We start from the raw sequence: 69,706 nt of genomic DNA, 5'->3' as shown, positions 1-69,706 counted from the left end.
GGGGGGGGTTGGCGGGGAGGGACTTTTTGTCTTTGATGTTGTGCTTATAACAGATTTTGGTGAGTTAGGATCATGGATGGTGATTTTTGCAATGTCAGATAAATGTTGTTCTTCAATCTCTGTTTCAGGTTTCAACAGCTAAGTATGAATGAAGTACATATATGCTGCTCCAGCCATTTGAGAGAGAAATTTTTCTTCTTGACAATGTATAATAAAGAAAAATTAGAACCCTGTTTAGTATTGCTGGGTTGATTCCCGGAAGTACAGTTCAAGGTGCATCTTTCAAATCGACTATAATTGGAGAAAGACAAACGTCAGTTTCTTCAAGTCTAGAACCACGTTGCCCCACATAAAAAACAAAAACAAAAAAAAAGGTCTGCAACCATGTTCAATGGCTAAAGAAAATAAAATGCTTGCAATTTTGTAATGATTCAGATCATCTGAAGTGGTGTCAGGATCAATGATGAGTCATATACAGAGATTTTGGAGGCCATTTTTCTTTCCAATTGGCCACTTAGTTGAGCCATTTATTTTGTCAAGATACTTGGGGAAGAATTCATAAACTGTGTGTAATGAAATACATAAACTGTGTCAAATATGGATAAAGCTAAACACAACCATTCTATATCAATCCCATTCAGATTTGGACGTTATGGTATACCAATCTGATTGAAATACAAAGATAAAACAAATCTGAAAGTCCAATACAAGTTACATAAAACAAATGTGGAAGTCCAATACAAAGATAAAACAAATCTAGAAGTCCAATACCTAAACATAGAACTAACAACAATCCCAAATTACTTATATAACACTAGGTAACATACATGTAAAAATGCAAAATAACAATAAATCCGAAATAGCGTGCCTACACGCCTAAGTTTAGCTTCTTGTGCATTAAGCACCAACTCCTTTTGTATAACATCGTCGCATTTATTGGATAGTACCATCTGCACCCTCTCGAGGCGATCCACTATCTTACGCAGCTCAATCTCCCTCTTTTCAAGAAGCTCGAGTATCTTCTCGACCTCTTTCTCTTTCTTTAACAGTGAGGCTGTTCTTTCTTCAACTTGTAGGTCAATTACTTCATTACCATCCAACCACTTGAAAAACTTACAGTATGGTAAGCCCTGCTCATTTCATGCATATATTGAATTGTATTAGAAAATACTGAATTGTACAATATATGAAATTAATATATATAAAACATGTTTCGGACAACTAATAATGTAATTACCTGGGTATTGTACTTTGAACACCCTAAGAAAGGTCTTCTAGGATTTTTTGCAATACTTGACCATTTCAATGTGGCTTCGAGCTCGCAAAAGCACAATGGTTTTCCCAAAGTACTTTTGGGAAAAGATGAAGAAGATATTGATGAAGATGATGATGACATTCTAAGATTAACCCCCATAAAACAATTGAATAACAGTTTTATAATGGTGGAATAAAATTGAATAGCAGGAAGTTTTAATTCAGTATTTGAACTGCCCCTGCCCTAACATGAAAATATCATGCAACATGCAACATGCAAGGGGCAGAACAACATCAGATGAAGAACCATGTATGTGGTGGTTGGATGTGTTCACCCAACACACAGGATAAAAAAGATGCTGAATAGACAAAGAAGAAACCGAGGAAATGAAGGCATATAAAAAGCAATACCAGTTTGATACATGAGATAGTGGCTTGCTTTGGTAACCTTTACTTTTTACTGTCAATTTGCTTAGATTGGTAATTGTTAGATTGAGACTTCAAACAATTTTATTAATCTAAGCTAATAATTTGATTATATGTGCATGTTATTCTATAATTTGATTTAAGCTATAGTGATCTAAGCTAATCTAAGCTATAGTGATTATATGTGCATGTTATTCTATAATTTGATTTGCATTGCAAGAGATTTAAAATTCAATTATCTTGTGATTTTAATGCAGGCAGGATGTATTTCCAAAATATAGCACCCAAACTAACCATTTTCTTTGGTTTAAAAATGATGTGGAATGCTGCAATCCACATTTAACAGCATATGACAAGCATGTTAAATACTGCAAACTGTTCTTAAAAAAAGGCTGCATAACAAAGCAAAAAATAATAATTTGTCCACAACTAGTTGAGAAACATGAGAAAAAAAAAAGCAATCCACATCATTCAGCAAATGACAAACATTTCAAATAATAGTTGTGGACTGAACCGAACCAACCCTAGTTGGGGTAGCAGCGTGCATTCTATAGCTTTTTGTGCAGAGGCATTGGCAAGGTACAAACCAAACCCATTTAATTCAAATTACAAACTATATAAATAAACGGAATCCAAATCAAACCAAATCTCCAAATCAAGTAATGAATACTTTAAAATCACAGCACAAATTTGGTGGAATAAAAGTAAAAGCAACAATCCAAATAAAACCTGGGGAGTTAGTAGAGCACAGGGAGGACCGTGTCCACTCGCAACCTCAGGGGTGAAGACGACGGGGATGGAGGTTCGGGGGAGAGGGAGGACGATGGGAATGGAACTTTGCGGGGTCGTGGAGAAGAGAGAACTGTTCGCGGGTTCGCGTGGGTTTATGGGTATCAAGGCTGAAGAGGACGGGTAGATTAGGATTAGGGTTCGTGCGAAACTTTTGGGATTTTCTCTCTGGGTTAGGGTTCGTGCTCGTGCGAAACAGAGGGATGTGTAAATGGGTAAGGGTTCGTGCGTCTGTGCAGAATAGAAGGATGGGATGCGGGGGAAGGGTAGATTAGGGTTTAGGTTCGTGCGAAACGGAAGGGATTAAGTGGTAGGTTCGGGTTCGTGCGAAACGGAAGGGATTAAGTGGTAAGGGTTAGGGTTCGTGCGTGGTGGCAGAAGAAAGGGATGGGATGCGAGGGAAGGGTAGGTTAGGGTTAGGGTTCGTGCGTGGGGGATTTCTGGATATGGGATGCTAGGGAAGAGAGGGATTATAAGCAAGGAAAGTGGGAGGAAATGCTGGAAGAAGAGACCGAAAGCGTGCTTAATAAAATTAATCGCCACGACGTCGTTTAGCACTAATGCCACGTAGGCACGAGGCCGCAACGGGGACGCGGTCCGGTTGCGTTTAGCTTTTTCGATAAAAAAAAGCACTGAGACCCATGGTCACGTTACTCAAGACTCAAGAGTCGAGACTAGGTAAAATCTCCTTGAGAGCGCGTGGCTACCATCTGTCTTTCTCGACGAAGAACGAAGACTACCCCACCTCCAAGAAAGTCAGAGAGAGAAAACTATAGAAGCAATTTACGTACATATCTGGGCAAAGGAGATACGTTGATATCCAAACGCACCCTCCAATCATCCTCTTCGTCTCTTCTCTGAGAGAAACAGAGTCACCGTTTGGCTGTAATGCCCATTTCGGAGTTGACTGAGACCGATGCGTACTCGCCGAGTTCTCTGCACGTATGGCGTACGCTCCTGAACTGGTTGGCCTTCTTCTTCCGGATCTTCCTTCAGATCCTCAGAGCTCTCAGCCACCACGCTCTGCCTTCTTCCTCCTCCTCTTCTTCTTCTTCGTCTTTCAAGCCCTTACCGGTCGTTGAGCTCCCGGACCACGACTCGCCTGCCGCCTCCGAAATAGAAATCCCCGTCACCGCCAGAGACTCCGATTCCGACGAGCGTCTCGAGAAGCTCACGGTACGCTTTCTTCACTGCCATTTTTTTTTTTATAAAGTTCCTTAATTTGATCTGGCTTCTCGGATATATTTTTTAAAATTTTCTATCTACATAAATTTTCTCTCTTTTGCTCTTTTGCTCTCTTGTATGAGTGTGTTTCGATTGTATAATATTCAACGGTGAAAAGCATTGTTCTTTCAAAGTTCTAGATGGTTGAGTTTTATATTTAAAAGCAAATGATTTTAGTCTGTGGAAGATTTGAGCCATGTTTTTTTGCACGGTGGGTGAGATAATCAATTGCTTGGTAGTTGTGTTAGGACAAGAAAGAAGTCATATCATGGAAGGTGGAAACAGTGTTCGAAAATTGGGATCACGGAAGTTTAGTAAATATAACTGTATGTAGGATGGTAATATTTGACACGATTCATGAATTTAATATGAACACGATACGAAATTAGTGGATTCAAGTTTGATGTTAACGGGTTCGGGTCACAACAGATTGACCCGTTAAGATGATTTATAAACGGGTCAACCTGTTAAATACGAAATTAATCCATTTTGACTCATTTATAATTTATTTCAAAATTAAAATTTTATTTTTGTTAAGTTGTAATATTACTTATAAAAAAAAAATTATAATATTGATATTTTTCAGTATGCTTATACTTTTATTGTTTTTATTGATGGGATTATAATTTTAGACCTATGCTCATATTTGTTATTGTATGGTTTGTAATATTGGTTTTATTCTATGTTAAAATTTGAAAAATATTGATATATATTTTTTAAGATATTGTGGTTATTAATAAATATAAATGTTAACTTTTATGTAAAATTATGTTAATCGGGTCAAATGAGTTATGCAATTTATTTCAACCCATTTACATGAAATAAACAGGTTTAAATGAGTCGTGTCGTGTTAACATATTTTTAATTAATTATTAAACGGGTGACACAACTCGACCCGTTATCTAAATGGATTGAGTTAGGATTTGGAAGTTTGACACGTTTAGCTTAACAGGTTGGGTTTGAGTTGACCTATATAGTTGAATATTTATGACTTGACATGACACAAACATAATTCGAAAACACGATTTGTCACCCATAGGTGTAGGTGTACAGATACAATGTTATGACCGTCACAAACTTCAATTGAAAGCTGCTACCTTCCTTGATGGATTTGGCAACTGATAAATTCACCTGCAGGTAGTTCTTGACTTGGACGAAACTCTAGTATCTACATATGAGACATCTAATTTGCCAGATAGCGTTCGTAATCAAGCAACAGAAGCTGGGTTGAAGTGTTTTGAACTGGAATGCATATCTTCGGACAAGGTGCTTTCATAATAATCGTTTTGTATCTCATACTTCTAATATTATTTCATATGAATATATCTTCACATGAATATGTTGGGATTTGAAGGAATCTGAAGGAAAACCTAAGGTCACCTATGTTACAGTTTTTGAGCGCCCAGGATTGCAAGAATTCTTGAAAGAAGTCGGTCGATTTGCGGATCTTGTGCTGTTTACTGCTGGTCTTGAAGGTCTGCTCATCACATAATTTTTCAGATTCCCTTCCCGTATCTCTTTTCCCATTTGCTCTTCTACAATGTGATCTTTATTTATCCTCACAGGTTATGCTAGACCACTTGTGGACAAAATAGATACTGAAAATCGATTTGGTCTTCAACTTTATCGCCCTTCTACAATTAGCACGTAAGTGCTGCTTTCTTCTCTTTGTGAATTGTGATCTTCTCCCCCCCCTCCATCAGCCTGTGAAATTCATAACCTGTTATTCGTGTGAAATTTTTTTCATTTGAGGACTTTTTGCTGCTTATGATGTCTCATTCCAGCACCTATCTTTTCTTCCTCATGTTTCATTTTCATCATTCTATCTCACAAACTTTGGTCAAGTATAAAGCTTCAAGGTTAATAATTCCGCGAGCATACATTTCTATAAGTCATTTAAGTACGCTTGTTGGAGGAATGAACTTTCAAACGCTCCCTTTCATAAAACCTTTGATTCTGTTAAATAAATTACAGCGAGTATCGGGAGCACGTGAAGGATCTCTCCATCCTATCAAAGAATCCCAAACGAATTGTCATTGTTGATAACAATCCATTCAGTTTCTTGTTGCAACCACTGAATGGAATTCCTTGCATTCCATTTACTGCCGGGCAACCCCATGACACACAGGTATCAGTATTTGCATTTGATATCCCAGTTTCTCTTCACCAATTAATTTCACCATTGGCAAGTTTTTTATTTACTGTTTATTTTTTTACTTGTTGATCAGCTTTTGGAAGTCCTCCTTCCACTCCTCAAGCACCTCTCTCAACAGAAAGATGTGAGACCAGTGCTCTCTGAAAGGTTCCATATGCCTGAATGGTTTCAAAAGCAAGGGATTCCTATTTCTGCTTGGACATCTGAGGATACGGGCTCCTTGCAATAAGAGCCGCCCTTCTTCTTTGTACAATCCTCCACGATTACTTTTTCCCAAAGGCAGCATCTCATCATTGGACTAATTGTACACTGGAGTGATGAAAGCTCCTTCGAAGTTCAATTCGAAGATGTCAGCTACTGCGAACCGTGGTCACAAAGGTACCCCATTATGCAGATTCGTTAAAATTATCATAGTTATGTAACTCGATTTTCATGCTCGTGATCCTCTTGATTGTTTTTGTAACTAATTAGAAATTTGTAAAACAGTTATTATTAGCTGTTTAGGCCCCATTTGGATATAAAATTGGTTTCATTTCATCTCATTTTATCTCATCTCATCATTATAATTTTTTAAATTTTCACATAAAATATAATAAATAATTCAACTTTTTTAAATTTTAAAATAATAATAATATTAAAAAATAATATTTTAATAATATTTTATTCAAATTTTAACTTTCATCTGAAACCATCTCATTTTATCTCATTATCCAAACGGGATTCCCTGATGCTCAAAACTATTTGAACAGACAGGACCGCTAATTATTTGCTGTGTACATGTTTTGTGCGGTGCATGTTACGATTCGAGATCTGGATTACCTGAACTTGCCAAAGCTATGACTATGGACGTGAAACAGGAGCACATTGGATGAGAACAAGGGCATTGCATACACCAGATGCCTCCCAAGTTCACACGCATGAATTTATCTAGACACGCTGTTGTTGAATCAAAGGTTTAGGTTTGTGTTTAAGAAGCCAAGAAATCCCACCTCTCTCTCTCTCTCTCTCCATTTTCTTCTTTTAGATACAAAGGGAAGAAAATTAGAGGCCATCCTTGGCAGCCCCCTTTGTGAAAATAACACGGGTTGCCCAATCTTAGACCTGAGGCCTGCGCCACCTAAGGACGTACAATGGACCAACCCTCGAGTGAAGTAAGGTGTTATTCACAATAAGTTAGTAACAAGCACACGCCCTATCACTTATACACAGCTCGATAGATGGGGTATAAGCTAAGGAAAAAGGGTAATCTTATTTCTGTTTTGACAATCAACGAGGGAGAGAGAAAATTTGAGCCCTTGTAAATGGTTAAACCCCGGGCTATTGACTCGTCGGCATAACTTCCATTAAAGTTTACTAGAGGAGCTTGTGCCTTGTGGGAGTCTTTCACTTGCTCTCGGCTTGTGATCTTGTGCAGCTGAGAATTATCTGGCAGTCTCCGACAATGGGGAGCAGAGTGAGGACACTCTGCCCGGCCACATGGTCGGCGGTTGCCTTGTTAAGTTGTTAATGATTACTATCAATCAGATTAGTTAGCAGTCCAACATCATGTTAGGAATTCAGGCTACCCACATGTGACTTTTGCAGCTTTCTTTATCCTTAAAGCTTATCACTGTCAGTGCCAAGTAGCAGCATTAGCTGCGTTGTGAACTTTTCCTTCAAAAGGATGATCTTTCCGTTTATTTCCCCCACTTTGTGTATTATGCTTTTCTCCCTTGGCTTTCTATGCATGTCTTTTTCAATGTTGTCTTTGAATATTCCCTGTTCTCGTGCCCCGCCCCAAAAAACCTCATGTTTTAGAATCGTGGTCTAGAGTTGGTGAAACAAGGGCTATGTACTTTTTGGATTGTCACGATAATTGAAGTTTGAATTGACAAAGTTGCACAAGCTTGCTACCTAACCATATACCGTATGTGACCAAAACTGCAGAACTTTGTAGAAAATTTAGAACCATATCATTATGATGTGATTAAATGTTTAGCAAATAATAAATTAAAAAAAAAAAAAAAGAGAGAGAAAACAGAATCATCTTTGTTTGGTGGAGGCAATTACAGATTTAAGAAACGAATTATAAAAACAAAAATCATTGTATTATGCTATTGCTACATGATGTATGTCTTTGACTCATTCAAATACTCTTAAAAATAAAGATACGTCTAAATTAACCAAAATAATAATTAATATATATATATATATATATGATGGGTATTACAAATACCAATGTTGTAATAATATTGCACAAGAGCTATGATTACGTACACTGATGAGGCGCCGGGGGGGGCCTTGACGTAGTACTTGTTTTATTTTTATCCTAGTGTCCTGTTGGCTACCTTTGTTTCTACTCTTTTATCACTCCATTCTAGTAGTGTTGTCTCTGGGATTGATTTAGCTGTCATTACATTTGGTCCCTCGGCATTCTCTTCCTCCTTTTCTTCTTGTTGTTTTCGATAAGATGCCCCCAAAATAATATATCTTGCTGTTTGTTGTATGGAACTGAACCTTTTTTAGGAATATTCTTGACAATCTATCAAAGCACCTTTTCTGGTTTTTCCTATTCAGAAGCAGAACCATCTTTCTGGAAAAAGTATTTGTTAGAAATAAAAAAGAAAACGAACGAGAAAATTCAAAGGAAGGCTGTTTTCTAGAATTCTCCTTACGAGACTTGACCAGTTAAAAAAATGAGTAATGTTGTTATTGGCAGTGAATTTATCATCATTTTAATAGTATCAATTGATGGGGTGTAATTAAAAAAAAAAAAAAAATTTTATTTTGATTAATTTAATTAAAATATGTTATATGATTAAAATAATAAAAATATAAATAAATTATTTGGGTCTCGCATTCCGTGAAAGTGATTTAATTAACTCTATGGTGTTTTTTGTTTTAAGAGAGAAAAGAAAAGAAAAAACTCTCTGGTCTCTTTCGTTTGCTCTGTATTATTTTCTCTGTGCTCTAACACGAATTTAATGGCGATTGATTGGGGGATTACGGTTATGAATTTTGAAACCCATTGGCCACTCTTAATAAGGAATAAATTAACACAGCACTCCGATTTTGCTTTGCGGGAAAAGAAATTAAGGAAATGGCAGCCTCACCTAAGTCAAAATGCGCCGTCTGTATAGACGAATATTTATGAGTCGCTGATAATTAATCGTCACCTGTACAAACTACAAACTCAGAGCCCCAAACCTCTGGCGCTCTCTCTCTCTCACAATACACACAAGAATCCCCTATAACCTGTTACCTCCCCCTCTGTCTTTCTCTCGGTCTTAAAGGTACGGTCTTCTCTCTCTGTCTCTGTCTCTCGTCTCGGTCAACTGCGCCAATGAAGCAGACTAGACTCCATCCTACCACTGCTTTCATAAAAACAGAGTCTTTTAGATGACGAAACTACCCTCCTCCGCCTCCGCCGTCGGCGTCATTCTCACCATCCTCGTCATCATCTCCAGGACACCTTCAACCCATGCGCTCGGCTCCGGCGCTACCCTTGCCATCAGCTACGATTCGGCCACTGTCTGCGGCATCGTCGCCTTCCAACCCAGGCAAAGCATCCAATGCTACCGACGTGGCCAAATCATTCCCATCGATCCCAACGTCAGCTTCTCCTCCATCTCTGGCGGCCGTAACTTCTTCTGTGGCCTCCGCTCCGGTGGCTACAGCTTCCTTTGCTGGTTCACCACTGAGTTTTCCACCAGTACCTTCGACCCCCAACGAGTTTACTTCAACGACACTGTTCTATTAGAGAACCTTTCCGTCGGTGACGACCAAGTCTGCGCCACGGTGGTTCGTACAGGCTCCGTCAAGTGCTGGAGAGGTAACGGCGCGGTTCGACTGCCATCTGCGTCCGATGCGTTTGTGTCAATATCGTCTGGGTTTGGATTCTCTTGCGGTATTTTGAGGGACAGCCATCAGGTTCGCTGTTGGGGAAGAAATACAGTTTTAGCGAATCGGACACAGACAGAATTTGGGAACATGTCGATGACGAGTATTGTAGCGGGTGGCTCACATGTTTGCGGGGTGAATTCTACTGGGTTTGTGGTTTGCAAAGGTAATAACGATTCTGGGCAGTTGAATATTCCTTCGAATCGGCCGTGGGAATTCTCGACATTGGCGCTTGGAGCGAACCATAGTTGTGGAATTCGGCGAGCGAATGAATCGGTTGTGTGTTGGGGTGGGGAAGGGGAGTATTCAGTGAATATGACACAAGGGGTTTCGTTTACAACGATTGCTTCCGGGTCGAATTTTACTTGTGGCTTAACTACGAGCAATTTCTCGATTATATGTTGGGGACCCGGGTGGCCCGGTGAGGCTAATTCTAGTTTAATGTCTGATCTTCCTAAAATTCTTCCAGGGCCTTGTGATAATTCTTCCTGTGGCGAGTGTGGTCTGTATCTGCTATCTCAGAGTATGTGCTCTGGTTTTGGGAATATTTGCAGGCCCTGTCTGACTCAAATTTCAATGCCGCCGCCGCCGCCACCGCCAGTATCATTTCCACCAGGGCCAACGGGTTCATCCCCATCATCTCGATCGAAGGGATTGCGGGGGGGTTTATTGGCGTTTTGCATTGTAGGGTCGGTTGGAGCTTGCGCTGGTATTTGCACAGTAATTTACTGCTTGTGGACTGGAGTTTGTTTTGGGAAGAAAAAAGTGCATAATTCAGTGCAACCCACAATTACTAGAGATCCCAGTTCTAACAATGGCACAACCTCAAACAATAGTCCGCCTTCGAGATCATCCACCATTAGGCGTCAGGGCTCGAGAATTATGAGGCGCCAGAGGAGTGGAACCTCATCCAAGCACGCAGACAGGGCTGAGGAATTTTCATTAGGCGAGCTTGCAGCAGCCACCAACAATTTCTCCCTAGAGAACAAGCTTGGTGCTGGAAGCTTTGGTGTTGTGTACAGAGGCAAGTTAACAGATGGCCGAGAGGTTGCGATCAAAAGGGGGGAAACGGGTACAAAGACGAAGAAATTTCAAGAGAAAGAAAGTGCATTTGATTCAGAATTGGCTTTCTTGTCCCGTCTTCACCACAAACACTTGGTCAGGCTTGTTGGGTATTGCGAGGAAAATGATGAAAGGCTCTTGGTTTACGAGTACATGAAGAACGGTGCTCTTTATGATCATTTGCATGACAAAAACAATGTGGAAAAGAGTAGTAGTGTTTTGAATTCTTGGAAGATGAGGATAAAAATCGCGTTAGATGCTGCCAGAGGGATTGAATATCTTCATAATTATGCAGTGCCAACAATAATTCACAGAGATATCAAGTCCTCTAACATATTACTCGATGCCAATTGGATAGCAAGAGTATCTGACTTTGGATTATCATTACTGGGTCCAGAATCCGATCGTGATTACAGACCGACGAAAGCAGCCGGAACTGTTGGTTACATTGATCCTGAATACTATGGTCTAAATGTATTGACGGCAAAGAGTGATGTTTATGGACTTGGAATAGTACTATTAGAGCTTTTGACAGGAAAGAGAGCAATATTCAGGAACGGTGAAGATGGAGGAGCACCCATAAGTGTGGTGGACTTTGCAGTGCCAGCAATTATGGCCGGAGACTTGGTAAAGATCCTAGACTCCAGGGTTGGGCCACCAGAGCTGAATGAAGTAGAAGCAGTGGAGCTGATGGCCTATACTGCACTGCATTGTGTGAATTTGGAAGGGAAGGACAGGCCAACCATGGCTGACATTGTGGCTAATTTGGACAGGGCATTGGCTGTCTGTGATGTTAGTCATGGGAGCATCTCTAGTGGTACGATCTCCATTGTTTCAGAATGAAATTTCTAACCGGAAAGCAAGGAAAAAAACATAATTTTTGTCCAGTTTTTTATTGATTTTTTTTTTCCTGGGATCATTCATATTTGGTATGATTATTGTTGTAAAATTTAGGAGTTTCCTCTAATTGAGCTGTAGTGTAGGATTTTGTGAACACTGACAGCCAGGAAGAACGATGATTACATGATTTATTTCAAGGAAAAGGCATTCTTTTTGCTTTGTTCTCAAGTTGCTAAGAAGCTTTCAATATTTCCATCATTATTATGTGCCGGTAATGAATGTAGTCTGACTTGGTCGGGATTGCTCTTTTCGAGTTTTGACCAAATAATTTCGTTCACGCAAAGCTGCAGAGGGTGATCCTCACTCAATTTGACAGGCATATATGCCCAAGCAAAATGCTAGATGCCCCGCGGGGTTTCAGCTGGACTCTAGCATTTTTTTATGTAATTTTTTTAGGTTCTTTTTTTTTTATATATAAATATTTTTAATATTTTTAAATATTTTTAAAAAATAAAATAAAAATGATAATATTATTAAAAAAATATTTTTTTAATCACGAAATAGAATAAAAAATAATATTTATTCTATTTCATGATTAAGGAAATATTTTTTAATAAATTTTTTTTTTACTTTTTGATTAAGGAAGTATTTTTTAATAATATTTTAAATTTATTTTATTTTTTTAAAATATTTAAAAGTGTAAAAAAAATCTATATAAAAAATAAATTAAAAAAATACACATAGAAAAGTATATGCTAAGCCCAACGGAGCCTCCAGCGGAGATGTAGCATGACAATTTTAAATATATTTTAAAAAAAATTATAATATGATTAAAAAATATTTTCTTAATCATGAAGTAAAATATAATTTTTTATTTTACTTCTTGATTAAGAAAATATTTTTTAATATATATTTTTTTCTTTATGTTAAGAGAATATTTTTTTAATAATATTTTAAATTTATTTTATTTTTTTAAAATATTAAAAAATTTATATAAAAAATTATTTAAATAAAACATATTCCCAGCAAGAGATCCAGCAAGGACTGTATCATCACCCATATGCCTAAAGACAGAACCAACGAAGTATGTAAACAGAGATTGGGTTTTTGACTTTTTTCACTTTTTGGACCATACGTGCACCTTGGATGTGTGCCCAGAGACGCGGCTGAGCCCCACACCTACTCTCAACTTTGTCAATCTTGCTATTTATTTATGAAAAAAGGAGTAGATGGGAAAGTGGTCCGACCTTTTGAAAGAGAGTGTAGTCTATACTTTCCACGTTGGGAGGCACTTTTGACTTTGAAAATTCAAGAATAGTTAGTTACTGGGGAAAAGGCCTAGCAGTTTCTCAGCTCTTATTTGATTCATCTCAATATTTCGAATCATGATTCATGCTTTAGGTCTTGGAAATAAAATCATTAAAAAAAAGACCAACGGTGCCTCTTAAAACTTTAATAGCCAGAGCATAACGTCCCATGTCCTTCCTTCATGCTACTATATTTAATACAAATTGAATGAGGCTATAAATATATTGACAGCTTACATGAGTGTGTGAAGCGGACTCGGAGAGGCTGCGTTTATAGGTGGCCGGTGACCCATCACCACTTGCCTTTGGTCCTATTTATTAGGCTGTTTTGATGAAAGAGCATGTACACAAACTTCAATGCTGATTTATAACAAAAATGCAATTAAAGTATGGAATGATAGAGAGGACCCCACGGTTGCACATGAATAAACTGAAAGAATCATCCGTTTCTTTCTTGCTAATCGGAATTTAAATACAAAATAGACTAAAATGACAATTCAACCACCACTCTCCGCTATGGGAGACAGGAGATTCCCTCTGGAAACATGCCCGTGCCCCCAAGGGTTTTGCTTTCTTACCCCGTTTGCTTGCAGGACAGGTAGCGTTCGCTATGTTGATTGCAACTTTTCTAATTAACAAAATAGATTAATTCTTTGAATAAAACTTATAAACTCATATGCCTTTAAGGAAATTTATACTATAACATATTAGATTATAAAGCTATTTATCAAGTAGATCTCAAATATTATATAAAATCTTATGAATTTACTCTTGTAGAATCGTTTGATTTTACAGATGAGATTAAATTTAAATGAGATGAGTTAAGATAAAAGTTAAAAGTTAAATAAAATATTATTATAATATATTTTTTTAATATTATTTTTGTTTTGGAGTTTGAAAAAGTTAAATTGGTTATTTTATTTCGTGTGAGAATTTAAAAAAATTGTAATGATTAGATGAGATAAGATGAGATGAGATGAAAAATTTTGTGTGAGAGAAATAGGAGATTAATGACAATATTACTATTTCTTGAGTCAAGTCATAGCTTGGACGACGACAAAATCAATTTCATCTATTTAGTGTTAAAGAGAATGCAACCGATAAGGTGTCTTAGCAAGCTAAATGGATTTGTATTCACATGTTTTTTTTTTTAGCTCGAGAATTTCACAAAGTAAATTATCTTGAATATGATCTATTGTTTTAAATATAGATACATCTGAGTCTTCTTTGCACATGATATTTTGATATAAATGGATCACAATAGTCATAACTAAGAATTAATTATAAGATTTTCTGGTCAAATTAGTCGTTGATTTTTGGATTCAACATTTTAATTAAGTTTGATCAGCGAAACTTCTCGAGGAAATCCATTTGAACTATAATTGTTGGAAGATGGGACACTATTATGCACGTAAAATCCCCAAAATCCACGACGTTGACGACAAATTCTCGCACACCCTCCTCCTTCTGTTGCTTTCAGGTGTCGTCCAACAGACAAATTCTCACACACGGCTGGGGAATTTAAAAAAAAAAAAAACGAAAACAAAGAAAATAACATAAAAATTGATTGTGAGACCGAGTCAAACACGCGTTTGCTGTGTCGGCTAGCTGCTTTCACACGTGTGCCTTACGTTTACACTACTTTGTAAATAAATAGTAATCTGAGGTTACAAAGTTAATTACAAAGTTAATTTATTTTTTAATTATTTTGTTGGAAGAAGAAGAAGAAGATTCAGACATTTTGTTGAAATTACACATCTTGGGCCAAACGCTTCTTCCAGCATCGAAATCAGTTTTGGGTCCAACATATCAAAGCCCAGAAACAATCAGATTACATAAATTCTTAATAATTTCAATAAAATCTTCGATCCAAATATGGCTGGCATTTACCAATTCATCGTTTATGCCTTATGGGGCAAGCTCACTTACAGAAAAAATTTCGGAAACAGAAACAAGTAGAAAGAAAGACCCACAAAAACACATTGCTAGTTTCGCACACAACTCATGAAAAGTACAGACAGGCCTGGATCTGATATGTGTTATAACATAAAACAGAACAGAAGGCCTTAAAAACAACGAGAACAACAATTATCCACAAAATTATTACAAAAAAGGACGTGCAGTGCACATTCAAAAGCTGTACATTATTTTGCTCCTTTTTCCACCTGGCTGTAGATTGGAACCACCAAAATGCATCACACAAATTCAAAGCGCATAAGAAGCTTTACAGATTTGTACTTCTCTCCCTCACGACTATGCAGTGGAACTGCTCGAATCCCGCTTCTTAGTTCAGACACAGGTAGACATGCTTGGCCTCCAAAGTCATCCTTTTCAGACATGTCATACTCATGAACTTCAATCCGAAGCAAAGCCAGTTCTGGGACAGTTAGTGGGAACTCAAACTCCTCATTCCAATTAGGCACCCAATTGTCCTCCAATGTCTTCGTTTTCTTCATAACTGTATCAGCAGGAACTCCAGCAATTCCGACCTGCACACAGATCGAGCAAATCATATCTTAAATGGAGAAACTTTTCAAAAAGACCATGAGTTGCTGAAGGGCATCCTGGGAAGAAATGGGGATGCTGGGTAAAGCATAGAGACCAACCAATTGCATAAGCCACGACTTGTGAATTAAAGGCAAGACACACGCTGTTAAAGGCAAAACTCAAGACATTGATAAGAATCACAGCAGATGAGCAAGGCACACCAGAGGTCAAACTAGAACAGAATGCAGGCTTTATGAATCGAGACATTTTTCATAGATTCCATCAACTTACCCTTGCATAGAAATCTGGTGGGGAAAATGCATCAAAGTGCGTGTGAGGGAAATCATAATACCATCCTTCACCCATATACACAGTGACCTGGTGAATAACAAAAGAACTAACCCTTGATCAAGACATAAACAAAAAAAAAAAAATAGATGTATATTGTCGAAGGCACTTCCCTGAATCACTAAGGAAACTAAATGCAGCCAAAAGCTCTGGCACTAAAAAGCACTTACCTTCAAAGTCTCTTTCACTGTTAATCTAACTTTAGGGTCAAAGACCTCATTATCTGGATCGGTCTTCAATAGGAAATCCGGTTTTTTAATATAACCACATCCACCATTTGCTCTGAACATTCCATGCATCAACCACAGTGATCTTCCATATCCCTGTTATAGGGTAATTACCAGAGGTGAACTCTTTAGAACAACTTTCACAGGCAGAGATCAGTATTAGGACCAAACTTAATTCACTGATCAGCAAGGGTCATAGAGACAATCAAATAGTCACAAAAGTTCCAAATGATCAAATCCAATAGCATCTCTTTCCTATCAGAAAAGTAGTTCTGTGTGGGGAATACCATGGGCAATCATAGACATACACGTGCAGATCACTTTTCTAATGGCTCAAGTTAAAAGAAAATACTGCTACAAATTTCATACACGAGCAGCTAATTAATTACTATACTCATAACTTCAGAACAAAAGAAAAGGAAAAATAAAAAATAAAAGAGCAGCAATTTGATCAAATGATAAGGGAATAGTTAAAGCAAGATATCCCCGACTTAAAAAAGTTAAAAAGAAGAAAACAAAAACAAACAAACTAAACAAACCTGCATGTTAAATGCAACCATTTGGGCTCCATGCGACCACCCAATTAGGGGGTTGTAATTTGATGAGTCAATGCGTGTACCCTTTGGATAGACCCTCAGAATATTTCGCTGTGTAAACCTACAGCAAAACTATCATCAGAACATGGAAAGACTTTTTTTTGGGAATCAAGATTTGAATTTTTATATATGTAAAAATGTTACAGTAGAAAACTTATGGTAGTTGCAGGAGACTACTGGCACTAAACACCTGAAGGCTGCAACTGATTCAATGTATAGGACCCACCATAGAATATCAAGCCTGAGACCTGTCTCTGGCAATAACTTCACACAACCAGTTAATTGTTATCCTGCCAAAAGAGGCCCTTCCTAACCATGGCTACTAACATTTTAAAGTAAGTGATCGACCAAAAATAGCAGTACCACCATATTGATTCATCTTATAAAGAGGATCTCTAGTAGTTGGTTCTTCCTCTGCACTAATTCATCACATGAACTGTGTCAGAACAGCACTTTTAGATCATCCTTAAGGTTTTTTGGTTGCTGAAGAGAAAAAGCCTTATGTTGGTCTGGCTCAAACATGACAGACATTAAAACATACAAAAGTAGCCATACTGCCCACTCCGAAGTTCATCTGCTGCAAAATTGGAATTTCTACTAACCCTAGACATATTAATATACAAAACGGTACCCCTAAGCTTCCAAATATCATAAACTGAAGTCTCAACACTCCAGTTAGACAGCACCTTCTTTTTCAGAATGTGTACGATTAAAAGGTGCAGCATAGCCTTCCACCAGAACATTACCCCAGCTCCCTGTTGTACTAGCTCTAGAGCCCATCTCACAGCTAAGGCCTCCGCTAAGATTCAGTTATTATAGTCCATATAACTAGTACTTTAGCTTGATAAATCTCTAGCAACGATTCTCTTTCTCACTGATATATCAATATATAAATTCTCAAGTGGAGGGCCCAGTCATGCAAATTGTGTGGCATTGGCATCTGGTTACTCCTTGGGGGTGGTTGTTTAGTCTTTAAACATGTAGGACCTAGTAATAGTGTGCTTTGGTCTTTGTGGAAACGAGGATCTAAAAGCCCAAGAAATGGGAGCGGGGGTTAGTAAATGGCCAATGAGCTCTACTGTTGATGTTGCTTGGATTGCTCCAAACCTCAATTATTCCCCAACCATGCCATTCTCATGAATTGAAACAAGGAGTAGTTAATCTTCTTCCTGTTGTTGGCGTAGGGACCAAAAATTGTTCTTCATGCGCATAAAATCCGCGATGTTCTTACTTAATAGGCAAGCAACAGGGCACTATTCTCCAAAACAATTCTCTCCCATGCAACTTGCATTCCATAAGTGTAGTAGACCACTTTGAAGAGAGTAAAGAATTGACAATGATGGTAAGGGTTGCTAAAATAATGTTGGTGAACTTGCAATTCGACAGTTTTACAGTACAAGAAACAAGAAAATCTAGATGTACTCTTGCTAAAGAAAGAAACTTGGAGTTCAATGGCCATGATGAGAAGCTTCGAGGGGAATGTGAAAATAAGAAAGGTGGAGATATGTAACTTGAAGAGAAGAGAAAGCATGAAGAATCTCTGAGGGAGATAAGGGCTTTCTTTGTCAAGCTCTAATGTCATTTAACTATCTTTCAAGGTATGTCAATAAGGAATATTACAGAACATTGAGCTTCTCTGCACCGAGAAACACAAGCAAAAACTCAAAAAACCAGCCTGGATGAAGCTTTTTGCATGAATATCACTAGATGGGAGACATTCTTGTAACCATTGAAAACATGCCATAGGCACAAATGAAATCTCTTTGCAAGACCTAAAGAACAAAAAAGGCAAAACACAGTTAGAGAAATCGTGTTAATACCTGACAAGTTCTTTCCCATGAGTCAGTACAGCCTTTTCAAGTTGTTGCTCACTTAAGCTAAGGCGTCTAACTTTCTCAGGGTCCACCTTGAAACATTCTTGTAATCCACCTTTTGGCTTACCAGCGTGAATGGTAATTAAACGCTTGTATTCAGGTGCTGCATGTTGCTGCAACTTGGGATCTGCATCATCAAGATCTTCCTCTTCATTATTCCCTTCTTCATCCAAATCATTCTGCCAGAATATGACATCAGAAAGCGGAAACAAGAACTCAGTACCTCAAGTAAATCAGTGAACAAGTAAATTATATACATCTCCGCACCTTGTCATTTGCCACAGCTATGTCTTTCAGGTTTGAGACTTCCCTCCCCCAAGCTTTTTCATCACCTAAAGCTTTCCCTTTTTGTGAATCGCTTTCTTTTTCCTTGATTTCTTTGGCCTCAAGGTATTCCTTAGGTGGTTTGGTTGATATGATAATCTTTTTCTTCAAGGATTCTGGGGATGGAAACTCCTTCAAGGATTCTGAGCCAGGAGTAAAGAGTATGTCTCCAAATGTTTGAGTGGCCATCTAGAAATTGGTGAACATATTGTAAATTATTAGAAGACTGTTAAAACCAACATAAAATTAAGGAGAAAAACATTTTTTACCCTCCAATTAATTGATGCTTTACACTTTACACTCTAAACTATAATAGCTGACACATTGCATCCTCTATCATTGTCTATCAAATAGCACGTTCCATTAAAATTTTACAGACAAGATTACGCCATATCATCTATTATTGCCATCTTAACAGCCAAACTGAGATGGATGGTGCTATTTAACAAAAAATGGCAATAGGAGTATGTAATGTGTTAGTTTTGATAGTTCAATTGCACGGTATAAAACATTGTTATTGGAGGACGGAAAATGTATTTATTCATAAAACTAAATACTCACTTCAGCCACTTTAGCCTGAAGATCTGGTGTAAGGTGGTCTTCTAGAGTTATTACAACTGGATATTCAGATGCAATAAAGGCATGCTCCTTTATAGACTTCAAACATTTGATGAGTTCCACTGGCGTAGTTAGTGTCCTATACGAGAAAACCAATCTGCTAACTAAGAACATGGCAAGTAGAATATAATTAACTTAAATCGACCAAACCAATGGTTAATCCCAATAACTGGAGTTGGCTACATAAATCATTTTTTCGCCAACCAGCTCAACCGCGACAATTTACTTCACTACTTTTTTTATATAAATAAACCAATTTTATTAAAGGTGCAGGGGGGTGCAACCAGAGTTCATAAAGACTTATTTGAAAATTGAAGATATTCCAATTGGCAGTGGATATCATTGGAAAAGGTGTATTATTGTAACATAGAGGTACAATCTTATAGGAAAATTACAAATCTCACTCATTAAACTCTCTCTTGTATCAATAATATTACTATTTGGGTGGCAAATACTAGTTTCTAATTGTCAAAAGAGTAATTCTACATAAAATCATAAAGTGTGTAAACGCTGCGTAATCGTTTTGAAAAAGTATGACATCCATTATTAAAAAATTAATTTTTTTCATATGAATCTCATGTTTTATTCATTTTTTTCAAAACGATTACGACGGTTACACAATTTACAATTGCAAATATACTTTCTCTTGTCAAAAAAGATGGGAAGTCTCTTGCACCCATATAATGTGCACAAAAGTTCGCATGTTAAAGATCACACCTTCCATGAAGAACCTCCACATTATCTTTCTTGGAGTTCGGCCATATATCCAATTCAATTACCCGCACACCTTTCTGCAGGGCATTTATGATGGGGCCATCACTGCAGGCACTGCTCAGCTGATTCCCGGTCAGATAGGAATTGTGACCCGTATATATGAAATAATGCGACAGCGGCGCAGTCATATCATGGTGCACCTAGAATATAGCAAATGGTTACCAAGAAAGTGCTGTTGTTCTAAATTTACAGCAGCAAGTAAATTAATTAACAATTGTGTAAGTCCTTAGTCTGTCCTGAACTAGTAGTTATAAAGAAGGAAGATAACAAAAACGAAAGTGCAAAATAAGGAAAAACCATCAATTTAATGAAAATTGAGACACAAATTTTAGAGGATGTTCACTAAGAACAGATTCCGTGGCATAGGCATTTTGTATCGATCACGTTCATAAAAAGCAATCGCCAGTAATTAACTCTACAATAGTCTTCGTCAAACAATACATTGGTGATCGAAAGTTTGCTAATTTGACTACATTGGCCACGGTGGGCCCATAGAGCTTGCCGTCTTGTTCTTCCCAAATTGTTCCTTACGAAATTTGTGTAATCACAAATACGTGGCAGCATGCCACGTGATGCAAAAACCAAAAAAGAAAAAGCGTTGCATCATTATTATAAGCACATTCATAGGTCATACTGGTGACAGCTTGCTGAGAAAGAAGAATACTATTGGTGACAGATCGATAAAATAAAATAAAAAAGTAATAAACTTGACTTAGCTAAGTGACCTAAGTCCACCTCTTTCCTTTCCTTCCTTCCAAAAACAAACACATACTAACATTGTCTCTCTCTTTCCTTTTCCACCATTGTTCTCGGAATCAAACATGGAATTTTAAGTCTACAGCCAACGGAGGCTTTAAAAAGAATATTAAATTTCTACATGCCTTTTAGAAACGCAATAACAACAAGAAGAAGAAGAAGAAAAAAGAAAAGCAATTACAAGGAGACAACGAAGGCTTTAAAGAGTATGAGCATTACCCCGAGAGGTGAGAGAGGAGGGTTAGTGTCAGAGAAAAGGTACTTCAAGAAGGCCTCGACAGTAATGCCCTTTCGATGAAAGATATTGTGGTGCCGGAGGTCGTGGAGGCGGCCGAGACCGTCAATTATTGCTTGAGCGTCCTCTAGGGTGGCATTATGGTCCTTCTGGACCTCGACCAAGAACCTCCGGAGGTGATCAGCGGCCATAGTTCCATTCTCCGAGTACTGGCTGAATAGGATCTTGACATCGTCCGGTGCTTCCGCTGCGGCCAGCCTGAAGCGCCGGGGGAAGCAGAAGCAGATTTTGTAGGTCTGTTTGGACATATTGTTGTGTCTAGTCTGGGATGGGAGTGGAAGACGCAGAAATAGATCTATTTGATCGGATTGGGTTTTGGTACATTGTTTTGGCATTTCCCTTTGGGTTAATAATTTCAGCAGGAAGATGGTACTGATGGTCTGGGACCCACCCATCCCTATACATTTTTATTATAATAAACGTGGGAGGATTTTATTGGATCCCCTAAAAAAGTTGGCTTTGGCATATCCGATTATACTTTTTTCTTTATTCAGGACTTTGTTTGGTTTTCAAACTCATCTCAATTCATCTCAACTCATCATTACAATTTTTTTAAATTTTAATACAAAATATAATAAATAATTTAATTTTTTCAAATCTCAAAATAATAATAATATTAAAAAATAATATTCTAACAATATTTTATTATATCAACTCACTTCAACATCCAAACACTATCTTATTATCTTTTAAAATATTTTTACTAATAAAGATGAAAATTTATATTTAATCTCAGATTTTGTAAAAAAATTTTTTAATGAGACTCATTTTAATATATTTAAAACTTGAAAAATCTTTCTCATTATCTATTATTTATTATCTTATATTTTACATTTTATAAAATATATATTCATATTTTATAAAAAATATATATAAAAATAAATAATAACTGATTAATAGTATTCATATATATATATATATTATTATTCTCCTTAGGAAATAACATGGAGGACACAATTCGCATCATCACGTCATATCAAAAGTTTTTTTTTTTTTTAAAGTACTTTCAATTTTTAAATCTCTAATACCACCAACAACTGTTTGCAGTTCGAAATACACACCTTCATGATAGATTGATAGCCAAGACATCGATTTACCTTATATTTTGTTAAACATCTATTGGATAATTTTATTTAAAAAATAAATAGATAATATTATTTTAAATAAAAAATAAAATAACTTTTTCATCAATCTTTCAATTTAGTCTATTCACTTTCCAACAAATGTATCTAATAAATTTTTAATAAGATACAAGCCAAATTCATCACATAGCATAAATTTACAAATTGAAAAATGATTTCAATCATCAAGAAAATAATAAGCTTGCTATCTTATCCGAATGCACGAAGCTCGTTCCTATATATATACGTATATAAATAATATATTATATGGAAAGACACAATCTGCCTTTGTAGCTTGAATTATCCTCTCTACTTTTTTTTTTTTTTTTTGAAATATCCTCTCTACTTGAAAGAGACTTATTTGCTACAATGTATTTATCGATGGGTCTTTTATTCCTGTCGGCAGCTTCCCTTTCTCCATCTTTTTATTTATTATGGTGTAACGTTACATTTTTATTCATTAAATAAGCATGACTTGTCGCAAACCAAGTTGTTGGACACGTAAGAAAATATTGAGTTGCCATTGAAAAAGACGAGGATTAAGATTTAATTGATTTTTATAAAAATTTTCATCTTATCTTATTTAATTATTATAATTTTTTTAAATTTTTATTAAAAATAAAATAAATAATTTAATTTTTTAAAATTTAAATTAAAAATAAATATTTTAATAATATTTTATTTTAACATATCTCATCATTATAAGAACAAATGCGCACATTTCTGGTGAGAGGGAATTGGAGGTTCGAGGTCTTCCTAATTTGTACTGCTCACCTCTCGCTCGTGCATTCAAAAGAATATTCCCAGTATCGTACTGAATTTTAGTTCATTTTTCTTTGGAAGTTGCTACAGTCAGTCACGGAAGCTGGCCACAAATTTTTTTTACCGAATGACATGTCCCAACTGGCATGCCACCTGACTTAAATATAAAAATAAAATAAAACAAAAATAAAATAGACTCAACCAATCGTCCCTCTCCTCTCGTTGTATTGCTGCAGCTTTCAAATGCTAGCCTTCAGCTTTCTTCCTTTATTTTCAGCATCAACCTCTTATACATATACATACATACATATATATATATATATGGGTAGAAACCTTTTGCAATTTTTTATTTTTTGTTTTCTCTGGTTAACAGACATGGCTGGACTTTAATGCATCAAATAGCTAACCCTCTAGGATCTAGATTTATGGCGAATAATCAGAGAGGACAAGCACTGCTTTGCATTTAGAAAATGTTTGGTCTTCGAGTTTCTAGAGTTTGCTGCTTTTTCAAAGAACTGGTTTGGATTTGAAGTGTCCTGGCTCTAGAATTCCCCAAGCTATCCAGCAACGATGACTTTTCTCCAATATCAAACTCGTGTATGTTCTTACCTTGTGGGTTTGAGTTCGAGTTTTTCTAGTTAATTTATTGGGCTTCCTTTGCATCTTGATCTGCAAATTTAATTTATGAGCGACATATTTCTAATTGCTGTAAACTCTGTCATCTATTTTTATTTTGTATTCAAAATTTTTCTCTCCTTTTTGCAATATTTTTAACGGTAACCCTGCATTTACTTTAACTTTGTCAAGCTTATCACAAAGTAATTATATTTAAATGGCAGAAAAAGAGAACCCCAATTAATTGAGCTCCATTTTACATACAGAAATATCAGAGATTGGCACGACCAACATACCGTATGTTAACATCATGCATCCCATGAATTTGGTGTTAGGGAGGAGTTGCAGTTGTTGAGTTCTACCCAATTTGCTCGAGATTTTCAGGAAGAGAAGCTTCGTAAGTGGAGATGAGGGAGACGGGAGAGATGAGGGCTCGTAGCTAGGGATGAGGGGGATGGGAGCTCGGAGGAAAAGTTTGGAGATGAGGGAGATGAGTTGGTTTATTTTCTTGTTCTTTTTTTAAATCTACTCGACAGCAGCCAAATCATTCAGTAGAGATTTTCGATAAAAAATGTCAGTGAACCTAACATTTTCCTTTTTTCTTTTATTCAGAGAATGAGATTCCTGATTTTAGTTTTATATAATCTAGTGGTCATTTAGTTCATGTTAATTCATAAAAGATTCATCTTAATTCTTGAAAGATATCCACTAAACGAGTTCAAATAATATTTTTCTTCATAACAAACATTGTGATCATTTGCTAAAAAAAAAATAGAAAATATATAACAGTGTCATCTTGATGCTTGTAATAACTAACGTTGAAATCAGAAGAAAAGTCAAAAGGGTATTTTCCAATGAATCTAGAGATGAGTAGTCGCATTTCAAAAAGACTTGCAAAATGGGAATTCGAACGTAAATCAGTAAATGGAACAACTTCCCTGCACGATAATGAAACAATCTTATATTGTTTAAGATTATTTAGACTGTATTTAAATGTTGAACTAAATTAAATTAAGATGAATTAAATTCTTTATGATAGAGTGAATTATGTGAGATCCATCTAAGATGAATTAAATACTATTTATAAAAAGTTAAAAAATGTATGAACCCACCTATTATTGAAAAGTTATTATAATGATTGAATAATTAATTTATTAAATTCTTTACTAATAAATATCAAAAATCAAATATAAAATCCCTATGCATATAAAAAAATTACAACAACATATTTCGAACACTATCAAAACAAAATTTTCTTACTCCATGTTTTAAAAACACAAAATAAAATAATGCCTACATTTTATTCTATTATTTATTTATATATTATTTAATTAGTAATAAAGAATGTCAAAAATTACGGGAGGAAAAAAAAAATTGACGCGCCCAGACAACTGAGTCGTCGCTCGAAAAAGCGCTCGAGACATTTGTCTCTCGCTCGAGGGGGCTCAGTCGCTCGAAGATGGCGCTTGACGCATGTAAGAACCGCTCGAGCGAAATGTGTCCATTTCGGTTTATCCCAGCGCCGCTCGATCCCAAAAAACGTCTTCCTCCCCTAAATTTCTTTCCACTGCTATTTTCCTTCCATATCTCACCAAGAACGTGCGTCATTCCAGTAATTTATCTCTCGCACGTTGCTTGAAGGACTAAAACAACAATGGATTTTCCTTCCATTTCTCACCAACAATGGATGCTGATGCAATGGATCTCAGCTATATATGGCTGGCGGTGCTCCAAACTTGAAAAAGACTCGCTCGATGGCTGGAGGTTCTCTGTGGGAGTTCTCTGTCGGCAACAATGGATGTCGTTCGATGTAATGGGTCTCAACTATACTGGCTGGCGGTGCTCCAAAATTGAAAAATACTCGCTCGATGGCTGCGGTGCTCCGTTTATTGCAACGTGGGCCTGCTACGGTCGTGGGTCAGCTCGCTCGATAGTATCGAGGGTCTGCTACGGTGAAAGAGATTGGGGAAGGATATGGTTTTTGAGGGGGAAGTGAAACAGAGAGAGTACGGTCGGTGCAGGAAAAATACTCTTGTATTTTGGGGTGTCAGTTATGGGTCCCACGGAGTGTAAAGTTGCATTGCACTCTGTCAAAGCTCGACTGTGTGTTTGGAGTGCAGTTTAAAATTGAATTTTAGAACATCCTTATTGATTGATTGGATAAATGTATTTTTAAAATTTAATCAATATCATATTTTTTTATATTTATTTATTTTATTTAAATTTAATCCATACAATAAATTAATCATTCATATTTTATATAATATTAAAATATTATTATTTTAATAATTAATTAATTAAATTTATTTTTATCATATTTTATAATTCTATCAATTAAATATTAATAATAATTATATTCTAATTAAATTAATATTAAAAAAGTATTATCAAATGTTAATAATAATTATATCCTAAATATTAAATGTTAATTATATTCTAATTAATTTAATTTGTTTGCTTTGAGTGAGAAATTAATATTTTAATATTTAAAGAATTAATTATGATTGTTTATATTTGGCCAATGACTGTAGCAAAAATGTAAATTATTTTAAAGATGACCAATCTAATATAGAGTTTTTTTATACAAGTTATCTAAATTTTAGATAATTTTCTCATTTAATCAAGCCAATGAGAATGCTCTAAGATAAGTTTAGCACTTTAGCATCCAAACGAGCCCAATTAAACTTGGATTCGCTTCTTCTTTCCTACTTTCTGACGTATTCATAATTAGCCTTTTAACCTTTTAAATATGACCATTGCAGCACCTCACTCCTTCATTCCCAATTGCTGCGAGTCTCTAATCCAAAACAATCTGTGGAAATTGATGACTCGTTAGAATCCGGTGACCCAACTAAAACTAAAAGTCTAGAAGACTGCCTTTCCAATTATCAATGCCTATTCTAAGAGGGAAACACGGCCACAAAGCTTTCTATCAACTAGTTAAAACGCACACCTGTAACGTCTAGCTCAAAACGGTGTAAAAATGTAATATGGACTCAATTACAAGAGCATATGTCCTGGATGAATGAAATCCTATGGCCTATACAAACTGAAACTGCATTAGAAGCTTCACAGATTTTTGTTTCTCTCCATTCGGTCATAGAGTGGTACAGCACGGATCCTGGGTCTTAGTTCTGAGATAGGAAAACATGTCTGCCCACCGAAGTTGTCCTTCTCAGACCTATCGTACTCCCGTACTTCAATCCGAAGCAAGGCAAGATTAGGAACCGTCAAAGGGAATTCAAACTCTTCATCCCAAGGAGGAGCCCAATCATCGTCAATTATTCTTGTTTTCTTCTTAGCAGCATCAGTTGGCACCCCAACAATATGAATCTGCCATTTAAAAAAGAAATCACGGTACATGTGCAATATATTTCTAGGAGTGACACCACTGAAATATGAGTATATGTGCATGAGCGTGTTGCAAGTGTGTACATCTTATAATTGACTGGTATTATTAGACCGGTACTTAAAAGTCATAAATCATAAATAAAGCATCAGCATTGCAACAGGTCCAGACAACTTGTGATTCCAATATGTTTATGGGCTAATGGGCATATTTGCAAATACAAAGTTACATCAAGCTTCAAGATGATGAAAAAGGTACAATGATACATTTTGCAAAAGTCACAACTCTAAGCAATTATGCAAAGGAAAAAAAAAATATGTTTAAGGTTATCACCCCCACACATCCAACTATACCTTTGTGTAGAAATCAGGTGGCGAGAATGAATCGAAGTGTGTTGGGTTAAAATCCAAGTGCCACCCATCTCCGATATATATTTTCACCCGATAATGAAAATGAATGCTGAGAGGAGGTCATTAGGCTAAACATTCTTTTCTTAAGCCAAAATATTATTCTCACCTTTAATGTCTTCTTCACTATGAAGGTTCTTTTAGGATTAAACACCTCATTATGAGGACCCCTTCGCATCAGAAAATCAGGTTTTTTAACATAACCACACTCTCCATTGGTTCTAAACATCCCCTGCATTAACCAAAGCAATTTGCCATGTCCCTGGTGAGGGAAAACTCACATGTCAAAAAGAATTCTCTGGTGGAGATCAGATGATTCTAAATGAATGGAACACCGTCAGGCGTTAAGGCATGATAATGGAATCGTTTTTAACTTGGAAGGCCTGGAAATTTTAGGCTAACTGCTGACTAATCATTTCATGATTTAAAATTGACATCATAAGCCAATTTGCATTCACTTGAGCAAATGACTTGACAACACAGAAGAGAAGCAAACTTTTACCAGCTGCATCTTGATTTGATTATTGGAATGGAGAATCTCATTATAATGTAACTATTCACATAGTCATCCACATTATTAAAGAAAGAGCCTTACAGATAAAAGATTATTTACATTGAAAAGCTACTGCTACCATTACATTATTTGAATGCTGATAATTGTTAACGAACCTGCATATTAAATGCAACCATCTAAGCCCCATGCATCCACCCAACATGTCGCTTGTAATTAGAGGAGATGACACGTGTTCCTTTAGGGTATATTCTTAGTATATTTTTCTGCATGAACCTGTAAAGCATGAGAGCCGATATGAATCATCCAGGTGAAATAGGCAATGAGAATGCTAATGTCTTGCAACTATCCACCAAAATTTAGTTGAATAGATACCTTACAACATCAGTTCCATGATTTGAGGCAGCCTTCTCAAGTGCTTGTTCACTTAAACCACTTAAACTAAGTCGTCTAACTTTGTCAGCCTCAACTTGTAATGCATCCTTTAAACTACCCTTTGGTTTCCCAGCATGAATTGTAATCAATCGTTTGTATTCAGGTGCTCCTTCTTGGGCTGATCTATGAACACACCCATTGATATCTTCATCATCTGGATCACTGTTCCTCTGCCATCCATCAGAAGAGTAAAAGTAAAAAAGCACGGTTTGGGATTGAAAATACGTAGATACACATCATATTCATCTCACTTTCTCTTCTTCTGGCTAGGACTTAAAAGTCAGTGTCTCCTTTCCTGATGCTGCTTCTTCAGATGTTTCCTATCCACCATTGAAGATACTATCCTTATCCTTGCTATTCTTAGATTTAAGGTATTCTTTTGGTGGCTTCGTAGAGATAACAATTCGATATTTCAATGACTCTGGTGAAGGGAACTCAGCTAAGCATTCTCCCTTGGGGTAATACAACATTTCTTCAAATGTTTGAGTGAGCATCTACATGAAAATCGAAGTGAGTCACAAAGAAGAAACACCTCGAATTTAAATATTATTGTCAGAGGGAAAAAATGCTAATCTTGGCAACTTTGTCCTAAAGATCACGGGTAAGGTGGTCTTCTAAAGTTATGATAACAGGGTAGGGAGATTTAACAAACGCATACTCGTTAATGGACTACAAACATTTAATGAGCTTCGCAGGATTGGTCAGTGTCCTGCAGTGATTAAGAGATGTTGCAGAAATATAAATAAAGATCCTATGGCACAGCCAAAAGCCATGTAGACATGAGAAAACAATCGCATCACTAAATGAGGGAGATTTGAGAATCAGCAAGTACCTTCCATGAAGAACAAGAACATCATCTTTTGTAGAATTCGGCCATATATCAAGTTCAATTACCTTCACGCCTCTCTGCAACGCCTTGATGAGTGGAACATCACTACAATCACCGCTGAGTTGATTCCCAGTCAAGTAGGAATTGTGCCCTGTATATATGAAATAATGTGACAATGGAGCGGTCATATCAAGGTGTACCTGAAATCACATCCAATTTGTCAGGAACAAACCTAAATCGGTCCCTTATAAGACTTCTTCAAAATAAGAAAAGTAAACGATTAACGTAGTGACAAAGGAAATGTACATTCTTATCAATCTATTAATGTCGAAGAACAGGCACAATAAGTAGTTTGGGAATCAGGACTCTGATGAAAATGAACTTCCTAGTGCCCAGTTAGCCTAAATAAAGTTAGGTTAACTGGGCAAGAGTTGATCGTAAAGTCATTGAAGAAACTAATAGAGTTGCTTTAAAAGAAAAAAACCAGGTTGAGTCTTGACCTATGATAAAATGGGCTTATTAAAGTTTCTTTGTGAAGCTTGACCTTAACAACAAGTGGCCCCTTTCAATACGTATAAATAACGACAGTGTATTTGAAACTGGTGAATACCTTACGCCATTTGTACAAGCTATCATCATATTGTTACTACAACAACTTCATTGCACGCCAAGCTGCTGCTTGATTATCGAAAGAAGAGGAAAAAAACTCCCTAAACCATATCATTGAATAAACCCTTATCAGGGGATTTTTTTTCTTTTCCTAGAATCCTTCTATTCAGAAGATTGGTTAAAACATGGATTACTGTTTTATCGAATTTAATTTTCCTAAATTTCATTCTTCGGCGAAACGGAGGAATACCAAAGCAGCAAGAGAGAGAGAGAGAGAGAGGACCTGAGATTTGATGGGCCCGTTGAGATCATCGAGAAACAGGAAATGGAAGAAATCGGCGAGGGAAAGGCTTTGCTTGGCGCTATAGGCCTCGTGGCGCCCATTCAGAACGTGCTTTATGATTCGGTCCGCATCAGCCACGGTGCTGTCCACCTCGTCTTGGTGCTCCTCCAGGAACCGACGGAGCTGATAGGCCGACATTTGGTCCCCACCCTCGGCTAACTTCAAGAACGCTTCCTTCACGTCGGCCGGTGGGCTTAGCTCGTTCATCTTAAACTTCGTTTGGTTAGTTAAATACTCTCAACTCATCTCAACTCATCATTACAACCTTTTCAAATTCTAACACAAAATGTAATAAACAATTCAACTTTTTTAAATCATAAAATAATAATAATATTAAAAAATAATATTCTAACAATATTTTATCATCTCAACTCAACTCATTTCAACATCCAAATACAATCTTAAACTTCCTGCTGAACCCCAAAATCTTGTACTTGTAACTCGCCATCCTTAGCTAGCTAGCGCTCTCTCTCTCTCTCTCTGCGCGTGTTTTATTAGCTTTTTTCATGAATTCAGAGAAATTGCAAATTTCTCCGGAAAAAAAAATGAAAAGATATTTTTAAGTATTTTGTGAATAATAATAAAAAATAATGATAAAATATTAAATAATAATAAAAATAAAAGAAGTAAAAAATGATAATAAAATAATACATATTTATTTTGAAAATACCTCACTACCTAAACAAGGCCTAAAAGATGCGAATTATTCTTCGAATTTGATATGGGGCAAGCGAAATTGCTCAGCTATCGCAGCGGGGATAAACTAGAGCGGGAGGGGAACTAGCTATATAACCAATACGGAGAGGCGAGTAATTATACGAGGTTTTTATGCCTTTTTTAAATTTTGGTAAACAAGTATGAAATTCATTTTGTTTGATTACTACTATTGGTAAAGCTCTAGCTGAAATGGGATTAGCTTGTAACACACCAGCCCTTAATTTCCTGAATGATGAATAACCAACTACAATAAGTTTATATATATATATAGAGAGAGAGAGAGAGAGAGAGAGAGAGAGAGAGAGAGAGATTATTATTGTCGTTTATGTTTGATTCTGCAAACTAGTCCCACTGATTCTCCAAGTGGTATGTCCAGTCCGAGGGATTCAAGGTTGTCTTTCCATCAGCAGCGACAAGATCATATGGGGAATCCTCAGCAAATTCTGTCGGCATAGACTTCCAGTGTAGACATGGCTCCCAGTCAGCTTTGTTGAGCACCATCAGTATCTCCCCAACAATTATCTTGCTCCCTTCAGCTGATAAATGAATCCCATCTCTGAAAAAGTATAAGAAATAAAAATAAAAATTGACATTGACATTGAGAGAGGTCTTTGACACCAACTTCCACAGTCAAAACAGAGTCAATAAACAGAATAATTAAGGCATTGGTTTTGACTTTTGAGTTTCAGCGTTGAAAAGACTCCTCTCAAACACTCAACTCCAGAGTCAGCAAGTCCTCTAATTGCATATAAATCGTATTAACTGCAGTTCTAAGAAGTTCCACTGCAGGATTCAGTCATAACTATAACAATAAGACGTAGAAGTTGATGGTGTTGGCAGAACAAAAATGGCATACAAAAATTATGGCCAAGTAAACTTACGTGAAGCAAGCTTCCATCCAATCATCTCTTTTCTGAAGTGCAGTAAAAAGATCGACAACCTTCACACCCATTTCTTGGCACAGCTCTATACAAGCTTCTGAGTAACTCTGGCATAACTCATTTGTCCTAACAACCTCACTTAAAAACTCACTGGTTTAAGAAAGAAAACCAGTGTTAAAAATGGCACTACCATTCAAAAACCAGGAAGCAGCATACTCAAGATATGCATGAGAGTACCTTTTGTTTTCACGAATCTTGGCCTCATTGACAGGAGGACAACTTAAAACAATAACGCGTGTTTGCTTTGAAAGGCTCTGAGATACAAAGTTGCAACAGGATATGGGTCATGTATACCAAAATTTGAGGATAATCAACGACAACATCAACGCAGTAGGTAGAAACCAAAATAACATGAATCTACCTTTCTCGTCATTAAAATATGAGTGAGTTTTCTGGTGATTCTTCATGTGAATCATATTCTCATTAGTTTTTCCTTGAGACTGTTATTGTGCTAAGGTAAGATGGGTGTTGTAAAACACTTATTTGTTGAAAATAAGATGTTCATCTTATCTCTAGAGGGGGGAAACTGTTTTAGTATTACTAAAAGAGGGAGGAAGTTTTCAAATGTGATATCTTTTAGTATTCCTTGCTCCTGCTGGCTAGCAAACACGATGGAGGAGAGTGCTATTTTGCATAGGGAAGAAAGGAGTTTTACAAGACTTTTTGAGCTGGGTCCTTGGTATTAGTTGCTCATCGGTGTGGTAACTCTTTTGGGTTTTACCTGGAAGTAACTGAATACGGTGGTCATAGCCGTCGAGGAATGCTGGTGTTTCCGACAGGGATGGAAGGTCAGGGGTGGAAGAACCTGTCCATGGATATGAAGTTTATGCTGTCATGCTCCTCTAAGGTTCAGGCAGTGGGTCAGGAAGGGGGGAAGGGGAAAGAGGTGGGTGGGCAAGCCAGGTCCTATGTTGAGGCTACTGGTGGAGCTAGAGAAGGCAGGGTGGTGGTGCATGGCAGTAAGTGTCAGAAGGTGGCTTTTCAATTTGGAGAAAAAGACAAGGAGAAAGGGGGTGCAGGGGAGTGCTCTCGGGCAGTTGGAGCTGCTATGTCAAGCCCCTGTACGTTGGAAAGGGAGGAACAGATGACCCTTTTTGAGATAAAACAGAAATTGAAAGGTGTGAAGGGTGAACTCAGTAATCTGAAGAAGGCTATTGAAGCGCTGGCAGGAAATGTGGACCTGGGCCTAGGAGTGGGCTTGGGCCATCAGGGTGCTGGGTTAAGGCTGAAAGTCAAGATGGGCCTGGCCTGGTCAAGCCAGGCCCCACCCAAGTGGAGGTGGCGCCTCAAGAGGGCTGGGCCTTCTCTCGTGAAGGGCTCGAAAGCCACTGGGCTGTTGACAACCATCGATGGCTCGGCGCCGTCATCCTCAGGGATTGCTTCCGGTGATACCTGCAGTGAAATACTAGTGCCAGGAAGTGTTCTCGTTTATAGAGGAAGGTGCATTTCAGAGGGGTATGTCATCGGGAGGTTCCTCGTCTCATGAGGTGGCACAGAAGGGTGCGATGGACCACTCTGGGTTGCCTACACTAATCACGATGGCATTAACGACGTCGCCGGTGTCTGCGGAAGTTATGAACCAGCTCGAAGCTTCAGAGGAGGCCACTGGTTCCTCATTGGAAGGAGCAATGTCTTGTGGATTGGGACAGAAGGGTGCGACGGTCCCCTCTAGGTTGCCTCCAGCCATCTAGATGGCGCTAACGTCTTAGCCAGTGTCTGTGGAAGCTGCTATTCCGCAAGAGATCATAGAGGAGAGAATGGGTGAGCTGTTGGGTGGGTCGAAACACTGTGAAAAATCATAGAACTTGATGGAGGTGTTGTCTGGGCCATCCATGTCACCTTCAACTGCATAGATACTGTGTATGGCTCTGGAACCTTCTTCAGTTGCCGTGAGACCCATGCTGGAGGACCATCACAGTGCGGGTAGTTTGGGTAATCCAGAGGACAGTGCAATGGAAGGTATTCTGATAGTTTGTGAGTCTATAAATGGAGTGGAGAGGGGCAGGTGCCCTGCTGAGGGGTTAGAACCCACTCCTCTGAACTCTTTTCATCCTAGGGTTGCAGGTTGGGTAATCCAAAAAGCCATGGAAATCAAACAGATTATTGGGATTACATGCGTGGGTTTTGATGATGAATTTTTGGCATTACTCACAGCTGTTGAAGCTGCAAATATACCAACTAAAGCTGGTCCCTCACAGGCTTTGGGCAAAAAAAGAGAGAGAACTCAAGAGGCTTATGTGGGATATGAACGATGAGGCAGGGGAGCAAAGTTCTTGTCGGGGGCATAGGAAGGGAAGGGCATCGATGGTTTTGTTATGAAGCCAAAAATTATACATTGGAATGTAAGGGGGCTGAATGAGCAGGCCAAACAACTCCTAGTCAGAAACTTACTCCGACAATGGCAGGGTGATATCATTTACTTGCAAGAGACCAAACCAGAACTAATTACAAGGCAGATAATTCGTAGTTTGTAGAGAGGGCATCATGTTGGGTGGTCGTATCTACCTTCCAAAGGTGCCTCCGGTGGTGTTCTTATCACGTTCAATAAAAAGAGTGGTGTAAAGAGTAGAGGAATGTGTGGGTGAATTCACTGTGGTGTGCTCCTTTGTAAATGTAGAAGATGGGTTTCGTTGAGCATTTGCAGGTGTATATGGTCCTAATGTTGATTCAGAAAGAAGCTTATTGTGGGAAGAGTTAGCTGGAATCATTAGTTGGTGGAATGTACCAAGTTGTATAGGGGGGGACTTCAATGTATCTCGCTTCCCAAGTGAACGATCAGGTACATCCCACATAACTCCTACTATGAGGGAATTCTCTGATTTTATTTTAGAATAGGAGCTTATGGATATTCCACTAATAAGCGGCTTATATACTTGGTCCAATACTCGAGATAGCCCTTCTTGGTCGAGAATCAATAGATTTTTGTTAACTTCAGAATGGGAATCACACTTTCCGGATGTAACTCAAAGATGCTTGCCGAGAGTTTGTTTTGACCACTTCCCTATCCTTTTGGATTGTGGAGGCATCCAAGGAGGTAGAAGGTATTTCAAATTTAAAAATATGTGGCTTTAATCTAACGGTTTTGTAGACAGGGTCAGTCTATGGTGGTCTTCGTATGAGTTACAAGGATCTCCAAGCTACATTCTGGCAAGGAAACTAAAAGCGCTGAAATATGATTTAAAGTTATGGAATGAACAAGTGTTTGGCGATATTGTATCATAGCGACGCTCCCTTATGGAGGAGTTACAGGGCCTAGAGGGAGAGGAGGAGGCAAGAATTCTTAATGAAGCTGAAAAAGTTTACAAGAGACAGGTAGTTACAGATCTTGAACAAGTGTTACTAATGGAAGAGACCTCTTGGAGACAGAAATCCAAGGCTTTATGGCTTAAGGAGGGGGATAGATGTACAAAGTTCTTTCATAAGATGGCTAATTCGCGTCAAAGGATCAATGCTATAGATACTTTGATGGTTGATGGTGTAGTTTTTTCGTATCAGCCAAGTATTGAGGAGCACTTGGTACAGTATTATGAACATCTTCTATCTGAACAACAATCTTGGAGACCGTTAGCAGATGGGTTGATGTTCTCAGTCTTAGACCAACAGTGTGCAGGGTGGATGGAAAGGCCTTTTGAAGAAGAAGAAGTATGCAAAATTGTCCGTGGTATGGCTAGTGATAAGGCCCCGAGCCTTGATGGTTTTACTATGGGCTTCTTTCAAACCTGTTGGGAGGTGATCAAGGGTGATCTTATGCGGGTTTTTCGAGAGTTCCATTATTATGCTAGTTTCAAAAGAAGCCTCAATGCCACATTCTTAGCACTCATACCAAAAAAGGTGGGGTCAGTGGATGTTCGTGATTATCGTCCTATTAGACAAATTCTAGACTCGGTTCTAATTGCAAATGAAGTTTTGGATGGACGCCTCAAATCTCGAAAACCTGGGTTAATCATCAAATTAGACATGGAAAAAACCTATGATCATGTTAACTAGAAATTTCTACTCTATTTACTAGCAAGATGCGGTTTTGGAGAGAGATGAATGAAATGGATAGAGGTTTGCATCTCAACAGTACAATTCTCTATTTTGGTGAATGGTGCTCCAGTGGGCTTCTTTGACTCCTCATGTGGGTTGAGACAGGGAGATCCGCTATCTCCATTACTATTCTTATTCGTCATGGAAGCCCACAGTAAGATGAGTGTAGGGCTTGAGGAAGGTGGTTTTCTCCACGGTTTCTCGATGGGGAATGGTAATTTCGACTCTCTTGATATTTCTCATTTGCTGATGATACTCTTATATTCTGTGGAGCAAATCTTGGAAAGATCCAATCTTTGAGGGCCCTACTTCTTTGCTTCGAAGTGGTTTCGGGCTTGAAAGTTAATCTATCAAAGTCTGAGATAGTGCCCGTGGGGAATGTTCCTGAAGTGGCAACTCTAGCCTCTCTTTGGGATGTAACGTATCCTCTTTATCTCTTCAGTATCTTGGATTACCATTGGGTGCCTCCTTCAAATTAAAGCAAATTTGAAATCCTGTGGTTGAAAGGTGGAGCATAGCTGACATCTTGGAAGATGTTGTATTTATCCAAAGGTGGCAGGCTTACATTGATCAAAAGTACTCTCTCTAACCTTCCCACCTACTTTTTGTCTCTGTTCCCACTCCCAGCAAAGATTACCAACCGTATTGAGAAGTTACAACGTGATTTATTGTGGAGTGGTTTGGGGGACGACTTCAAGTTCCATTTGGTCAATTGGAACACGGTATGCACTCCAGTTTTTGGGGGTGGATTGGATATTCATAACTTGACTAAATTCAAACAAGCTTTATTGGGTAAATGGTTGTGGCGGTACCAATAAGGGGGGCTTTGTGGAAGTCAGTCATTGATGCACAGGTTGGGGAAGCATGGGGCAGTTGGTGCTCGAAAGAGGTACATGGTTCATATGGGGTAGGGTTGTGGAAAAACATTAGGAAGGATTGGGAGACTTTCAAAAGACATACACATACTGGGGTGGGCGATGGCTCTCGCGTCAGATTTTGGTATGATAAATGGTGTGGTGAACGCTGTCTTAAATACATTTTCCCCGACATTTTTGAGTTAGCACGAGTAAAGGATGCAGCGATAGCGGACATTTTGGCTTTTTCTAATGGCTCCCCTCAATGGAATGTGGACTTCATTAGGACAGCCCATGATTGGGAGATGGAGGTTATTTCAGACTTCTATGCGGCTTTGTATTCAGTACGTATGACAGAGGGTACGATGGATAGGATGTTTTGGAGCCCTTCCAGAAAAGGTAGATTCACGTTCCATTCATTTCATAGAGTTTTATCAAATCAGGGCAGGCTCTCATTCCAATGGAAGAGCATATGGCAGACCAAGGCTCTTTCAAAAGCAGTTTTTTTTATTTGGACAGCAGCTTTGGACAAAATTCTCACCACAAATGATCTAAGGAAATGTCGATTAATGGTATTAGACTGGTGTTATATGTGCACGAAAGATGGCGAATCTGTTGATCATTTGTTTCTACATTACGAGGTGGCCAGGACCTTGTGGACTGATTTTTTTACAAGACTTGGTTTATCATGGGTTATGCCCGGTAGATAGGTGGATTTTCTAGAATGCTGGAGAGGTCTTCATGGAAACACACAAGTTGCAGTAATATGGAAAATGGTCCCTATATGTATGTGTTGGTGTATTTGACGGGAACGAATGATAGAAGCTTTGAAAACCAAGAGAGAACAATGGAGGAGCTTAAACGTTTTTTCTTTAAAACTTTGTTTTCTTGGGTGGGGGCTATTGTTTGTAATGGATTCAATGTTCATGACTTTCTTCTTTCTGTTGTACATTATAGATAGGTATTTCACATGTATACTTCCTGTGTACTTGGGCTTTGCCTATTACTATGAATAAAACTTCTTGATTACTTATAAAAAAAAAAGATATTTATTTTCTTGGGAGAGGTGAATATTTTATCTCATTCGTTTTTATATAGATCAATGAAGTTAAAAGTAAATCCCTTTTTCCCTGTGCAGTTTCGAGGAGCTGGTAAAACATTTTCCTAGAATGGAAACGATAACGATATAAATCCAAGAATCAAATAGACAAGTTGTTTTTTAAGTATCTGATTCTATCTTACTAGACAGTCTTACATTTGCTTCAAACATGAAACATGACAACGTTGTATCAATTGGTATGTGAAGAAAGTACCTGGAGATGAGTCACAATCTTTTTCATGTTCTCAATGTATTCAGGAAGTGGTACATGAGGGCCAAGGCCAGATGAGTGAGGCCCCATTGAATCGTTACCGCCGAAATAAACTATCACCAAGGAAGGCTGTAGAGCAGCATCCTAGAACCAAGAAATGTAATGTTGGGAGTCAGAGCTTAATTGTAAGACAAAAGTATACCGGATGGCCTAACTAGAGAAAGTTCTACTATCATAGTTGGCAATCTTACATCAAATAGAAGACACAGTTCCCCATCATTAGTACCAAATTTTAGGGATACAAAGGGAGCTATCAAGAGCAACGACGAGGTCCAATTAACAATGAACTGCTATGGGAACTCGAACTCCCTTTCCACTGTCTCTATGAAGTTCTTATGGAATGCTATGATCAGAACAAAACGGTAGGGAGTAATTCCAGTCATAAACAATAACGGCTCTGAGATTACCAACATATATGTAGATAGGCCTCTACTGTCCACAATTATAATAATGAGCACTAGCATGACACAGCAAAGTGCAATTGAGGTATCATTATAGTTTTTTTGTAAATACCAGAAGTATTATACCTTTGGAAAAACCTGATCAAGGACCTGGAGAGCACGTCGTGAGTTCCACCCAAAATACCCTCGCAGCACAATGTCTGCCTACAACAAAGCATGAAAAAGAGTTAAAATAAAGTCATTACTAATAGAGACTGTAGTAGAAACAAAATACTCCAGACTCTCGAATATCAAGGCCAAAGAAGTAAACCATGAATCCAAATATTGATCAGAATCTCCCATGTGGGGAAATCAAATTTCCCATGTGGAAAGCAACCAATCCGGGACCCAAAGATTACAACAGAAAAATATTTAAATGCTAAGAGAAAAATGACTTCAGCACGTCAAATTCGGCTCGAAGGAACCTTACCCAAATACATGAAGCCGGATAACTCGAACCCCGCCTCTTGCCCAAAATTTCATATATGAATCTACTCAACAACCAACAGGCTAAAATTCTCAAGAAACCTAAGACAACTGCCCTCCTTGCCAGGGTCAACCAAAATGGGCTTCATTTTAATAGGAAAAAAGATCGGCTTAGATAACATGTTTTACTGTGCTTTAATATTGGACTGAAGAGTGAACCAAATTTCGCAAACCAGGCTAATAAGCCAACATCGAACTAAATGGCACACAAATACACATGTATTTTGTGTGTGTGTGTGTGTGTGTGTGTGTGAGAGAGAGAGAGAGAGAGAGAGAGAGGGAGGATACCTTGCGAGCGTAGATTTCAGCGAGAGTGGCACCCCAACCGCCATGGCCGAAGCTCATTTGGACAATGGAGGATCCGAAAAGAACGAACTGAGGCCTCGCCGGTCCCGCCATCTCTCTCCAAAACTGGTTCTTTCTCGGGAGAACGACTCCAAAATCCAAAACCCAACACCAACTAGTGTCGGACAGAGCAATTAATCCAGCACGAGAATAATATCAAATACTAGTACGCTATTGATATCGTTTTACTCGGCAATCGGCATGCGTGCATCTATTGAATGTTCTTACGCATGGAGAAAAAGCTGCACGTGCTGTCCTTAATGGCACCGACACGTAAAATCTCGAAATACTTTAGCACACTGATTGATTCACAGTTCACAACTTTACAAGCAGAATGATGGTGTGTGAAATAAACAGATATCTCCGTCCATGTAAATTTTTAAGCGTAGGTTCGAGAAGTGAGATGAAAATTTTATATTTTATTTTAATATTTAAAATATTTTATTTTAATATTATTATTATATTAAAATTTAAAAAAATTAAATTGAGATTTGAAAAAATTGAATTGTTTATTATAATTTTTATAAAGATTTAAAAAATATTTAATGATGAGACGAGATAATATGAGAATTTTATATCTCATTCCATCTAGTTTTAGATTTTTTTTTCATATATGTATTTTTTTATATTTTAAAATATTTTAAAAAAATAAAAAAATTACAATATTATTAAAAAATACATCCTTAATTATTAAATAAATAAAAAAATTGAGAGCGAGGCTACCAGCAGGAGGGCCAAGCGGGACATATATCATTTCCAAATTTTTAATCAATCTGGACTTTAATATGTGAAACAGATAACATCCCCATTTTATTTATTAATTTTTAAGAAAAAAAAAGATATTTAGATTATACACATATCATACATGAGCATTAGCATTGATTATGCAAATACAAATGTAAAATTTGCATAATATGCCATGATTTTGTATTTGGTTATTCTACTCAAAACTTATTTTTATATTGAATTATTTATCTATTAGTCAAAATAATAATAAAATATTATAAATTTAATAAACTTTTTTCAATTTTTTTTATTCTATTATTTTTTTTTCTAAATAAAAAGTTACATGAAAATATTAATATTATACAATATGAGACTTGGATAAAGATGTAGATGGTCCTGGAGTGCAACAAATACATTCTAAATATTTAATACAACAACATTGAAAATACACCTATCTATTACATTTTCACCTAAAAAACACACCATTGAGAAAAATATAAGTCATCATTAATGTTCAAGACATTTCAGCCTATCACAAAAATATACAAGTCAGCCCATCACTTATTGAATTTGCATTAGTTTTGCATTAATTTATCAATTAATTAACTTCCTGAATAGCACTTCATCTTCACAAAGACCAAGCAGAAGAAATACAGATGAAAACAGTCAATTAGAATTGCTTGAACTGAGTAATAATTATCTATGAATACAGAGTATACGTATATTCATTAATCATGTGCCCAAGAGGCTTCAAGCAATGAGAAAATAAATAAATGAATGTCACAACGAAATTCTATGAATTTAGATAAATTTATATCTCAAAATAATAACGACCTCAAACAAAAACCAAAGGCTTCTGCCCTGCGCTCCCTCTCTATAAAAAGCAATATAGATCTTCTCCTAGTTCCACCGTTTTAGAAACCATGTTTGCTATCACAACAGAAAGTGGGGCAAACTCAAAAATTGCTCGAAAATAACTCAGAGATCTCTTCTTTTGCATCATCAAGTCGGTACCAGGATTTACTACCTCAATTCAACAACAAAAATACATTAAAATCATTGCCTGAAATCAAGCTCGCACCCCCCCTTTCTTGAAAAGATTCAAATAATTCAAAGAAACAGATCGTAATGTAAATGTGAACTCACACTGAATAAATCACGAGTATTTACAACCAAATCAGACATAACTGAGCCTAAAGAACCAAAGAGAATACCATAAGCAAAAAGTAGGAAAACAAAAACAAAGTACATGCCTTCTTTTCTTTTGTTTTTTTCTCTTCCTTTCGATAAATTTAAAATCGCTTTTATTTTCCAATACCCAGGATAAGAAAATAAAAATGGATGAAAATACAAGCGCATAGATCTTATGGAAGTATATAGCAAGCAAAACAAAATAAAAAGAAAAAGGACACCCAAAAAACAGATACAGCATAAAACGAGTTGACGTACTTTAGCTGGAAAAGAGGAACACCCTTCTGCAGATAAAAGGAGAAGATTACTTCATGCCAAGCCACAAAGTTGAAGCTCTCTGTATCTCACTCTAACTACAAGATCCCCTCCCAAATGCCGGAAAAGGCTCAGTGCGTCTCTAGTTAGCAACCGTGGGACATGTATTTCCCAAAATAATCTCAAATGCCGAAAACAGAAATGAAGCAAAGAAAATCCTTCTTGGGGTTTCTGGACACTGGATGGAACGAAAATGGTGAAGAGGAGAGAAGAAGGAAGCTCGGTTTGGGTCCTTGGGAAACAGAATTTCGAGGGAAAAGTCTTATATCTGCAGAAGTTGCAAATGGGACCACTGAGATATACTGTTGCTAAAAGTCTTATATTTTTATATTTAGATAATCAATATGCGGCTAATTTTATGTACATTGAATCAAACTTTACATTTCATTCAAAAAAAAAAAAACACTGACATTTAAATAATTCAATGCCAATTGTGGGTTGGTTTGACGCCACAAAGCAGGTCAACAACCCCCACCCAACTAACCCGAGTCCCATCATCAGTTACACCCTCCCAAAGGTTCATTTATGTTCGTAGACTTTTCTTTTCTTTTCTTTTTTCTTTTTTTTTTTTAAATTAAAAAAAAAAAAGGATTTTGGGCAAACTTTTGAATTTGTTCCGAGAAGAAACTCCAAACTACAAACTGAACGGCCGATTATAGACGACTGTTGACCCCATACTCCACTTAATTCTTTTTGTGTGGCTTTTTGAACATTTTCTTCTTCTTTTTGAACAGTCGACTTAGTTTATTAAAAGAAAAAGAAAATGAGTGGCTGAATGAAAAGCTAGAAGCGTCAAGTTGTTCTTGTTTGTGCAATCAAATTGGACTACAACAAGAAACAGAATTTAATAAAACCAGGCAACAACCAGACGATTTGCCTTCAATTCTCCCATAAGTTCGCAACTTCAATAGCCATCAATACCGAAAGAAAAATGGATAGGTAACCTTAATTAATAGCTTCAACCCTCACGCCTCCGTGTCCCTGCTACGTAATTTGTAAGATCAATGGTCAAGTTTGCAGCAGACTGGACTCTAATGATGGCTCGGTGGTTTTCAACGCCAATTTGCTGGATCTTGTGTACGTTCGTCTCGGTTTTGTCTCTGAACTTTCCTACCCGAAGGAGAAAAAAAAGGCTGTGGAGTTTTGAGCTGAAGAAGGTCATGAATGCATACTGCTCATTAGTCATTACTTTTATTCTCACATTCTAAATTACAAAAATGAATCAACCAGAGAATGAATAACTGGAAGAAGTCGCACATTGTTTTATTGCTACATATAATATCCCAAATACAATGATGTTTTGGATTTTTTCTATTATTTGAATTTATTATGTCCTACTAAATATTGTCCTTAAAATCTCACTTGTCTGGGGATTTACACCACCGAGTCGCTGAGTGCCCTTCAGGCCCTAAACTATAAATAGGAAAAAATCTATATTTCTTTCTTTCTTTTTCCTCTATAAAAGATTCAATCTGTCAATCCGTGCTCAAAGCCTGCAAGTAGATGGTTGAGATTTCACCACGGAGACAAAGAATATGAGCCTTAGTTTGTGTGAAAAAATGATAGAAAAATAACTGGATCTCGAGGGGGAAAAAAAAAAAAAACTTTTTTTCCTATGTCAGTTTCCCCAGGACAGAGCCTTCCTGAGTTGTAAGAGCCATAAAGCTATCTGCATTCCAAAGAGTCGAGCTTCCAACAACATTTCATCCAACCAGACGTTCAACCAACATAGCAGTGATTTCCTTTGTAACAGCTTTGCCTCAATCACTGCCTCCGAAGAGACCTTTCCAACTACGAAGAATGTCTGAAGAGAAGATTCCTGCACCTGCTCAAGAAAATGGTACATGATTTTACTTTGCAATACAAATTAGAGCAATATTTTATCAAACATCTTAATCAAGAAGTTACCAAGTTCCTGAGTTAGGACTAAAAATAGGTTTGATGTTGTTGAAACCACAGTTGGAAATCATTTTTTGATTGATTTAGCATCGCTTGTCAAATGAAATGCTTTCCAGTAGAAAGCTAAAGATCACTTGGAAAAGTAAGGTAATGGACAACAAGGAGCATTTGATACCAGAGAATTGTTAACTGCTCGTAAACAGTCATTTGTCTTCAGCATTAACAGAATGACACGTGGCAGTCTCCTCAGAAGTTCCGATATTTGAGGGAAATATTGAGAAGCATACATCTGAAAAGGGGGTAGAGATGGTCAAGCAATTAACAACAAAATATTACGTTCATACCATCCGCCACATCTAAGAATGAGCAGTGTAAGACTTGCCATCATAGCAGGCACCCTATAGAAGTGGACCAAATTAGAACGGAAAGCTTCTTTGGACAGAAGATCACCTGTAATTCTGAACGGTCACTATCAGCACCTTGAATGACTAAATGATCAACGGCTGGGTCAACAACTCGATTCCATGGCTTCATAGTAAGAATTCCTGCAAATAGTGCATAAAGATCCTCCCCAGCGCCCAATTTTACACTATTTTCCTTTATTGCCTTAGCATCGGCAAATATTAATGCCTGTAACAACAACATAAACAAGGAAAGAAGCAAGTTGCTTAAAACAGAAACAATACTGGAAGAAAGGAAGACACTTTCTATGCAAAACAATGTTGTACCTTCCAAAGTGCAGCATAGTTGGTTCTAGTGTAGAAGTCAAGGTCTTTATACAATCCATGATCTAGAAGTATCAACTGTGGTTTTCTCTTACCTGTATACGAGATGGGAGAAGTTTATAAAGAACTCCAAGTACAGTATTTTTCAAAGAGAAAGAGATTACATGATACCAGAGTGAATACGATGGGATTAAGGGTCATATAATGCTGTATTATGTTTCATTGGACAGTTACTATAGATGAGATGATATGCCCACAAGGGCAAAAATGGACCTGGAATGGTTCCAATCAAATGGTTTGGGGTTGGGACTAGGCAGGTTCATGATAGTCAACTAAAATATTAAACCAGCAGTAGATTAAAACAAAAAATATGCCTCTACTTTTAGAACAAGAAAGCTTTACCTAGAATGCTCCTTTTGCTAGAAGGCAAAGGACGAACTAGCAGGTTGGCAGCATGGGGGTCACAATGCACAAACCCATGTTTGAACATCATCTCGGCAAAAGCTTGACTAACCTGATAAAGTACATGAAAAAAGTCATCCTCGATGTTCGGAAGGCTTATGTCTTCAGTCTTTAATCTTTACTCAAACACTGTCTATTTCTTCATAAGACCCATGAACTTACTAGTTTTGCAACTTCATTTGGTTGAATTCCAAGCCTTTGAATGCTCTTCACATCATTTATTTGTGCACCATCCATAAATTCCATGGTTAACAACTTTGAGGTACTTAAATTCCAATATACCTTTGGTGCATATACATAGTCTGCAATATGAGGAGACAGCTTCCTAAAGTTATCCAAGCATTTCTCGCTGTTCTTCCCCTCAACCAAAAAATCCAATTCCTGATGGCCATGGCATCAAAGACCAAATAACAATACAGAAAGAAAAGAATATGAAAAAAATCTATTCATCATCTATTTTCCCATCATCCCATGATGTGGCATTAGATGATAGGTTCACAAGTGAAATATAATAAATAGTCTCCAATCATCTAATGTCATATCATGGGATGATGGGAGGATGATGAGTAGCATTACTCAAAGAATATATAGAACACAAACTTACCAATAAATAGAGAGAGAGAGAGAGAGAGCACAAATTTGTAATATAAGAGAAGCTAAAGATGAATTTTTGCTTGGGGTTGGGTTTTCAGGTAGCGTTTTAATTCTACGGGAAACAAGGGGTTGGGGTCAGGCTTAGTGTATTTTGGGTTGTTTTTCACGGTTTTTTGGGTCATTTGGGTCAATGGGCAAGGTGTTTTCTTGTATACATCAGTGTACTTGGTTATTCCTTTTTGATATATATAATATTTTTACTTATCAAAAAAAAAAAAAGATGAACTTTTGCATTTAAAAGAAACTATGCCCAACTTTCCTTAATGCAATTTAAGATTTGAAGCAAAAATATTTACCACGAAAACAAGGGGTTCATGTTTGGCATAAGTTTTAATCCAAAGAAAAAGCAACGGGAAAAAAAAACCTATAATGTATAATTCTCATGGTGGACCACCACAATGTTTTTTTTTTAAATCAGTAAATAAGAATTTTATTAACGATAACTAGGCATAACCCAGGTACACAGAACATATACAAAAGGAACCTAGGCCTTATTGGCAGGACCACCACATTGTTTTTATAAATAACAATAACATACAACTACAAATGATGCATCTTTGTTACTAAACATGTTGAAAGTAATCATTCATTATGATTATAGAAATCTATGATTAAATACTGAAAAGAATGCAGTTAAAGCGGCTTGCCTTGGGTAAACTTTCATGAATTTCATCAACCAACCACCTGCATACAAAAGTCAAGAAGATGTCAGTCAAAAATACCAATTAAAGACCAGAAAACTTCCTACACATACAGGCACACATAGAAAAGTGCAATACATCCTCATGTGTATAGAAGAAAGAAACTCTATGCAGCTATGCATGAGTTGTAATAACGGTTGCATTCTAAGTGTGCATCCATGTCAGGTTGGCATGCTGAGGACCAAGATGGCCTCTACCAAAAGCTATTTACACCAAGATGGTCTCTACTGAATTTCATGTAATCGAAAACAATGCAAATATAACCAGCGGGAAAAAAATACGAGTGTGGCAGTACCTGTAATCAAAAGCCGGAAAAAAACGATGTATGGTATTCACAATCAAGTCCACAGTGGCATGATCTGCAGCCGCAGTATCGGTCATGTGAGTGTGCTGAACCTGAATATTTGAAATTATTTGGATATGGAGAGATATCATCATAAGAAAAACATGTCTCTTAAGGAAATCTCAATGAAAAAATTTGGTTGCACCTATCATTGATAATTTCTATTTAATGTAAATGCCACAACAACCCGGACCTTCACAGCAACTTTCTGGCCATCATGTGTGCGAGCAACATGAACTTGTGCAAGGGAAGCGCTTGCTATTGGAGCAGGATCAAATTCAGAAAATAACTGCATAAGAAGTCTCAATTAAGTGGGTCAATTTATGCCTTTAAATAAAAACAAGTAGCATGATCACCAAAAATATTTCAGGCTAGAGCTATTTGGGATGGGGTTATAGAGAAAGTTCATAAAAGGTTGGTTAGCTGGAAACGGATGTATTTATCGAAAGGGGGTAGACTCACATTAATTACAAGTACTTTATCTAATCTCCCCACTTATTTTTTATCTCTATTTCTTTTGCCTGCACAGGTGGCTAATAGGATTGAAAAGCTATTCAGGGCTTTTTTGTGGGGTGCGCAATTTGAGGACATTCAATAAAGCTCTATTGGGAAAATAGTTGTGGAGATATCACTTGGAGGGGAATGCGCTTTGGAAGGAAGTTATTGATCTCCGACACGGAAGTGCTTGGGGGGGTTGGTGTTCCAATGAAGTGGGGGGAGGGGGGGTATGGCATGGGCTTATGGAAATTTATTAGGAGGGACTAGCAGAGTTTTGAAACTCAAATCTGTTTTGTGGCAGGCAAGGGTTCCAGAATCAGGTTTTGGCATGATGTTTGGGGTGGTGATAGCACTCTTGATAGGGTTTTTCCAGCTCTTTATCGCATCTCAGTTAACATGGATGCTTCTGAGGCAGATCTGATTGCATTTTCTCCTGGTTCCCACCAGTGGAATGTCCTCTTTAATAGGGATATTCATGATTGAGAATTGAATACTGTTTCAGAATTCTTCAGCATGATATACTCCATGGGAGGTATAACGGCACGGGGGGACAGGATGCAGTGGAGGCCTAATGGTAGCAAGAAATATATAGTGAGGTCGTATTACAAACTATTGGCACCACAAGGTAATTTTCCTTTTCCGTGGAAGAGTATTTGGAGGTCACGCGTGCCTTCCAAAGTAGCTTTTTTCGCATGGACTGCTTCTCTTGGGCATATTTTGACCACGGACAATTTGAGAAAGAGGGGGCTCATTGTGATGGATTGATGCTATTTGTGTAAAAAGCATAGCAAATCAGTGGATCATTTATTATTGCATTGTGAAGTGACAAGAGTGCTATGGGATGAGATACTGGTTTAGTGGATTTACTAGCTTGTTGGAAAGAGATTCAAGGCTGTCCCCAAGTGGCAGCGGTGTGAAAGATGATTCTATTGTGCATTATGTGGTGTATTTGGTTGGAAAGGAATGCACGGTGCTTCGAAGATAAGGAACATACAATGGCGGAGCTTCAGAACTTTGTTCTACACACTTTATTGCTTTAGTTTTCAACTATTGTGCTTAATGGAAACAATGTTCACGACTTTCTAATTTTAATTTCTGACTCTTAGAATGTATTTAGGTGTTCTCTTGTATACTTCTTGTGTACACAGGCTTTGCCTATTTCATTCATATCAATAAAATGTATCTCTTACTTATAAAAAAAAAAATTATCACCAAAAAAAAAGTAACGATTAAAATGTATTTACAAACTGATAAGCAATTAAAACATTAACAAAATGTCAAGTCAAACAAATCAGGCAGAAATCTACAAAGCCGAAACAATAATACATACTTTATCTGGTGTCTCTCCCAGCTCTTTCTTAATGACTTCGCATACTTGATCATAAGAAGACACCGGGCATTTATTCAACATAGACTCCCTCATAATTTGGACATACTCCTGAGGAACCAAATATTCCTGTATACAGAAAGGAGAAAATTTTGGCATCCAATATTTGCAAATGAGAGCAATTATATAGAACATTAAATAACTAATCTATCCCAAAGCTTATTTCTAGCTTTCCCAGTTCTTATCCTTCTTCGTTTTTTCTTTTCTTGCCAATAATTTTGAAAACTAATCACTAAATGATAGATGCAGAATTTGAACTTTTGTTTTTTTATCACAGATACCAAAGGAAGCAGATTAAAGAGCATACCAGCTGCCCAATATGTTGACCAAGCTTGATATATATTCCTCCATTTCTGAAGCATAGTTCTTGAAGTTTGCGTGCGGACCTGAGGTGAACTTCGTGTTTAACTTTTGAGATCTCAACACTACCTTCGCGTAGTCCCCATAGTGAATACTCATAATCTAATAAAACAGCAACAATAAAATTGTATCAAAATCGAAAAACAGCGGTTTCCATTTTCCACGGAACTTACATTAATCTAAAATTGAGCATCAACAGAAGAAAGAAGATACATAACATTCAATCAATCCCTCGTGAATTAGCACCACTAATTGTCAACATATTCAAGATCAATTATTATAATAAACCTTCAAATAAACGAAAAAAACTAGATTGCAGAGAAAGCAAAAAATGGAGCTCCTGAATTAAGAAACCTAAGCCCTAATACGAATGTAGCTAGGAGAGGTGGGGGTACCAAAGACGATGGATGCAGCGGTGACAGAGTCGCGGAAAAGGCGGATAGGAATAGCGGTGAGGAGCTTCAGCGTCTTCGCCGGATCTTCCGTGGTGGCAATGGCGGCCGCGGCGCTGCCTCCGCAAACGGTGGCAGAGAACACCGCGAGGTTCCTTCCCGTGCGCCACAGGGATCGGGTGGCCATGTTTCAGAACTTGTGCCTCGGCAAAATGCAAATGTGGGCTAGGGCTACACGTAGTAGAAGGGTTGAGGCATTTACGCGCTATGTCAACTTGTCAACTGTCAACTGTCACGTGTAGTATGTCTATGGCCTTGTTCCAAAATCCACCTAATTTCGGGCGATATTACTTATGGTTTTAACTTTTTATAAATATTTATTATATACATATTTATATATATTTCTTATTTATACTATATATAAATATAATAATATATATTTAATAAAATTTTTATTTAATATTTTGTATAAGTTGTAGTATAATATGATAACATTTTTATAGATTGCCAAATCAATACAAGAATCTCACATTACTTAAGTGTGAGACTTGTATTGTGAAGACAATCTATACAAGAGTCATCCTATTACATTATAACTTATACAAAATATGTATTAACAAATTTAAAAACTACATAGTTTTTAAATTATAGTTTTATTTACAAATTTAAATTTACAATTTGGATCCAAAAATATGTTTTTGATCACTTTTTTATCTAGGAATAAATTTTTAGCTTAGTAGACTGTAGTCCATTATTAAAGTGGGTGGGAGACGGAGCGGATTGGGAGTCTACCTCGGCCCCGGGATGCGAGGCTGGGTACGGATGCAAGGCGGGAGGTGGGGAGGGGCTAATCGACACCATATGGTGCAGATAACACCCATAGCAAGCATGAATAATTTATGTACAATTAAATTATTTAAAATTCATTAATATTGACTCAAGTGAGGTGTCGAGTAATATTTGAGCGAACAATGTGGTTTGTGTCTCGCTCAAGTCCACTATCACGTGAGAGTCAAGTGAACTCAAGGTTTAACCTTTGCTCGAGCGCATCTCGAGTGAACAAGTTCCTTAAAGATTGCTTGAATCCACTGCCGAGTGCACCTTGAGCAGACTCACGATTTGATATTCGCTTAAATGTTAGGTCGAGCGACAATTAAGCGAACTCATGGTCAAACTTTTTACTCGAGCCCACTGTCGAGCGTATATCAAGCGAACTCACGATTTGAAATTCGCTCAAGCGACAATCTAGCGAATTTAATATTTTTGAAATTTTCAGCTCCAAAATCAGTCTCCACCCCAACAATTAATGATTATGCATACTAAAGAGTAAAGTCTAAGTTGATAAGTAGTAACTATCAACATCATAAATATAATTACATTAAACTATTTTTTTAATGAGTTAGTTATATAATTCACATTAATAATTCACTTCATTTTAATTTAGTAATTTAAATAATTTTTTATTAATTTATTTGAACAAAAAAAATTAAAAAAATAATTAGGCTGGACCAAACGGACCTAACCAGACCGAACCGATAGTTACCGGTCTAGTCCTTATGGATGTTTAGTCTGGAAAAAATGATGGACTGAAAATTTTGGTCTCGATCTACACCCTTAATTTTCAATCATCAATGACATACGATATTTGCATAAAATAAATTCAAAAGCTGGGCAAAATGACCATTAATATTTGAAAATGAAAAATAATTTTAAGCACAATATTTATATAAAAAACATTTTATAAATATAAAAATAATTATTTAATTATTTTGTAAATAATTAATATTTTTATTTGATATTATACAAAATAATTTGATTTTATAAAAGTATTGTCATCTTATAATATTATTATGAAATGTATTATATAAAATAAAAAATTGGTAGGTAATTTATAAATTATTATTACTTATTTATAAATAAAATAGAATCATTACAAACAATATTCAATAATTTGTAGGATCAACATCTATCTCATCTCCAAAAAATTAAAACCATCTCATCTCACTTCCAATCCAAATACACAAAATTTTCAAAAACCATTTATTCTCGTATCATCTCATCTCAACTAAACAATCTCGCTTCACAAACTAGAGTTGTACACCGATGGGTTTGGCATCGGTTTCGGCTCAAAATCGAGACAACATTGACGTCTACTATGAGCCTATTGAACTAGCTGAAACCGTGGGTTTGAGGAGATAAAACCGATCATATCGGTCTCGCCGTGCGTCGATGCAGTATTCGGTCTACCGTCGACATCTTTTGTGAAGGAGGAGGAACTGAGGAAGAAGGAATAAGCATCGCGCTGTCGTCTACCATTAAAGAATAAGAAAGTTACAGAGAGGAAAAAGAAGATGCATGTAAGAAAAAGAGGAGTGGGGGTTATTAATTCATTTTGAAACAAATATGTATTTTTAAATTCCAGGCCTTAAAACGACATCATTTCACTCATTTAAGTGAAATGATGCCGTTTTATATACATATATTCAAAAAAAAATATAAATAGACCAAATCGATCGGTTCAGCGATTTCCCAAGGGTTAAAACCAACGTTGAATCGTCGATATCGATTTTCCCTCAATTCATTTCGCCCGTCAACTGGTTCTTTGTCGGTTTCATGCTTCGGGGGTTGGTTTGATCAATTCACGGCCGATTCTAGCGGTTCCTGTACACCCATATCACAAACTATCTCAACTCATCTTATCTTTAAATCCAAACGGGGCCTAAGGGTTCGTTTGGTTCATTGACTGCACTCAGCTCAGCTGAGTTCGATCTATATTTAGATATTTTCTAATATCTAAATACTAAATTATGAAATCACTAAACTCATATCAATTCGAAATTTCTTTATATGTGAGACTCACAATATTTTTTAACTTAAAACCTCTTTACACGTGAGAATCTATTTTTCAACCTCTCTTAAATACATCTAAACTCATATTAACATCTAAACGTATCTAAACTCATTTTAGGTGGGTTATGCATAACTCACTATATCATCTCAATTTACTAGCATTAATAAAGAACTCAGTTCAGCTCAATATACAAACGCAACCTAAAAAAAAAAAAAAATCGGGCTACTCTACCGCCCAGAGTAGCCCGCTCAACTATACAGCTTTTGGTTTTTAAGTTTTTATTTTTTTTTTATTTTCCTTTTCACATTTTTTTAATACATTTTTATATTTTAAAAAAATAAAAAAATATTTCAATACACTTAAAATCACTTTAAAAAAAAATTGTCAATTGATCAAATAGAGCGGTACATTTGAGAGGGCAAAATAGCTTTTTTCACAAAAAAAAAAAAAACACAACACAAAAAATGATTATATTGGCTAACAGTATGCACGTACGTAAGGGCCATATTCCTTAGAGCACTCTTATTGGATTAGTTAAAAGTTAAATCCAATGACTATTTAGCTATTAAAGAGTAAAATATGCTCACATTGGATTAGTCAAATTGGAATTTGGTTACAGTGACTTTCAAAAAAATTTTCAAATTTTGAAGGTTACTGCATATACATCAAATACATATTTTATTAATTATTTATCTCTCCCTTTCTTTCTATCACATATTTTATCACAATTAATATATTAATTTGACTTAGTGATATATTAATTTAATAAGAACATGATTATTAATTAACATATAAGAAGAAGAATAGTAAAATATGATAAAATTAAATAAATTAATAATTAAATATTTTTAAAATTATTAGTTATTCATTACCATATAATGAATAAATGTATAATCTAATGTGAAAATTTAATGTGAATAATTAAAATAAAATTAATCTTATATTATTTTATTATTATATAATAAAAGAATTGTTATTCTAATGTGGAGATTTATGTGAATGAAATAGTTAAAAGTTAAATTTCTCTTACATTCATTAAAATTGTCTTTTAACTTTAACTAATTCAATAAGAGTGCTGTTAACAAATTCAAGGAAATCAGGACCTCTAAAAAAAGAATATTTGTTTTAGAAGTTACGTACACTCACCAATTAACCCCTAGTAAAAGGATGCATGCTTTAATTAATTATTTTAATAATTTTGAATGAGGAATTTATGTATGCATGCTATCTCAGAATCCTCGTTAAAAACAACAGGAATATAAATTATAATAAGGTAGTTAGACTTTAGCAACTACTCATGTACGTTGGAGAAATATATATCATGCATGACACATGGGCTCCATTCACCAGCAATGGAGGAGTGTTGGGCCGTTGGCTTTTAAATGGAAGCATTGAGGTCAGGTTCAAGACGCTTAGAAGTTAGATCAGTTATGTCTGGACTAAAAATGCTTGGAAGCCCAATGATACTACTTTACGTGCCATGATCAGCTCTTCACGTGTAGGCCTTGTTCGTTTGGCAACGGGGAGAAATAAATTGATATTAAAATTAAAAGTTGAATAAATATTATTATAAAATATTATTTTAATATTATTTTTATTTTAAAATTTAAAAAAGTTGAATTGTTTATTTTATTTTTTGTAAAAATTTAAAAAAATTTTAATAATTAAATGAGATGAGTTGAGAGGTATTGTAAAAAAAAACAATTAATGAGAATGAAAAATATCGACAGCTAGTGGACTTAGAGCATTGGCATTGACTTTATCAAAAGTCTAGCCAAATGCAAAATAGGATAAATTTCATCAAAATAGAACTGTATTGGATTAGCCAAAGAGATAAGTATGAAGTTTTGAGTTACAGTAAATGAATGAGTTTCTTCAAATTTGAAGGATTACTATTTACTCATTAAATCTATTTTTTATTCACTTTTAATCTCTAACCGTCTTGTAATAATAATGTAAGAATCAAATTAAATTATTAATTAACATATGATTGGTATAATTTTAAAATATGAAAAAAATAAAAATATTTTTATTAAAAAAATAATATTATATTATTATTTTGATGAATTCAATATCTAATTCAATATGAAGTTATGTCTATGCAGGTTTTGAATTTTTAAAAATTATGTAATTTGAATTTTTAAAAATTATGTAATTTTATTTAAATTTTAAAAATAACTTTAATAAAGTTAATGTCAATACTCTTATCGATGGGGCACGCGCGTGTGGTTCTTAGTGATAAAAGAGCAAAAAATATCTATCCTTTTTTTTTTCTTTATATATAGAAAATAAAAACTGATATATTTACGAAGGTAAAATAAAGAGGAGAGAAGTTAACAGAGGGGGGAAGAAACGAGAGAATAGTTTAAAGTTTTGATCTTCTTTATCTCACTCCCTCAATAATGACTTATTTATCTTTATTTTTATATTTATATTTACATAATATATCTTTAAATTTATTTGTATTGATTTATGCATATCTAAATTTTTACATAAATATGAATAGTACTTATTAAGAATTACTATTCACTCTTCAAATATTATTTTAATTTTTTTTTATCTCTCATACTCATTAAAATCAACTTTATAAAATCTGTATTAAGAGGATTTTGATATATGAAATTTGTATTAATTTAATGATACAAAATGTTTTTTAGTAAATATTAATATTGATTGATAAAATTGGTCATTTTGATATATGAAATTGGTAATATTTAGATATATGAAATTGGTATTTTTTAACACATGCTGCTAATTGTAAAATAGATAAAAATAATAATAATTTAAAAAAAATAAAAAATAAAGAATAATAATATTTTATTATTATTTGGTTAAAAAATACACATTCTAATGTGAGAGTTTTTCTTGATATGTAAAATCAATTTTTAAAAGATGTAATTTTAAAGATGCATATAGAGAAAACAATACTAGTGTTCTCATAGTGTCATGTTCTATGAAAAAATGTACCAGCCTTCTATGAACCGATACCGAAAACAAAACCAAAAAAAAAGTACATTATAAAGAAAAATGCAAAATGCTAAGCCTTCTCAAAGAAATTGTAAGTTTTTGTTTTGTTTTGTTTTTTACATACTCGAATGGATAAAATATCTCATGCCCATAGTGTATTTTCAAACCCAGTCCAATGTGAGGGGACTCATCAAGAAGAAAGAGAGGATGAAACAAAGGTCGAGGAAGGGAAAAGAGTGTTAAGAGAAAAAATGAAGATGTGATGTAAATGAGAAAATATGGCGCGTAAAGTAAGGGAGGAGCAGAGGATAAATGAGGCTTTTAGATAAATTTTAGATGGACTTATTCTGCTTCTTCAACCTCACGACGAAAGTTCCAACGACAGGATCTCCACTAGAAGATAAAGTTTATATCTCCATTGTACAACGAGAATGATAGACAATGAGAAACTGTAAAATACGCATACTATAGTGGATTTGCCCTCCAAACTATCCATGGACATAAGCCGAATGCCGAACCATATAAATGTGTATTCACATCTCTTATTTTTCCTGCATTTACTCATTGCTCACTGCCATGTATGTACGCATCGATGCCGTACATCCACACCAGACTACCGTTGGGGGCTACATATAACACTGATCGATACTTGAATAGTCTCAGCGGGGCATGAATGACTCTTTTTCTCATTTCAACATGTTGTGCCATTTTTAACCATAAACACACTCAAAGGTATCCCTAATATATTTCTGTCTATTTTCATTAAATATTTTTAAAAAGGAAAAAATAACATAAAAAATATAAATAAACTAGTGATACTTTTTGAGGGGTACTTGAATGGCAGCAACCATAATGCTACCATGCCACCTCCCCCCTCTTGCTTTCTAGGGTAGAAAAAAGGCAAAGTTTATAAAACGAGATCAGTCTTATTCTTGTGTGCTAATTACTCCGCGTGTAGTACGCGTGTTCGGATTGAATCATGCCATCTTGATCTTTCTTTGCCAATACGCAAATTAAGGGAGGGGCCATGTACGGTTCATTTTTCTAGACAAATAAGTTTCGTCTCGTTTTGATCAGTGGCTGTGCTTGAAACACAAGTTTCTGAATACTGGTATTTACGTGGCCAAGTTCTAGATTATTAGCACGCTTATAGACAAGGTCTCCGCGTGCAGTATGGGCTAATTAATCATATATCAATACTCAAAATTATAGTAATCTTTTGGTGTCGCTAATTGGGTTAATTAAATAAGCCAAATTTCTGGCTTACCATTTTATTATTTAACTTAACAATTAAGTATCAACCAGAAGCTAAATATAATACTGACAATACATTGTACATAAATTAATTTGGGTTTAATTTATTTATAAAAGGGATCTTAAATATCTGTATATAATTGTAGTAAGTTCTTGAATGGAATTAAGTACCGCACCAATTGCTACAATTACTTCGTTTTGGATTATCATCCGATCGAAGAGACTAGCTCTGATCTGAAATTGGTCCATCACACATGGATTGGAAAGTAAAAGAAAGAATATGATCAACAACGTTAACGCGCCCAAATGGTTAATCATGCAGTCTAGTTTATTGCACAATCCTATCAAATGGACATCTGTTCATCAGAGTCTTGTCCCTGATCATATCGTGCAAATGATATCTATATAATATCTATCATCCACCGTTCGTACTGTGTCTCCAACGAAACAAAGAGAAACAAGTTCGGAGACATGCATGCACGCACGATGTCTGCGCCAGAATATTTGGTCGAATCATGGGCGACTTTGACGGCCGAGGGCGGCATCAATTTATAGTATTACAGATGGGCCATTTGTTGGTTTGCTTCATTGCCTCTACTTCGCCAATAAGCTAAAAATCTCCGCAATATAATTAACTAGAAGACCCAAAACATATTTTATATATATATATATATATGTTTGTGTACGAACCCGCCATTGTTAGAACTTAGGTTTGACCAAGACAAATTAAACGTACCATACAAGTCTGATGGTCAAATCCGCCAGGCAACCGGTGCATCTTGTGTTTATTAATTTTTTCAATCAGGTAATTACGTAAGAATTTGGCACAACCAATGTGGACTTAGAAAAATGAAAAAAAATAAAAATAAAAGAAAAATCAAATCCACATATTTCATTTTCTTCTTGTATTCTTTAACGTTTTAGTTTGGCTAGAAATAGATAACGGAATTTTATAAAACTGCGGGATGTGAATGGAAAGTGTTCTCGCGCGTGCAAAAGGTCAAAAAAATTCACGACTTTCTCGCAGCTTCCAGGATGAGACAGTTCTAAATTATGCCAATTGGCATTGTCTTTTTGGACTGATGCTGCTTTTTATTGCCTTCCGTATGTAATAAATAAAAGTTCGATAGATAAATATTTTTAATTTATCTCATCGTTATAATTTTTTTAAATTTTTATATAAAATATAATAAATAATTTAATTTTTTAAAATATTAAAATAATAATAATATTAAAAAATAATATTTTATTAAAATTACTTAAAATCATCTCATCTCATTATCTATATCAATAATTTCGTTTGGAAGTTGAGCTCATCTCAACTCATCTCAATTCATCATTACAACTTTTTCAAATTTAAATATAAAATATAATAAACAATTCAACTTTTTCAAATCTCAAAATAATAATAATAATAAATAATAATATTTTAAAAATATTTTATCATTTCAACTCAACTCACTTCAACATCCAAATTCACCCTAAAAATTTGAACCATACCCATGAAGCACAAGAGCATTATACGTAAGTACTGAAATATATTATATGTTGAAACAAGTGATTAAAATTATATATCGCTTATGTGTAATAGAGACCTAAAACATTATCTTTTATTTTTGTTTAATTATGAACAGTACCTATGTTCAAATGACACGTACATGATAGATCTGATCTCCCTTTACATAATTTAAAAACCTCGAAATAGATACTAGATAGGATCATACCAACCCCATTCCTAACTGCGCGCTGGTACGGTGGTTGTGACATCAACAACCAAAGAGTATTATTGTAGTAACTAATAACTAATAACCATATTGATTTGCAGCTTTTTAAAATATTGTAACCAAAAAACAAATGAAAATTAGTATAAACTCGATCGACGAGATTCATAAAGATACAAATGCTGCATGTGATATCACATGATCCCAATCCATCGGTTCCACCTATTTATACATACATACATATATATATATATATATATAATTCTATATACCATATTATCATCTCACTAAATATGATGTGACATATTTATTACTATTAAATGATCATTTAGTACATACTTCTTTATCATTTAAGAATAATATTATACACTACATTCTCATCATATTTTGATAATACTAAATAATATGTGGCACATTCATCACTATTAGATAATAAAAAAATATGTAATAAATAATTATTTAATGTGATAAATATGTCATATCATACGTAGTGAGATAAAAATAAGATGGTAGTATGATGTATAAAATTTTCCTTACTCTATATATATACCGGCATGCTTGATTGATGAGAAGTAGTAGTATTAATTAATTCATTAATTGATAGAATTATGTATCAAAGAGTAAATATAAATTATCATCAATCTTGTAATCAAATCAATTAAATATTTAGTTTACTTTTTCATCCTTTAATTAAGTAAAATAAAGAGTCATTGGACTCCACATATAATATTCAACCAGCTGATTTAAAATATCTCCATCTACGACTTTTTTAGTAGGTTTTGATTTGTAATCTCATCAACGTATACGAAAATAAATGAGTTTCATCAATATTACTACAATTACGACGTACACCCAATCATAGTTTATCCCGTATTTTAATTAACAAATAATTAACCCTATCAAACTCATAAGTTTCATCTAAGTACAGCCGTTACCTAAATTATTCCAATCAGCTGTACTCGAGGCAGTCACATGCCAGCAGCACCTCTAAACAAAGAACCCAAAGCTTTGTCCCTCACTGCTCGGGTGGACACGCAGACAATCATGTCCCAATAGATCAGCATTAAAAAAAAAAAAGAATTTATGTATCAGTTAATATTTATTGAAAAATTATATACATAAATCTCACATTTCTGCACATCATTTAAAAATATGTGAATTTATTCTTTTACTCTCATGTTTTATAAAATATGAAATATGAAATATGAAGATAAAAAAGTAAAATCATATATTTTTTAAATGGTGTGCAGAGTGTGAGGCTTACGTGTATCATAACTCTTATTTATTTTCATATCTCATATTTATATATATATCTTTTTTATAAGATATAAAAATATTTTTTAATAAAATGTGAAGTGTGAGATAATAAATAATAGTATACGAGAAAATATTTTGCTAAAAATCGATGTAATATGTCGTTTAAAGACTTTAGGTATCGCCGTTAATGGTCCTGAACAGAGAGCGAGAGAGAGAGAACATGCCACTATTTGACCGGTAAATACAGCGTGTAATAAGGCTCCAAAGTCTTTGTCATCAGTTGACAAGTCGAAACATATATTGCACCTTGGCCTGCAGCTTACACGGCTTCTCTGCCTCCCTTACCTATTAAGCCTCTCTCTCTTTGGCCCTCCAAAACTTTCCCATAAAGTTCACTCCTCCATTTGGCCCCCCTCCCAATTCTTAATTTCCTATATATTTTCTTTTACTTCAATTCCCTTGTACATGCATATATATACACATAGCCTTCAAATCCCAAAAACATAGAATCCAAATCAATATCCGAGGATAAAGAGAGGGAAAGAAACGAAACAGGGAGATAGAGAAATGGGTTTCTCAAAGGAAGAAAGATCAAAAAGGTTTTTGAGGGGTGTGAAGACCATGTTCTTCTTGATCACCATGCTTATTTCTTTGCTGCTTTTCTCAGCGCCTGTTCTTTTGGTTATAGCGGATACGCTGCTTCCCTCTGCGCTCCTCTCTGCTTCTCTTTCTCCTCTTCCTCTTTCATTACAAACTCTCACTTCCCATCTGCAGAACTACGACTTTCGGTACTCCTTAATCGATATACCTCTCATATCCATTATAAGATCAGCCATCATAATCTGTGAGTACCATACTTGTAATTTCAAAATGATTTTTTCTATACCCTTTTGGCTTCAAGAGAAAAGCAACGCGTTTTTGTACTTAAATTAAATCATTGATTTTGTTAGTATTCTTTTATTTTTGCCAGGTGTTTATAGCTTGTGTGATGGGCCAAGGCTTTCACGAGGGCCGTATTTGGGAATCACGACGATGTGTTCGGTGTTATCTCTAATGTTTGTTTCGATGAAAGCTGCGTATGTTTTTGGCGTTTCGGGCAGCGATCGAGGAGGGTATGTCAGGGCAACGGAAGTAGCGTTGTTCATATGCTCTCTGGCTCTGGCTGTAGGGCATATCGCTGTGGCCTATAGAACAAGTTGCAGGGCGAGACGGAAGCTTCTGGTTTACAAAATTGACATTGAAGCTGTGAGTTCAATCTCTCTTATCTCATATAATTCTAATAAAAAAACAAATTACATATATAATTAAGATGATCAGAAATATCTGTGAAAATGATTGTTACTGTTCATTTATTGGGTGACGTGGATGCTGACTTTTCCGGTCCCACATATGTACAATGAAAGAACGAGGAAAATTCATCGGTCGTTTATTACAAAGGTTTGAAAATCTGTCTTCTGGAAGGTCAAAATTACCGTGTGAATCTAAACAGATCTTTGAGGATTGCTGGCTGGGACGGCCTTTTATTTTTTTTTTGAATTTCCAACCTATATATGTTTGTCATAATCCTTTCCTTCATGAGCTCCATTTTGTTTCCTTTAATACGGTTCTTGTATTCTTTCATTAATGATCAGATTAAAAGAAATTTGAATTTTCACTTAACATGATCTTTTACGTACTAATACAAGCATTGACATCAATTCTATTATTATTAGGGTCCAGACATTTAGGCCATGTAATAGATCAGTCTCTTAATTTACTTAACGTGTACCATTTAGTTTTCAAAACTCATGTATTTTTATTTTTTTAATCAATGAAATCATAACTTACACTTTAACACGATATCAATAAATGGTTTGATACGATGTATTAAAATGTAAGTTAGTTCTCTCTATTATAAAATAAATTTAAAAATATAACATTAATTCATGTAAGTTGTAAGTTTTTTTATTTGTACAATGTCTAAAACCGTCCTACCAATTTGTAATAAATGACATTATCTATGTTATGTTATGGGCACAGGTTTCAGCTTGCAAGAATGGGATTTTAAAGTATCAGAAGGCCTTACAAGAAAGAAAGGGAGAAGCGAACATAACAACGAAGGAAATTTCATTATAATATATCTATCCATCCCGTGTTTATTCGGCTAATCCAATCCTTCAGTGGCCGTGAGATTTTCAGGTAATGATTTTAAATAGTTTCGCCTAGCTACATGACATTTGACTCATAAATCTATTCCTTTCACCAACTCACTCTAGCCTTCATATGCATCTCTTTTTGTACAGATTCATTCGAGGAAAACCAGGCTCTTCTGGAGACCCAAGAATAGAAACTAACTCTAGATTAAGGCTAGCTAGGCAGTAGTAAAAATCGATTAGAAAAGTTTTCTTGAGTCACTATAGAGTACAGAGGCTGTGATTTCTGCATATATATGTCTTAATTTATTGTTGTCTCCTGATCTATTCTAGCTAGAAATGTATACTCTGTAAACCGTACAATTGAAGATTATTGATTACAAATGGCTGACGTCTCAACTGCATCAAAATCAGCAGTACAGTTCCGAATTATTGAAATGTGAACCTTAAAAATGAGTCGCTCTTAAAAGGAAAAAAAGAGGGTGCTCTCTGTTAATGGATCGAAGTTTCTTGTAAAATGAGAACCTTATTTAGTCCCCTGCTCCATTTTCCAAATGCTGGGCATTCAAAAGAGCACTGGCCTCTCTGCTTGAAAGGTTTCCTACCTCCACCATCAAAGAACTCGACCATCCACAGTCCCATCATGCTCATCCTCCGTTGGCATGCCTCTATCTGGATATTCTTTTCAAGCCACAATCTTGGGAGACAGTTCTAGCCAGCAGGGATCCTCATTACATGAGAATGTGAGAGCAATCCACTTCTTACTCCGCCATCGTTCCATATTAACTGCCGAGTGTTTGGTAATGATTAGATGTTCATAGATCAGTATCATGAAGATATGTGGGTACAGCGTTCGAGTAATTAGCGTCTTTGGCTTTCATGCCACAGTACAAGCAGAGTAGTTAATAGTTAATACCGCATGGTTACGGTCGAGCTGAACCTGGTGGTGCCGCTGAACTTTGCCTTGGAAAAAAAGAGTTCATTATTAACGTGGAATTTTGTCACGCGCTTTCTTGGGATCGAGAACATCAGCTGATTCAGTACTCATTGTTCATAAAACATAATTTGCGAACTAATGATGTTTTCAGGTCCCCTGTTGAACACTTACGCAATAATCTATATAACGGTATAACCCCCACCACAATCCTCCTTTCTGGGCCATGATGATAGACACTGATTTTCTTTTTCCTATTTTACTGGGCCTGATTATTATTATTTTTTTCTTGTTCCTCACCGGAAAGGCCATATACGCTTTATTAAAAGTTAAAATGAAATTAGTAGTTTATGGACTAATTGAAAGAAGAAGAATTATTTAAACCGTTGAATTAATTCACCGGAGAAGATTTTCCAATTTCTATATTATACTTATAGAGCTGAAATTTGAAACCACTTGCTAGCAAGCTAGATGTGAAATATGTCCACTTATATAAACAGAAAGAGCTCACTTCCCAAACGTTGCTCGCTTGTATGTAAAGAAATTAAAATATAACCATCGATACCGCCCGCGTCCTAGCTGCTCTAAACATTTGAACAAGATGAATTTACATGATCTGCTACTCAGCTAATATTTTGATTTTATTATTACTGACATGAAAGGGATTTCACCTCTTTTACATATTGACTCTCTTAACTATCTCCGTCTTCAGTCTTTACAAAGCTTAGACACCCCTCGACGCTTCACATTGATGGGATATCGCTTCTGCGTCCGGGTGGTTGGGAAGAAAACCAACTTATCCTCTTCAGCAGGAACCCAACTGCACGTCAATGACGACAAAGGCATAATGTTGTTGCAGCATTATTGAAACGTATGTACACATGCATACAATATCATTCATGATTGTAGGATTACAGTGCATGCAAGATAATATATTGAGTATACGTATATATATATATATATTTATGATGAGGTACCTCAAACGAGTGACTAGGTGGTGAAGAAAGACGGAGAGCTCCACTCTAGCAAGCTCATAACCAGGGCACAACCGTGGCCCTCCTCCAAATGGCGTGAACACATTTCCTGCGCTTGTTGCCCCCGAGTTGTCCTATATATCCAAACGTACGTGCAGACTTTAGAAAAAGCCAAACCAAAAACAAAAAAACAAAAAACAAAGACATGCAGAGTGTGAGAGATCACTACTGGGGACAGAGCTAGCTAGACTAGTGTTGTTACCTGCCATCTCCATGGATTAAAAGAGCGAGCATCTTTGAAGTGGTCCTGATCCAAATGTACTGCCCGGAAAGATGCAAAAACCTTCCATCCTTTGGGAATTGTGTAACCTGTTTGGATTGAGATTATATACATAGATGCTTATATATGTTTCATATTTTACGTTTGACAAAAATGACCTCTACGTATATACATCACATTAAGACATTTGTATATAAAATTATCCTCTTATAAGCTCCACACTGCATGTTGCACATGAGGAATTCTTACCCTTTATATGGACGTCCGTCATTGCTCTCCTGAATACACCACCAATTATGTTTGCGACCCGCAGAGTCTCATTTATAACCTGGAAATCATAAACCAGGAAATTAATTAAGAAGGGCTCCTCAGCATGCAATCACATCAAAATCAAGCTTTTGCTATATCTACAGATTGTGTACAAATTAATTAAACAATGTAGGTACTTACATTTTGAGTGAAAGGCATAGACTTGTAATCACTCCATTCAAGAGCCTCGTTCTCACTCTTCTTTACTCTGATTTGATCGTGTTCCTCCTGTCAAAAGACACAAAAAGCACGAAACGTTAGACCATCCTTAAACATGTTAGGATTATGATACAAATTAGACGCTACTTGTTTTATCTTGCAGCTAAAAGGGGTTTAACCTGAATCCTAATATTTCAATTATACATGTCTTATAAGATAATGAGAAATATTTTATGCATAAATAAATTATATAAAAATAATTTTAGAAGTTGATATGATTTAATATAATTTATAAAATTATTTTTATTATAAAATAAATTTGACTAATACAAATAACATAAATTTATAAATTTAATTTTATATAATTCATTTGTTATTATAGCACTGCTCTAACATAATAGAAAGGACGATTATTATCTCAAAATAATGCTAGGAATATAGAGTGCCACACTAGGGGTGCTGACAGCATCACATCATCATCATCCCCCACTTTTTCACCGTCGATCTAGATACCTCGAACTCAAAACCATACGATTTTCAATGATTCTCCTAAGAACCGTGGGACCCATGTTAATAAACTCTGATCACAATTCCGCTACACACTGACACCACAGACCATGCTCTGAGTTCCGGAAACACCCCCTTCCCAATTGCACGTGAGGACTGTCCGGTCAAAAGACCAAGTGATCAAATTCTGACACGTCGAGTTCATCTTGACGCGTGCAGTTTGGAAGAGAGGCCCATCATTTTGTCCGTTGGTTTTAGACCGATGTTTTTTCTTTTTCTACTACTGAATTTGACTTTCCGATCTGTATATTGCCCTCTACTTTTGAACCGCGAAATTACAGTACCGACATACACAACTTTCCTGTAATAAAAGTTTTTATTTCGCTATTAATATTTTGGAAATGATTCCAATCAGTCTGGCCTCAACATGCATGCAGCACGCTTGAGCATTACATGAAATTTTCCATTCGAACGACGAATAAAGTCTGGTTTTTTTTTTTATTTTTTTTTATCAAGAGTTAAAGACATGTCCCATCAAACACACAAAAATTTAGACATTGGTGGAGACATGAGCTCGAGCAACAGTTTGACTGGTGAAGGACAAACACCGAAACGACCCATCAATGCTTTGCTTATGCCTTTATCGATTGGAACCGCGTCCATGCCGATAATGAAAATGAGGTTCTTGATCTATTAGCAATATTATAACCATCTAAAAGAAAAGGGCGGGAAAAATAGAAAGTGACAAAGCAGAAAGAAGAAGTTTATGTTTATTTTCAAACACCATTCAATTCCCTTTATTTTATTTAATTATTATAATTTTATTAAATTTTTATATAAAATAAAATAGAAAGTTAATTTTTTTTTTAAATTTAAAATAAAAATAATACTAAATTATATATATATTTTAATAATATTTTATTCAATTTTTAATTTTAATCAATCTCATAAATCAGGTTCGACAGCCTACCTTGAGCTGAGCCAGAGCAAGAGGTGTCTCGGTGAGGAACTTGACGGCAAGAGTCATTATAATAGAGGTTGTTTCATAGCCGGCGACGAGTAGAGCAATTAAGAAATCTACAATCTGCTCGTCGGAGAATTCGTCGTCCCCGGCCAATAGGGCTCCCAACATGTCGTTCTTTCTCTCTCCCACTTCAATCTCTTTCCTTCTTTCCCTCACTATCAAGCTTAATGCCTCTGCCACTTTAGTTCTAGCCTTCAGAACATAATAATAGTAACAAAATTAACACACACGATTAAGAGATCAAGTAAATATAACTACTTTAAAAACTAAGAAAAAGAAACGGACATCCGATAATGTAGGCTTTTTTCTAAGCAAAACTCGGTCAAGCACTTTCATCATGTGATAAATGTCAACCATGTCGTTTGTATAATAAAATGGATTAAGAAGATGCTGTACTTTTTATTCTCTTTCCTTTTTCGAGAACAATTAAAGTGTCCACCGCGTAGGTAATGGTTATCAGTTTCCTCGATAACCAATCAGTAGAGAATAACAAATATTTTCAAATTTTCTTTTCCTGGGCAATACAAAAATTTCAATTATAATAAAAAGAAACACTATACTTTGATGGCTCTGCGGTAGGTGGTCGAGAAGATAGGCAACGAAACGGTGAAGAAACCTTCAATGACGAGAACGTACTCCTTCCTCAGACTCTCAGTCCATGTAAACCCTGGATCAAAGCTAATCAACTGCTTCACCATCAATTCAAAAGTTATCTGCATCAACAACAAAAAACAAAAAAACAAAAAAAACATAGCCATTATTTCATATAACTTGTTAATAGATATAGAGATCATTAGGGAAAACTCAGTGATAAATCCACGGGAAAAAAAAAACCTCACAAGAAATATCTATATATGTATATATATATGTATGACGATATCATGATAGAAACAGATCAATAACCTATTACAAATGCCGAAAGAGAACGGCTTTAAGCCGTAAACTTATTATATATATGCTAACGTGCACGGGCACTTATACAAGTTGTCAACACTAATTCTTTAATATGAAGTATAACTCACGCCAGAGAATAATTTTCTATGCTCAATTAACATAATTAATAACCCAGGCGCGGAGGTAAATATGTGAGCAACTGGATCTCGTATTAGCGAGCTGTTGACCTGAATAAGGGATCAGTTATAAGATGGATTGACTCGGACGATACATAACGAGTTGACCCCGAATAAACGTCCGGTCCGTTTACTAATATCAATTTCGTTGCATTTTGGAAACAAACTTTTAGGCTCATTTTCTTCAAAAAATAAAAAATAAAATTGTCCTAAATACTGATTACATATTTAGAATTCATATAATTGACTGTTACGTACCTTCTTGGCCTCCTCCATGAGAAATACCTTTCCGGTCCAAGAATCCAAGTTGAGCCGGATCAACCGGTCTATATCAACCAAAAGATTGTCCTTAATGATGGACGAGTTGGCGAAGCTCATGGTGAGGGAATGCATTCTTTTGTGAAGGCTACCCCTCATGAGCAACAAAGAGTACCTTCCCAGCAGGTTCGATATCGAGGACGGGTAGCTAGACTCGAACAGCTTCCCTTCGTTGAGCAAGATAAAGCGGTTCGTCTCTGGATCCGCGGAGAACACAGTCGGTTCGCCGAAAACGTGAGTCGTGAAAATGGGTCCGAACCGGTTCACACGCTCGTCTATGAAGGGTTCAGGATTCTCGGTCTTGTAAGCTGAAATGATTTGTAGAGTCTCCCCAATGAACGGGAGGCCAAGGTTACCAGGTGGCAGCCGCAACCTCCGGCACCGGGAGGCACGGAACAGGAAGAAGAAAATGATAGCGGAGAGGGTAGCACAAAGGAGCAGAAAGATTAAGGTGGCCATGCATGCAATTTACATACAGACTCCAGAGCCTCTCAGATTGTATAAATAAATGGGAGTGTTTTAGAGAGAGAGAGAGAGAGGGATTGAGAGAAGCTTTCAAGGAGCAAGATAATACGGCTGAGAGGGGAGAGAGCACACGGGTGGGCATTTTCAAGCCGAAGACGCGTGTACAGTAATGGACAGTAGTTTAAGAAAGTAATTCGTTCTTTAATTTTTTCTTGGCTAAGTTTCTAATTGAAACGACAAGATGGATAATTAAAATATCCGAATAAATCTCTATTCAAATGCATGATCAAAATCTAACATAAATTATTTAGTTACGCCGAGAAGATAGTATATTTTATTGGAAGAGTATATTTTGAAGGAAACTCAAACACACTAGTTTTTAAAATTTATATTTTAAATCCAATGATTTATTAGTTTTCCATTTAGATAGTGAGATGAGATGAGATGAATTTAATATTTTTTAAATAAAAGTCGAAAATTGAATAAAATATTATTATAATATTATTTTTATAATAATATTATCGTTTTTAAATTTAAAAAAATTAAATTGTTTATTATATTTTGTGTGAAAATTTGAGAAAGTTGTAATAATCAGATGAGATTATGAAACACTTTCACTCTCCAAACGGGACCTCAAGACTTCTTTTTTCTGCATAGGCAATATATATTACAAGAAAAAATCTATTCATCATTCATTTTCTCATCATTTCATAATGTAGCATTAGATGATATGTTCACAAGTAAAATATAATAAATAATTTTCAATCATCTAATATCACGTTATAAAATGATGAAGAAATAATAAAAATTGAGATAATGAACAACATTACTCAACATTTCAAAAAGAGAAAGGAGGTCGTGGCAAACAAACCCATATGCTTGCCGGTTATTTTTATATCTGACAACTTTCTTTTCTGGCCAGAAGAAACTTTTTATTTCCCTAATTTGTGAGGTAATATGGAGGCTAGGGTCCTTCATGCAATGTTTTGAATACCGTACCGGATATCGTACCGGTCAAGACACTGGAACGAAATATTTCGATACCGATACCGTTTCGAGATAGCGTTTTGGAATAACATTTCGGAATAGTCGATATATAAATAAATTATATATAAAAATTATATTCTAAAATAATAATCTATATATAAATAAATTATATATAAATACATATATATAAATTATAAATAGTTTACTCTAAATTAGGGGTTAAAAAATAAGTTTGTAGTTTGAAAAAATGAAAAAAAAAAATACTGGCCGAAATATCAGCCGGTACCGGCCGAAATTGAAGCCGGTACAGGCCGAAATTGAGGTCGGTACGTCCGGTACCGGCCGATATTTTGGCCGGTACAAAAAATTTCAACCGTACCGATCGGTACGGTACGAAATTCACAACACTGCCTTCATGACGACTAAAATGGGTAAAAACTAAAATATTATGAGTGGTAATTACGTACGTATGAAGAGTTTTTATTTTCTGGGCACCGTATAGTTGAAGTATTAATCACTTTAAATAGGTTTTATAAGATTTTAATTATGTGTTGTTATGATCGAAAGTTTGGAAGGCTGGAAGGCGAGTGGTAGGCACGTCATCATACAAATCAATTATGATATTGCGGAAGGAGTTTGGGACGTTAATTAGGCTCATGCGCCTTCTAAATATTGTTTCAAAATAACAAAGCTCGCTCTCTCTTCTTTTTTTTTCTCCCTGATCATGACTTAAAACATTGCATGGATTATGCACATATACATGCATCTGTTTAATTTAAGACCCTATATAATATATATATATATATATATATATCTCTATATATATAAAGAGCCTATGAAACGGAATTTTCTTGTTTTAACAGAAATTTTTTATTTTAACGGAATATGCTGGTTTTCATTAACTTTCCATCCATTTGTAATAATTACAGAACACAAGAATATAATTGTATTTTCTTTTACATTCTATTTATGGCTACTTTTATGGTTTCTGTTAATTTCTATTCCACTATCAATATCTTTAAATATGCTAATAAAGCAGATTTATTATAATAATAATTATGGATTTAATTTTCAATTTGAAAATACGTTATAATAGGAAAACATATTTATGTAGATTTATCTTTTCGTATTCATTATAATAAGAAAGCATTATAATAATTTATAAATAGTCTATCTTTCAATAGCTTTTAAGATATATATTCGTAATAAAATAATAAGATATATGTACTTTATTTTTATTTTAATAAAATATATTAATACTTTAAACTGCGCATACGTGCCTGAGGCACGTAACATCTTACTAGTATATATATATATATATGGCCATTTCCATTGTGCATGAGTATTATTATGCCTTCGACAAAAGATTGTCTGACGGCCTTTATAGTTATCATGATGATTAATCATGACTGGTACCATAGTCTATGAAATCAAAGAAGTTCCTTA

General features: G+C 35.8%; 7 protein-coding genes and 1 pseudogene across 11 annotated transcripts; 3 read left to right on the top strand and 5 right to left on the bottom strand.

Annotated features, from left to right (window-relative positions):
* The first annotated feature begins 3,190 nt into the window (after nt 1-3,190).
* On the top strand, nt 3,191-7,647 carry LOC108984743 (CTD nuclear envelope phosphatase 1 homolog). 2 transcript variants are annotated; one of them, XR_004797719.1, is made up of 7 exons: nt 3,191-3,645; nt 4,831-4,959; nt 5,048-5,168; nt 5,259-5,340; nt 5,668-5,821; nt 5,922-6,226; nt 6,598-7,647. XR_004797719.1 is itself a non-coding variant. In XM_018956788.2 (6 exons), the coding sequence occupies exons 1-6, from the start codon at nt 3,358-3,360 to the stop codon at nt 6,075-6,077; spliced, it is 930 nt and encodes a 309-aa protein (XP_018812333.2). In that variant the 5' UTR covers nt 3,191-3,357; the 3' UTR covers nt 6,078-6,390. The 2 variants fall into 2 exon arrangements, 1 of the variants encoding a protein (XP_018812333.2); XM_018956788.2 differs by lacking the exon at nt 6,598-7,647 and having other exon boundaries at nt 5,922-6,390.
* A 1,131-nt stretch (nt 7,648-8,778) lies between these two features.
* LOC108984745 (putative serine/threonine-protein kinase-like protein CCR3) lies at nt 8,779-11,857 on the top strand. The gene has a single exon (XM_018956790.2). The coding sequence runs from the start codon at nt 9,227-9,229 to the stop codon at nt 11,630-11,632; it is 2,406 nt and encodes an 801-aa protein (XP_018812335.1). The 5' UTR covers nt 8,779-9,226; the 3' UTR covers nt 11,633-11,857.
* A 2,910-nt stretch (nt 11,858-14,767) lies between these two features.
* Nucleotides 14,768-21,611, bottom strand: LOC108984744 (phosphoinositide phospholipase C 2-like). Its single transcript, XM_018956789.2, has 9 exons — nt 21,160-21,611; nt 20,128-20,324; nt 19,354-19,489; nt 18,736-18,981; nt 18,415-18,647; nt 16,538-16,655; nt 15,942-16,094; nt 15,715-15,801; nt 14,768-15,425 (listed from the first exon to the last, which is right to left on the bottom strand). Exons 1-9 carry the CDS (start codon nt 21,568-21,570, stop codon nt 15,132-15,134), a joined length of 1,875 nt encoding a protein of 624 aa, XP_018812334.2. The 5' UTR covers nt 21,571-21,611; the 3' UTR covers nt 14,768-15,131.
* A 4,846-nt stretch (nt 21,612-26,457) lies between these two features.
* LOC108983033 lies at nt 26,458-30,443 on the bottom strand (annotated as a pseudogene).
* A 668-nt stretch (nt 30,444-31,111) lies between these two features.
* Nucleotides 31,112-41,886, bottom strand: LOC108983031 (GDSL esterase/lipase CPRD49-like). Of its 4 annotated transcripts, none has more exons than XM_018954543.2 (7): nt 41,574-41,886; nt 39,342-39,697; nt 38,655-38,732; nt 38,071-38,211; nt 32,052-32,128; nt 31,815-31,964; nt 31,112-31,489 (listed from the first exon to the last, which is right to left on the bottom strand). In XM_018954543.2, exons 2-7 carry the CDS (start codon nt 39,450-39,452, stop codon nt 31,276-31,278), a joined length of 771 nt encoding a protein of 256 aa, XP_018810088.1. In that variant the 5' UTR covers nt 39,453-39,697; nt 41,574-41,886; the 3' UTR covers nt 31,112-31,275. The 4 variants fall into 4 exon arrangements, with proteins under 4 accessions (XP_018810088.1, XP_018810090.1, XP_018810087.1 ...); XM_018954545.2 differs by having other exon boundaries at nt 39,342-39,654; XM_018954542.2 differs by having other exon boundaries at nt 39,342-39,649.
* A 913-nt stretch (nt 41,887-42,799) lies between these two features.
* Nucleotides 42,800-49,302, bottom strand: LOC108983030 (putative ABC1 protein At2g40090). The gene is made up of 12 exons (XM_018954541.2): nt 49,055-49,302; nt 48,607-48,761; nt 48,243-48,368; nt 46,608-46,703; nt 46,367-46,467; nt 46,018-46,054; nt 44,879-45,097; nt 44,657-44,768; nt 44,258-44,349; nt 43,980-44,159; nt 43,705-43,818; nt 42,800-43,455 (listed from the first exon to the last, which is right to left on the bottom strand). The coding sequence occupies exons 1-12, from the start codon at nt 49,236-49,238 to the stop codon at nt 43,249-43,251; spliced, it is 1,623 nt and encodes a 540-aa protein (XP_018810086.1). The 5' UTR covers nt 49,239-49,302; the 3' UTR covers nt 42,800-43,248.
* Nucleotides 49,303-59,431: 10,129 nt separating this feature from the next.
* LOC108983028 lies at nt 59,432-61,665 on the top strand. Its single transcript, XM_018954539.2, has 4 exons — nt 59,432-59,945; nt 60,072-60,346; nt 61,121-61,279; nt 61,384-61,665. The coding sequence occupies exons 1-3, from the start codon at nt 59,669-59,671 to the stop codon at nt 61,214-61,216; spliced, it is 648 nt and encodes a 215-aa protein (XP_018810084.2). The 5' UTR covers nt 59,432-59,668; the 3' UTR covers nt 61,217-61,279; nt 61,384-61,665.
* A 910-nt stretch (nt 61,666-62,575) lies between these two features.
* Nucleotides 62,576-67,371, bottom strand: LOC108983029 (cytochrome P450 90A1-like). Its single transcript, XM_018954540.2, has 8 exons — nt 66,749-67,371; nt 65,981-66,133; nt 65,367-65,612; nt 63,872-63,958; nt 63,671-63,749; nt 63,404-63,510; nt 63,145-63,275; nt 62,576-62,987 (listed from the first exon to the last, which is right to left on the bottom strand). Exons 1-8 carry the CDS (start codon nt 67,265-67,267, stop codon nt 62,876-62,878), a joined length of 1,434 nt encoding a protein of 477 aa, XP_018810085.1. The 5' UTR covers nt 67,268-67,371; the 3' UTR covers nt 62,576-62,875.
* Between the last annotated feature and the right edge of the window lie 2,335 nt (nt 67,372-69,706).

The sequence above is a fragment of the Juglans regia genome, chromosome 12, assembly GCF_001411555.2.
Source record: "Juglans regia cultivar Chandler chromosome 12, Walnut 2.0, whole genome shotgun sequence".
Classification (NCBI taxonomy): Eukaryota; Viridiplantae; Streptophyta; class Magnoliopsida; order Fagales; family Juglandaceae; genus Juglans; species Juglans regia.
The sequence above is the reverse complement of the archived record's forward strand: the minus strand, read 5'-3'. Positions and strand labels throughout refer to the sequence as shown.

Coding starts and splice junctions, on each gene's coding strand:
- LOC108984743 (XM_018956788.2), top strand. CDS start 3,358: ATGCCCATTTCGGAGTTGACTGAGACCGATGCGTACTCGCCGAGTTCT. Junction 3,646..4,830: donor AGCGTCTCGAGAAGCTCACG/GTACGCTTTCTT, acceptor ATTCACCTGCAG/GTAGTTCTTGACTTGGACGA. Junction 5,341..5,667: donor CGCCCTTCTACAATTAGCAC/GTAAGTGCTGCT, acceptor AATAAATTACAG/CGAGTATCGGGAGCACGTGA.
- LOC108984745 (XM_018956790.2), top strand. CDS start 9,227: ATGACGAAACTACCCTCCTCCGCCTCCGCCGTCGGCGTCATTCTCACC.
- LOC108984744 (XM_018956789.2), bottom strand. CDS start 21,570: ATGCCAAAACAATGTACCAAAACCCAATCCGATCAAATAGATCTATTT. Junction 19,490..20,127: donor GTGGAGGTTCTTCATGGAAG/GTGTGATCTTTA, acceptor TTTCTCGTATAG/GACACTAACTACGCCAGTGG. Junction 16,095..16,537: donor TGGTTGCATTTAACATGCAG/GTTTGTTTAGTT, acceptor ACCCTATAACAG/GGATATGGAAGATCACTGTG.
- LOC108983031 (XM_018954543.2), bottom strand. CDS start 39,452: ATGGCGGGACCGGCGAGGCCTCAGTTCGTTCTTTTCGGATCCTCCATT. Junction 32,129..38,070: donor AGATTGTGACTCATCTCCAG/GTACTTTCTTCA, acceptor TTTGTATCTCAG/AGCCTTTCAAAGCAAACACG. Junction 31,965..32,051: donor AAGATTCGTGAAAACAAAAG/GTACTCTCATGC, acceptor TTCTTAAACCAG/TGAGTTTTTAAGTGAGGTTG.
- LOC108983030 (XM_018954541.2), bottom strand. CDS start 49,238: ATGGCCACCCGATCCCTGTGGCGCACGGGAAGGAACCTCGCGGTGTTC. Junction 48,369..48,606: donor GTCAACATATTGGGCAGCTG/GTATGCTCTTTA, acceptor TTCTGTATACAG/GAATATTTGGTTCCTCAGGA. Junction 46,055..46,366: donor TTTCCGGCTTTTGATTACAG/GTACTGCCACAC, acceptor TTTTGTATGCAG/GTGGTTGGTTGATGAAATTC.
- LOC108983028 (XM_018954539.2), top strand. CDS start 59,669: ATGGGTTTCTCAAAGGAAGAAAGATCAAAAAGGTTTTTGAGGGGTGTG. Junction 59,946..60,071: donor AAGATCAGCCATCATAATCT/GTGAGTACCATA, acceptor TATTTTTGCCAG/GTGTTTATAGCTTGTGTGAT. Junction 60,347..61,120: donor ACAAAATTGACATTGAAGCT/GTGAGTTCAATC, acceptor TTATGGGCACAG/GTTTCAGCTTGCAAGAATGG.
- LOC108983029 (XM_018954540.2), bottom strand. CDS start 67,267: ATGGCCACCTTAATCTTTCTGCTCCTTTGTGCTACCCTCTCCGCTATC. Junction 66,134..66,748: donor TCATGGAGGAGGCCAAGAAG/GTACGTAACAGT, acceptor TTGTTGATGCAG/ATAACTTTTGAATTGATGGT. Junction 63,959..65,366: donor TTGCTCTGGCTCAGCTCAAG/GTAGGCTGTCGA, acceptor GTCTTTTGACAG/GAGGAACACGATCAAATCAG.